The sequence below is a fragment of the Ylistrum balloti genome, unplaced genomic scaffold (assembly GCF_031769215.1).
Source record: "Ylistrum balloti isolate Yb309-2 unplaced genomic scaffold, AGI_CSIRO_Ybal_v1 Utg370508, whole genome shotgun sequence".
NCBI classification, from domain to species: Eukaryota; Metazoa; Mollusca; class Bivalvia; order Pectinida; family Pectinidae; genus Ylistrum; species Ylistrum balloti.
This window is the reverse complement of record NW_026782328.1, coordinates 1,650,896-1,722,984: the sequence shown is the minus strand read 5'-3', so window position 1 is coordinate 1,722,984 and position 72,089 is coordinate 1,650,896. Positions and strand designations below refer to the sequence as shown.

General features: G+C 34.7%; 6 protein-coding genes across 7 annotated transcripts in view; 4 read left to right on the top strand and 2 right to left on the bottom strand.

Annotated features, from left to right (window-relative positions):
* LOC132555581 (proton-coupled amino acid transporter 2-like) overlaps window positions 1–8,314 on the top strand; it is an 11,198-nt gene extending 2,884 nt beyond the window's left edge. Inside the window, exons 4-8 of the mRNA XM_060219926.1 lie at window positions 4,243–4,327; window positions 6,359–6,634; window positions 6,914–7,092; window positions 7,578–7,756; window positions 8,049–8,314. Of these exons, the coding sequence (XP_060075909.1) occupies window positions 4,243–4,327; window positions 6,359–6,634; window positions 6,914–7,092; window positions 7,578–7,756; window positions 8,049–8,314 (985 nt within the window). The remainder of the gene's footprint in view (window positions 1–4,242; window positions 4,328–6,358; window positions 6,635–6,913; window positions 7,093–7,577; window positions 7,757–8,048) is intronic.
* A 6,566-nt stretch (window positions 8,315–14,880) lies between these two features.
* LOC132555579 (proton-coupled amino acid transporter 1-like) lies at window positions 14,881–25,957 on the top strand. The gene is made up of 9 exons (XM_060219924.1): window positions 14,881–14,960; window positions 15,753–15,843; window positions 17,261–17,349; window positions 17,871–17,963; window positions 20,408–20,492; window positions 21,145–21,420; window positions 22,037–22,209; window positions 25,017–25,189; window positions 25,692–25,957. Exons 1-9 carry the CDS (start codon window positions 14,887–14,889, stop codon window positions 25,955–25,957), a joined length of 1,320 nt encoding a protein of 439 aa, XP_060075907.1. The 5' UTR covers window positions 14,881–14,886.
* Window positions 25,958–33,368: 7,411 nt separating this feature from the next.
* Window positions 33,369–38,407, bottom strand: LOC132555643 (metallophosphoesterase MPPED2-like). Its single transcript, XM_060219994.1, has 5 exons — window positions 38,092–38,407; window positions 37,442–37,673; window positions 36,578–36,699; window positions 35,520–35,630; window positions 33,369–33,629 (listed from the first exon to the last, which is right to left on the bottom strand). Exons 1-5 carry the CDS (start codon window positions 38,396–38,398, stop codon window positions 33,409–33,411), a joined length of 993 nt encoding a protein of 330 aa, XP_060075977.1. The 5' UTR covers window positions 38,399–38,407; the 3' UTR covers window positions 33,369–33,408.
* A 7,781-nt stretch (window positions 38,408–46,188) lies between these two features.
* Window positions 46,189–55,841, top strand: LOC132555626 (peptide methionine sulfoxide reductase MsrA 1-like). Its single transcript, XM_060219972.1, has 5 exons — window positions 46,189–46,261; window positions 46,721–46,816; window positions 50,887–50,951; window positions 52,048–52,176; window positions 55,518–55,841. Exons 1-5 carry the CDS (start codon window positions 46,189–46,191, stop codon window positions 55,839–55,841), a joined length of 687 nt encoding a protein of 228 aa, XP_060075955.1.
* A 3,598-nt stretch (window positions 55,842–59,439) lies between these two features.
* LOC132555629 (peptide methionine sulfoxide reductase MsrA 1-like) lies at window positions 59,440–64,522 on the top strand. 2 transcript variants are annotated; one of them, XM_060219977.1, is made up of 6 exons: window positions 59,440–59,450; window positions 61,140–61,273; window positions 61,634–61,729; window positions 62,027–62,091; window positions 62,723–62,851; window positions 63,421–64,522. In XM_060219977.1, coding segments are annotated over exons 1-6 (750 nt in total). In that variant the 5' UTR covers window positions 59,440–59,448; the 3' UTR covers window positions 63,745–64,522. The 2 variants fall into 2 exon arrangements, with proteins under 2 accessions (XP_060075960.1, XP_060075959.1); XM_060219976.1 differs by having other exon boundaries at window positions 59,442–59,521.
* Window positions 64,523–66,910: 2,388 nt separating this feature from the next.
* On the bottom strand, window positions 66,911–71,582 carry LOC132555625 (zinc transporter ZIP10-like). The gene is made up of 8 exons (XM_060219971.1): window positions 70,980–71,582; window positions 70,633–70,822; window positions 70,254–70,423; window positions 69,094–69,237; window positions 68,511–68,571; window positions 67,938–68,192; window positions 67,309–67,496; window positions 66,911–67,048 (listed from the first exon to the last, which is right to left on the bottom strand). The coding sequence occupies exons 1-8, from the start codon at window positions 71,580–71,582 to the stop codon at window positions 66,911–66,913; spliced, it is 1,749 nt and encodes a 582-aa protein (XP_060075954.1).
* Between the last annotated feature and the right edge of the window lie 507 nt (window positions 71,583–72,089).

The following is a 72,089-nucleotide window of genomic DNA, read 5'->3' as shown; positions in this document are numbered from 1 at the left end:
TATAAATTGAAAGAAAAGGGGAAATGAGTAACAACCTTGTCTGAAACCCTATTATATACAAACTTTTATATTGAATATCAGAGCGGATATTTTCATGACATTTTTATGATGTGTAACGACTAAATAAATAGTATCGATATAAAGATTTACACTGAGGACACTCTGATACATGAATACTGTTCTATCTCAAGCTGTCCTCTTCTGAATTTTCTGATCGTGTGGCCTTGTACATTTATCCGTATCTTCTTGTCTTTGTCTATACGTTTACGAAATCATTCACTCGACGCTAGCTATTCTTGTCTCAATTTCCTTGTTTTATTGTCCCATCTCCAAAGCGTTGTGGCTCTATCAGGGTTGGGACCCTGACTTGTCTCACTTTCTTTGTGCCTGCCGACCACGCCACATCGAATAGATAGATTATCCATATGAAATACTTTATTTTGTAATCAATCAATTCTGCGCTTCTTGGAATGTGATTTATTATATTGTCTTGTTATTTTGTGTAATACGTTGTTCGTTATTTATCACACATTTTCGCATAATTGTACCAAACTACTAAGTATTAGCTGTTTACAGCAATCATCGGTGGCTTGCTATTTTGTTACTTTATCGACGCTTCATAAACCAATCTTTATTGTTTCAAGATGGAGGGTAAATGTGTTGGAGAAGAGTGTCAAGTATACATCAAGAAACGTAGTGGCAATAAGAACAGAAGTGCACGCAATGTAAATAGTCCACAATATAAATGGCTCCTAGATACGCTGGTGCAACAAGGATTGATGTCAACAAAGGAACAAGCATTTATTTGTCAGAAGTGCTACATGAAGTATCTTCGGAACAAAAATCAGCCTGAACCTGAACCCGAGCAGAACCAGGAAATAGAGGAAGAAGACGACTCCCCGTCCCATATCCTGCCGTTGCTGACCCTTCATGATCTTTTGAATGGATCATCTTCACACAAAAAATGCTGTCTCTGTCTTGTTACCTTCCAAAAAATGGAACAAAATCATCAGTCTTACCAAAACGTGCAAGACATCACCTGATCTATTCACACAAACTGTGGTGTCCCACCTCATCCCGCGTCTGCTCCATTCACCTTATTGGTAACGACTTAGATCCGTCTACAGAGGTTGTCCTTGATGGTAGAGGTTCCTTGGAATCTCAGTTACCATCAAAATCGTCCGAAATCATTAATGACCTCCTAGAGGTGTCGCACGTCCTTTCACAGAACCAGTCTGCGTTTACAATAAGCTTTTCTTCTCTTGATGACTCGGCATGCATGGCCTGGACAGGTTGGTCCAAAGATCAGTTCCTCGAAATCCACTCGCACTGTTCCCCATATCTTTCATCTGGTATATATACCAAGACTACACACGATGTTCTATTACTTTTCTGGGTAAAACTGAAAACCGACATTTCCTGGAGTCAGTGTTCTTCTCTTTTTGGAATTTCCAAGTCAAGTGTGTCCAAAACTTTCCACTCCATAGTACAGGCATTAGACACATCGATAGTCCCACAATTTCTAGGTCCGGATCACTTGACAAGAGAACAATTGCTCGGGAACAATACTGTCTTTTCAGAAGCATTTTTTGGAGATAAAGCCACTGCCATATTAGATGGCACCTGTATTTATATCTAGAAAAGCTCCGACCACAAGCTCCAGAGAATGTCCTACTGTGGCCAGAAGAAGAGAAACTATGTCAAATTCATGAGCATCGCCTTACCAGATGGCTACATTCTGGACACCGTAGGACCATTCACTGGCAGCGAAAATGATGCTACAATTACAAAAAAAGTCATGGACAAGCTAGTTACTTGGCTACAACCAGACGACAACGTTGTCGTTGACCGAGGTTTTAGAGATGTCCTACCAGTTCTCGAAGCCTCTGGCCTCAATGCTAGCATGCCGTCATACCTGAAACCCGGTCAAAGTCAACATTCTGACGTCCAAGCAAATCTTGACAGAACTATCACCAAATCGAGGTGGATTGTAGAATCCTATCATGGTCGTCTGAAACACTGGACGTTCTTCCGAACGCAATTGGTGTCTAACAGCTTTATCAATGTCATTGAGGCTTTGCTTCGAACCGTCACAGCCTGTCTGAATGGTATTAGAGGACCGATCTACCAGAGATCTCCAGAGAGAGATGCCAAAGATAGGCTAATGGCTGAACGTATGAAGGACCGTTTGACAACACCAAATGGTTTAGCTCAGAGAGTCAAGATAGATCCGGATCTATCTAGACGGGCAAGGTCCGAGTTTGTCAAGATGGATGCATCTTCCGTACTGTTTCCCCATCCCAATAAAGGACTACTAATGCCAGTGCCCAGTTGGAGAGAGAACGATGGGAATGTGTGCGCACATCTCCAGTATCTTGTACTACCTTGGGTATTACAGGACGCTGGAAAACCCTCGACCATTACAACCACAGGTAAAGAAATTCCGATAAAACTTGAAATAGTTTTTCATGCGGCAACGGAGTGCATATGTCGAAAGTATATTTGGTATTACATATAGGTATTACACAATCGCCCGTAGCTATGAACACTCCCGTAAATGCGAAAACCAACCAAAATCATAAGGAACACGTTTTGTTTGTTGTTCTGTCTATTTGTCAGCCAATGTCTTCAACCACGGGGACTTGTGAAGTAGCCATCTTGGATTTTTTTTATGAAAAAGTGTTTCTCTCACTTTTTTCATATCTGTGTACATATTCTCAACATACCGAGCAAATACTCTCGTTTTTTTGTTAATTATCTAAAGAAAGTCGAAAATCGGCAATTCAACCATAGGCTAATTCAACCCAACATTTGAAAATGTTCCACCACTTACATTTTGATGATTTTTCCTCTCATCAATAGCATATTACGTACTACTTAATAGGATAAAAAGTGGTTTTCATCCAACGCCCATAAAAGGGTGTATTCTCTAAAAAACACAGTTTTTGTGTCTAAAATGTTATCATCGAAAATGGCATTTTTGAGGTTGTTTCTTCCATAAAACAGCCGATTGGCGCGGTGGAAACATGATTTATGTCACAATCATGTCATGAATGTATTCTTTACGGTAACTATCATTTGATTAGATTTTCATTAATATTTTACATAATATGCACATTTTATCAACACTTAGACAGCTTCTGAAAGGTACAACTTTGAGGAGCCATAAAAAACAAAGCAAGTGACCTAAATCTTTATACTTTATAGATTTGTGACCACAATGGCATGGGCAATGCACCACCAACAGGAAATTTGAATCAGAGAAGGGGCCGTTTTGGAAACTGGCCCTTTCAATATTTAGTTCTGCTTTCCTTCAATTTTATGTTTTCATCTTTTTGCTTTATATATGAAGCATTACATATTCATGTCTTCATTTTTCAAATTCAAAGATATAAAAATGTTTGAAAAAAATAAGTAGACAGTTGATTCCAAATTACGGGGATGTAAAACTGCGACCCGCAGAGATATCTAAGCTTAGGTTTTACTAAAACTATGAATATATCGTACCAATTTTGTTTGCTTCTACCAATGACAGCAAGACGCTCGCTGAAATTTAAGACTCGATTTAAAGGTCTCAAGTGAAGAGAGGGGAAATATATATAAAATATAGTTCATGACGATACGCAAGTGATAATATAAAGAAAATTGTTTAAAAAAAACACAAGAAAAAGTTAAGTTAGCATGTTGCATAACGTTTTCACAGCTTAGCTGCTCCTCAGTGCAATGTAATCTATGACATCATGTGTATTGTCCACTTACTCGTGACGTCATAGATGATAAAGAGGCATGATATTATTAATTAGGTTGTATACACCTATTGAATGCAGTTCAAGTCCGGCTTTAACAGTTTGATAATTTCGTTCTCCTTTGCTGCTCTTTTGACCCGATTGGCCTCTGTGGCAAATGCATATAGCAGGAATATTTTGAAGAATCCGTTATTACATCCTGCAATATGGGGAGATGCTGGTACCGTTCATGGGAGATCTGTTCCCTGTGCAATGTTACCCGTTTACAAAGGTTCTCGGTCTGTCCCACCTAGAAGCTGTCACATTTTGGACAAATGATTATATAAATAACATTTTTAGATTTGCAATCCATGCGGGATTTTACCATCCATACTTTCCCGGTTTTCAGCGTGATATATGTCACTAAACAACTAGCTAAGGCATTTTTTTTTAATCCTAATACCATTGTTATTTGTAATGGGAGTGTTTATATTGTTTTTGCTTTCATTCCTCTCAGATTTTATATTAATTTCTGTACGGTGATGACTTGTGGTCTTGCTATGCCAGATTTGATTTCACTGATGAACCTTTTTGGACAAGATGTAAGTAGTATTTACAAAGATATATATATAAGATACTGTGTAACACTTCATTTTAAAGATAAGCGATGAAATTTGTTATTCATTTGTGTGTTCTACGTCAAACCTATCAAAACCACACGCACGTGCACATCTTTACAAATTCCAATCATCGGTATTTTATGCAGTCGACAAATATCAATAAATTAATAAGATTTTCACAAAATCAATACGTAAATTCAAAATTAATAAATATTTGAAACCTCCTGAGAAAGAGGGAATTGTAAACAGTTCTCGTTACAATCTGGATAAAAGTGAACAAGAATGACATAGAATGATTTAAACACCATGATACAACCGTTTTGTCCATTTTCATGGGTATAATTACGTTATACAATATTAAATAAACATTTCAATATACATTTTGTACGGCATTACTATTGCTATAAGCAAAATGCTACATATTTGCGGTATTGACATATAAAAAAGATGGTATGGTCACATATCGTATTTGTAACTCCCATCATAAAAGTATCCGGATACTATTCCTGGCCATCATAAAAGTACCCCATATATCATTTGTATCCCCCTCAGTATTTTATTTCATTCACTTTGTACAAGGTAAATAGTTATAGGTACCTGTGTAGGTTTTGCTTTGCTTTTAAGAATTATCAATTTCTTTTGCGTTTTTTTTTTTTTTTTTTTTTGACGATATGATAACATACACTATAGTCTTTCCTGTACATCATAACATCATTACTCAATATTGTGTATTGTATCTTGAATTGAATTTAATTGAATTGAGCTAAAAAGGTAATTAGTTAATGACAGCTGACCACGGCCAAGCACTACATGGGGAGCAGTGGTCACATCTGACAGAGACCTGCTGGGTACGTGTAAATATACCTGTGTTTCAGTTTATCACACTGTACATAAAGACAATGATGAACTTCTTTATAAAGATCTGTTTTCTTTTCATTTTGTGATTACATTATCTTCATTATCTAAAATTTTATAATGTATGGATGTGTATTAAATTTGCATATGAAATTTATAAAACTAATTTTGGTAAAGGCATGTAATATATATGCGTGGCGTTTGCCTTATATCATCACAAACAATATTCTTACAGTAATCCTTCATGTTATAAATTACTCTATGTATATTGGTCCATGTTGGGTCCATATAACAACTAAGTAAATAGATTCATGTAAATACAGTAAAAACTACATCATATGCCTTTTGAATTACTGGGGATACATATATGATGAGCATAAGAAAAGTATTTAGGGGGAAATTGATATATATAGAGGAGGGATACATATAAAACTCTACAAAACGCTATTGGACATGAACAACTGAGGAGATTTTGATTAAATTTGGTCAGAAGCATCCTTAGGGAATGATTGGAAACATATTTTAATTATCTTTTCTCATTGTTTTGTATCTTGAGATATTTATAATTGATATCAGTATACTGCCTGTAAGTACTCTGTATAAGACTGCTTCTAGGATGACGGCTCCTGACAAATTTCATTGCTGGCCTTTTACATAAAGTATAAAGGAAGGGAGGTACATGTGTGACACAAAGTATGGATGTTACTAAGTTTGACTTCCAAGAGAAATGAAGAACATTTTAAAGCAAAAGAACATACAGTATATCATTATCCTATGTCCCCCTAATATTTCAGAAAATGACCCCCTAGATATTATTTTTAAGACAATCATGCGAATGATACTTTTCTGATGGGGGTGGGGGGAATATCCACGTACTTTCATGATAGGGGATACAAATATGATAGGACACCTGATTACTCTTTTGTAGTGTGTAGCGCAAATGTACTTCAAAGGACGAATACAAGAATATCTACATTTCATTAATAAACATGTTAATTACACCGTATTACATAAAAATGGCTCTATGTAAATACATGCTCAAATCCTCGATGAACTGGCTAGAGATAATCGGCTTTTGAACAAAATGCATTCGCTCAGAGATTGATAAAAGTATCTAAAGAAAACCAGTCAATATCAAGCTAATCTTTGTCGTTGCAGGTTTTCCACCAGTATGTCACTGTCAGTAACACCGTGTCCATCATCGTAATTTCGGTGCTGTTGTTGCCTATATACTTAACACGGCGAATGAAGATACTCTCGTTTTTAGCGACGGCAGCAAACATTGTTCTCCTTGGAATATTCATAATATCGTTTGAGTACATTTATCAGGACCTACCAAATGCCAGCACACGACCAGCTACAAAATTTGTTGATTATATAACAGTCACGTCGTTTACAAATGATGTAACTTTTTCATACGGCGGGATTATAACGGTAAGTTACCCCCAAATACGAACAAATGAAACAAAACTATGCGGAAAGCCATGAAAAAGAAAATAAAAGACCATGTACCCCGGATGTGTAAGCGTCTTCTTATTCATCACAGCATTCGGGCATATAAATACTGGCCAAGTTAGTTCTCAGATGGAAACAACATTAGTAATTACTTAAGCACGAGGAATACAAGTGAGCAAAGGACATATCAAATGCATGCTGCACAAGATATTATTTCCGATAAAGAAAAAGCTAACAAAATAGCTTGTCTCGTCATAGGTATTACCAATACGGAATAGAATGAAGAATAAGAAGAACTTTGACGGCTGGAATGGTGTGTTGGGGCTTGTTCTAACTGTCGTGACCAGTGTCCATGTTTGTTGCGGTTTTTACGGATACCTGAGATTTGGAGAAATGACTCAAGTAAACTATTTGCTGAATCTTCCAGGAGATAAATGGTAAATATGATAAGTTGTGTGTTTACCGTATCCTTTCTTAAGTCTTCCATCCTTCGCAGAAAATGTTTGCGAGGACCTGCTGTTCAGGCAAAAAAGTCAAAGGTTCACTACTACTACAAATAGTATATCAATTTCGACACAACCTCTCAACACTTCACGTTAATAATACAAGTTTTGCCCGTAACGCGAATTATGGCTTCACAAACATTTTCCATCGAATCTTGCTGAACTATTAATATATTGTAAAGGATTATCTCTTGATAAGTTTTTATTTTACGTTTTCACATTGTTAATGGAAATATATTCACAGTTTTACAAAATAGAACCAAAAGAACAACGCATATGGTAAAGTTGAGTCTTCTCTGGTCTCCTGTGTTATCAATGTGTTTGGTATGGACATGAACATAATCTAAATATGAATAGATTACCTAATACCCTTCAAGTTCTAATCCTTACTCCATGCTACGATGTAAAATATCTTTCAGGATATACAAGTCTTTGAAAGTTTTATCTTTCATTACCTTGTACTGCGCAACTGGGATGGATGTCTTTGTGATGGTAGAGATAGTATGGACTCCCTTAAAGGAAATATTCAGCAGCCGTAACGAAATCATTGAGAACTATGGTGAATACATCTGTCGTGTTATTCTGCTGATTTTCTCTTGTAAGTTGATCAATAAAATCTAAGCGAACCTTTGTTACGTAGAAAAGGGGCTGCTGAAATAACTTTGACCTTCTTATCAGGTGACTAAACATATCGCCTTGATAATCGATGTTACTTGACATTTTAAATAGGTTATACATTTGATATTTTAACTTTAGTAACTAATTATATAACTGAAAGGATTATTAATCTAAATCTAGAGCTCAATCTATCTTTTTTATTGGGAAATATCATTATGAAATCTTATGTTTATTTATAGGTTATGTGTATCTTACATTACTTGCATTTTAAGGTACATTTACAATTTTGGTGCCAGAGTTTGAACTACTGATGTCACTGACGGGATGTATTGGAATGTTGCCTACGACGTTTATGATTCCTTATATCATAGCCATGTTGACGCTGTATGGAGAGAAAGAACCAACATTACTGATAGATAAAGTTAAAAGGAAATTAACAGTCGCATTATGTGTAGTAATGATTGTGTTTGGGACATACTCTTTGATAGCGGGGACCAGCGTTGCTGTGTATATGGCACTAAATAACATTATATTGTAATTTCTGTGTGAGGTCATTGATATACCTCTGTGCATTGCAGAACACCCCCACCCCCTCCAAAAAGGGGGAAAAAATAAGGAAATCAGTATATATGATATATTTAGTATGTTCCGTATTTGAAATACACTGAACAGCGCAGGAAAGGATTTAACATGAAGACTCACGAACGAATTGAATCGTTCAGCTCAGTTTTCGAATAAGGAGGGGCATATTGAAACAGTAAAAATAGTTATTATATCGCATCTTACGTCCGTTATGATGTCCATCTAGGACTCGTTCATGGTAATAAAGCCTCGAAATCGGTGTCAAAATGTAGACACTGTTCTAACAACACTTGGAAACCTTTCGCAGAATTTACTGAAAAAACAGCAGTTGAAAGAAGAACTTACAAAGCATGCACAATATGTTGTAGCTGATGTCCAACCAGAAACTTTACAACATCGGTCTCAAATGCAGTCGAAATGAAATCAAATGTCTGGTATGGTAATATGAGCCAGGAACGTTGACAATAAAATGGTTATTGAAGGACTTGTCCTTTGTAAGATATCATGTGACAGGAATGATAAGTATAATAGGTTGTTTGTCCTAGATTATAGACGCTGCCAAATGTATGCTATTCCGAGCCAAGACACACATCTACAGAAACAAAGAGTTTACAATATTTATATCCTTACGACGCAGATTTGTTTGGGAGGTGTGTGGATCGGGAAGTGTAACGAAAATGAAATATAGGTCACGATAGATGATATGATCAGAAAGCCTACATATCACTTTCATATCATTGTTAACAAACAAACTTGCCAATATCTAAAATAAATGTTCTATTTCATAACTAACTAGTTTTGGATTTATTTTGTTTGTTTATTTGTAACTGAAATCAAATTTACCGAACATTTATATAATTGATAATCATCAAAACTGGTTTAGTGATGTAATGAATGAAGGTAATAAATAATGCTTAACACAGTGGAAACAGTGGCGGATCAAGAGGAGTGTCCATGGTTCAGAATCCTCTGCCTCACACCCGTTGAAAAATAAAAGATGACATTAAAAAGAGTTTTGTGTTGTCAGTCATAGAAGCAAGGACTAAACGTTAAGTTGACCATCGGGTTTGATACTTTCATATGCCTCAATTATTGTGATTTTAATACTGTTATTCAGTTAATATATGGAATACAAGTTATTTGGTGACGTTTTAAAATTGACAGAAGGAATAGAACAATAGCCTTAGCACTACCACTTTGTTTGGGTATTCAGGATAGACACATTCCAAATATCTTTGTGTAAAGACACGAGACACTACATACAAAAGAAATATGAAACAAACTATAGACAATTATTCGTTTATATCTGTAGTGTAGGAGAGCGATGACGCTACTTATACAAACAAGGGAGACAATCACGTACAATATGTATAATTTATTTACACCTACACATTACACATTTATATACATAATGTATCATTCTTCACATCCACTAACACACACACATCTAAATGATGACTTCCACACAGATGAATATTTACAATGCAAATATCAATGTCACTATGAAAACCACGGCCGTCCGAAGAATCAATGTGGTGCGGTCAAGTCCTTAAGTCCTCCTAGTCGTGGAGTATGTCTTCCCGTTACTGAGCTCATATAGTATACATGTATCATGAAAAGCACCTCACTATGACGTATCTCCGCACAATGACGTCACGGAAACCTGGTTGTACCCGCGGTCCATATTACCAGCGATGGCAAAGACAACACAAGTCGTTCTGCTCCATGACAAGTTATGATGACCACTGAAGCCGCAGCTCTTGGGTCCCTAAGTCTCCGACTCCTACTTGCTTCCGTGCACTTAGGGTAGGAAGTCTGGCGAGATAAAACCGTGGAGCCAGTATGGTCTCACAAAACCACTGCTGACTGTCTTATCCACATCATATGGCCGTTCGTGGACGAGTCAAAGGCCCATCGTTGAAACCAGACATCTGTAAAATACAGATGTCATAAAGACATAGAAATACCTAATGTTTTAAACACCTTCCAAACAACAATCACAAAATGACACACCAAACACAACTATCATTCTCTATGATAACAGACATGTATGTAATACATGTACTATTAACCGCATATGTGTAAGTATACGACATTATAACATGGTTATATAAGCGTAACAAAAGTCAAGTATGTATGCCAAAAGAAAATTAGTGTAGTTTACATGAAAGAGAACGTAATACTTTGGTTGTAATGACTTAACACTGATCAACTTCATTCTATACATATACAAGTTAAACTGACCAGTATTTCTTATACATGATAGCAAAATTAACCTTGTTATCGACTTAGGAGAAAGCTATTTACCATTCAAAAGTACAAACAAACTATGGCAATCGCATATATGAGAAGGTAGAAATAGTATTGTTCTTACGAAATAAAAAACGTAAACATGTCATGCATGATTAGCGCGCATCTGTACCCTACTTGCCTAAACAATGCACGCACACTCTATACGATGTAATAATACTAAAACCCAGAAAAATAAGGAAAAATACAGGTATAGATTCAAAGATAAGAAAACTCAAGAAAGAGTCAATACTTACCCCGTTTCTTGGGTAGTTTCTGCGTAAACAATGTCTGGATTTCGGCCAGTAAAGATTGACACGTCTTATCGTAGTGACTGTCCGATTTCTCACCTGCGCGTGCCTAACGTCCCGGGTATTGGATACGGCCAAAAAAAATATCCGGAAAACATATTAAATACTTACGGACGAAATATGAATCGTGACAATATCATAAATGTGATTTTTTTGTGTTCTTTAACGGCATTTAAGAAAGAACGTTTAACCAGAATTATATTTGAGTGTTGTTATTGTTAGAAGAAATGATTGTGAAAATAAGTATTAGCTTTTGAGTTTATGAAACAAAATAAAAGGTTAATTTATCAACAGAATTACCGATCGCCAAATCAATTATTATCCATTTTGAAGTAGACAACTAACTGAAGTGATGTCATATCACCCGAGATACAGATGAAAGTATATACATCACACGAAATAAAAATGAACATGTTTTCAATTATTATTCACCTTTATATCACCTTGAATGTATTTGTCAGTCATAAATAGCTTACTTTCGATGTAATCATATGCTTATATGATAATTGACATATGACATAAAAAATCTTAAATACTAGTATTGAAATATCTTGCTTGATTATCGTTATCAGCAGAAGAATTTTGCAGACAAATATAATAACATGCGATTATATGCCATGCTTTGTTTACGCAATCGTAATGGATCATTTCAGTATCTCAATATCTTTATTTTTTTGAGAGTGTACTCAAACTGAGCAATATAATAATAATGATACTAATAATAATAACATACAACATTGATATAGCGCCCTACATAATTTCACAAATTACTCTATGGCTCTTTACAGTGCATGTAAAATTTCAGTCATGGTATCAATAATACATTATACATCTACATATATGTATGATATGCTGATCATTGTGTCCGCATGATCACCAAAAAACACATGTATGAACATGTAGCAAAAATTACTAGTCTACGAAAAAGCACACCTGAACAGATGGGTCTCAACACCCTTTTTTTATAGTGGCGAGTGTTGTTGCTTTCCTGGTTTGTGATGGTAGGTTATTCCACAGTGTGGCGGCAACCTTACCAAAACATCGGTCACCATAAGTCACAGTACGCGACTTAGGCACACATAGCATGGACTCAGCCTCTGACCGTAATGAACGTGAAGGCTGGTAGGGAGCTGTTCCATCGAGATCTTTGTAGATGTGCAGTGCATCAGAATCTTGCACTGTGACCTTTAATGCACAGGTAACCAATGTAAAGAATGTAGCACGGATGTAATGTGCTCACGTTTTCTAGTACTGGAAACCAGACGCGCAGCAGTGTCCTGGAATTTCTGCAGGTGCCTAGCTGCCGAGTCAGAGATTCCATATAAAAGGGCGTTCCCATAGTCAAGGCGAGAAGTCACAAGAGAATATAAAAGTATCTTGCATGCATCCGTATTGATGAACTGCCTAATACGTCCAATATTCCGAAGTTGGTAGGAACAGCTTTTTGCAATAGCATTCACCTGCTTTTCCATGGTCATTGAACTGTCGAAGTGTACGCCCAGGTTTTTAACAACTGGAGCTGCCTTAATGGTTTTTGTACCAACTTTAAGCTGGATATCGTGTGTCTGTTGATGCTTTGCTTCGAAAACAATGAGCTCCGTCTTATCCTGGTTAAGCTTAAACATATTGGCGTTCATCCAGGCACTGATGTCTACCAGGCAGGCCTCCGTGTTATGCGCGATGATATCCCAGTTATGTTGGGGTCTGATAACCATATAGATCTGTTTGTCGTCTGAATACAAATGGTAAAGCAGGTTATGGCGACGGCAGATCTCACCAATTTCGAATACAGACAGTACTTTTATCATCGGATGTGGCTGATCCTATGGCCACACACTGTCGTCTGTCACTCAAATAGGACTGAATCCAGCGTAAAGCATCCCCAGTGACTCCATAAGAGTAATCCAGACGTTTAAAAGGTATGCCATGATCAATGACGTCAAATGCTGCGGATAGGTCCAGCATTACAAGCACAGCTCTGCACTTGTTGTCTAAGGCTGCAATAATATCGTTGTGTACGCGAAGGAGTGCTGTTTCAGTGGAGTGTCCTGTGCGGTAGGCTGACTGCAGGTTGTCGTGCAGACTGTTTGCCTGCAGATGCACCTCTAAACGCTTGAAAACAATGTCCTCTAGTATCCTGGATAAGAATAGAAGACTTGATACGGGACGGTTGTTTTTTTATTCCTCCTTGTTTGACATTAGTCTTCTTGAACCACAATGGTACCTTTGACTCGGCCAATGATTTGTTCACGATCGAGGTAGTCAAAGGAAGCAATGCTTCAAGACATTGCTTTAGTAGACTTGTGGGAAGCGGATTCAGCTCACAAGACTTAGATGGCGAGTTGGTAATAATCTTGCGTACCTCGTCCTTAGTTGTTGGTGTGAGCTGTGTCAATGCTTCGCCATCTGATGGTGTGTCAGCTGTCATTACAAGGTTATCACTGTTGTTCACAGTACCGATGTTCATTCTGATAGTCGTGATTTTGTTCAAGAAATGATTGCTGAACTTGTTAGATAAGATTTTTTCAGATGAACAGCTTGGTAGGACTGATTTCTAGGACTGGTCGCCATGCTTACCATAGTTATACCTATCAAATATTGATTAACATAAAGTACTTTGTGCTTTTACAATAATACAACAATGAGCTGATTAAAACTAGAGTATTCTCAAAATCTAAATCATATTTAACGTGTGGAATCGCTACGATAGAAAAGGATAAACCTATATATGCAACCTTGAAGTATGCTGTTATGCATTTAAAACATGTAAAACATCAAATGAGTATAATTCATTTTAAGTTATGAGCAGCCTTATTACTAGCATGGACCTTTACATGACAGCGAATATTTTCTTATTTGAATTTCTAACTTTATATATTAAAGTAAAACATTATAAAAAAAATGTAAAACCTGTAAAAAATTGTCAATATCATGCACTTATAAGACCACGCAATGTTGCACAAAAGACACATGTGAATAACATTTTCCCATACAAACTCTGAATTATGTACACTATAACTAAATACTGAAGTAAATCGTATAGAAATTTGGATTTTTTAAAATGTGAAATCGAAAAATTGATGTCAGTTTACACAATTGGTATATCATAAAATGCAGTTGATATAATTCTAAATTTTGATAAATCAGGGGTTTTAGAGTACATATAGTGACATGTAACTGCCATCTACTTGTGTTGTCGTGATAATTAACACCATTTGTTATAATAGCATCGTGCTAAAACGTCTTTATAAGTCGACTAGTCGTGGTAATATCGCGATGAATTGATGATAAAGTCGTCATAAGTATCATAACAATACTATTTTCAGTAGTGCTCGGAAATAATCATTTAATGATACTTAAGGCAACACAAAGATAAATTCATCGCGATAATTATCACGATTAGTCGAATTATTAAGACGTTTTAGCACGATATCATCATGACAAGTTGTGTTAACATGACAATTTGTTGAGCTAAATTATCATGGCCGTACAAGTAGATGGCTGTTACATGCTACCTAAAAATTCAATATAATTCATTTATGTATTTATATATACATAAACACTCAAGATGAAAGGGTGCTATTATAGATTATTAGAATCACATAACAATCGTTCTGCGAGTTGTTGCTTAGGATTTCGTCATGCCCAATGATCAGAAGCGAAAGATAACGTTAGTAGATCGAAACAAGATATAGTCGCTTTAAGTTTGAGTGTCGCAAAATGTTATTTAAGTATATAACGACAGAGTTATCAACATGTTGCATGTATCAATTTAAAATTCACATTGGTGAATGCAGATATTTTATGTTTCACAGATATATCATTTTGTAAAGAGAAGTATAGTGTAGCACATTCGATGGAGCTCTCCTGCCACACCAAAGCAGACTTACGTGGAGCCAGCTATGATAGTGGTTTTCATTACTCGTCCATGGATGAAAACATCAAACAAGACGATAAATGTATCAGAAAGAAAAATCAGACAAAGGATGATGACACATTAACGTAAGTTAAAATATTAATTGAGAATCATTGTTGATTAAGAATCATTTTTTCCATTTCAGTACAGTGTTTTAGGGTGACAATTTCTGTTTGTCAGATTATCTCATTGGTATAACTTTTATAAAATTTTGAAAATCAAAATCTCTTGAGAACTGGTACAGTTATGTTGAGGCGAATAATGTCGGGTTTCAGCTTTTTCAGCATTATTATTTAACCAGGTTAAAATTAGCATTGGGACAAGCTTAAATTTACACCAAATACTACGTTCAGATAAATCGAGGTTTCCTTACTGTCAATGCATGTTCATGTTCTTAAGCTGTTCCGGCCTGGGTTTTCTTCTGAGACGAGAGTACAACAACTTCGTGTCGTTCATTCTGAGACAGGATATTTAGATTTCTGATAATGATTTGCACAAGTCTGATATCAGCACAATGTTCATTTCTCTTGAACAACTACCTTTGTTATGTAGATTACAAATATACACAAATATAGAGTTGTATTATATAACCAGTCTGCTTTACCTGCAGGAAAGTGCAAATTGACTGTTTACTATCAACTCATTTAACTAGTGTGGAACTAGTGTAAACTACTTTTTATCACAAATGTATATGTCATAATAGAGGACACTATATATTACAATATTTACAACTAGAAGAATACAGTTTTGATCGATGAATTACGGCGATAAAACTATGTAAAACAATAAAAATGATATAACCATAAAAGAAGACAAGAGCATATCACTGTATAAGATGTGAATTCGTTCTTGATACACTTTTATCCGTTTACTTACAGAGATTTTCAGGGATTTATGCTTCTCCTTCCTTCGTATGTTGGCGTGGGTTTCCTTGGCCTTCCTTATATCGTAAAACTTCTAGGACTCTGGGTAAGTTTAGAACATAATATGCAATATTGAATATTTTCTCGTGTCTCGTTTGTCAAAAACAAAAGCAAAAATGTCGTAATTTTTTTCATAATAGAATCTAGAAGAATTTATCTTCTACGCCATTGTGAGTCGATATCCCAAAAATACCGACATGTCAACACAATCTTAATTCAAAATTTAACGCGATGTACCTAAGATAAAATATGCACAAAGAAATTTTATATGGAAACTTCTAAAAAAAAAAACTATTAGGAAAATAAGACCAGTTGTTCTGGAATAGTAAGCGTATTCTTTTTCAACGACGACACCTGTCATCATCATCATCATCATCATCATCATCATCAGCAGCAGCAGCAGCAGCAGCAGCAGCAGCATCATCATCATCATCATCATCATTACCATCATCATCATCATCATCATCATCATCATCATCATCATCATGCTTTGGTTACATACATAATACTTGTGGTTAATAGGTTCATGCAATTCAATCTGATAATCTGAACTCAAATAGAAACAGGTGGTTTGATTGATTATAAGGTTGTTTTGTTTAGAATTCGGATGCGCTGATTCCGTCATGAGAAATAAACCAGAAAATTTTACACAAAATGAAAGTTATGCACATGTGCGGTGTTGAATATGTATGTAAATTACCTTGTTTATTTCAGCAATAAAACGGACCGTAGTACGGATCAATAAAGACAAGCGATTTATCCCATTCAACAAAACACGATAATGTATAATTTCCATAACAAACATACTATAATGCAAAGTTCTATTAATTTTTCCACCATTAAAATTAAGCATTTTTGAATAAAATACAGAAAATGTTTACAAAATTCTGTTTCATATGAAAATTCATGGTCAAGCCAAAATAAAAATAACTTTCTGGTGTTTACTTCGTACTTTGACAGATAAACACTTGTATTCTTTATTTGCTATTTAGAAGCTGATTTTAAACCGGGACGTTAAAGTGAAGACAATATATTGGTAACGATAGATTGAAGACACTGAAAGTTTCATTACCGTATGAGGTTTAATACAGAGCTAGCGAAGTCTAACAAATCTATTACTTAGCCAGATCAATAATGTAATAGATTTGATACGTCAAATGGTAAATTCATTGTCGCAAAACACCTTTCCGTCTATATTTTACGGTAAAAGATAGAAATGAGACATATATTTATCTTCGACGTGCGAATGCATTACATGGATATTTCAACATGGGTCCGTTTAGATTAAGAATATGTTTAAGTCCTATGTGGACATTGATAATACGTATAGGGCTCAATAACAACGAAAAACATTACGATGACTTCTGTAATAAGGAAAAATTTACTTGGCGTAGTTACATCTATTTTCGAGTCAGCTGTATAGCTGATTGCTTCAATAAACAATGTTATTTAATACAATTTAGGGTGGGACTTCTGGACTATTCTTTTATGGATTTTTGAGCGAAATAGGAGCTCTGATTTTAACAGGAAGTACCCAGCGTCTCACAGAAAGGTATTACTTTCTTATTATGCAAAACCACTGTTCCCTCTATTATATAATTCAAATAAAATAATATAAACTTTAAATGGCTTAATAGTAATATTTTCCCTCGACTATGTTTTAGTAATAATTTAGTAAATGTTTTATTTTATCTCAAACCTTTACGGGCTAAACAATAATATGTACCCAATGTTGCGGTCGTTACAGTTTTGTTTACATGCTATGACGGGAAAATTACTGAGATTGTATGGAAATTATATGTGTTACAAGCTTAGATTTACGTTTTATTCACGTCAGTTATGAAGCTTCCTCAAGATATACTCTTCAGCATTTTTCGATGATGTTTCGTGTAAAGATTTCTCTTTTTCAAAGATTGCATTACTTTTCATTGATTTGAAATTATGATACGTGATTATTTAATGCTCAATATTTCTTCTACATCGAAAACACATTGATATATTCCATTGTCTCGATTTTCTTACCTAATGAATATATTTTTAAAATAAATTTATTTTAAAACCCGTTATCCTCAGAACTGGCGAAAGGTTTGGAGACATGGGGACGCTTGCGGAAATGAGTATGAAGCTGGGACCTCCGTGCTTACAACCTCATGCCGGGAAACTAAAGTGAGAGTAAAAAACAGTCTATATAAAATTTAACTAATAGATATTGGAATGGAAGTGGGGCGAGATTTAGTTCTCAGATTCAGATTAATTTATTTCACTCTGTCAAGCTTATGGCATTCTATAATCAAGAGGTCATTTTACAAAGTAAAAAATGAAACATGGCTAGCAAATTAAGTTTTTGGCTAATTACATAACTATACATAGTCATACATGTATGCTTGAATTACAAAAATGACATTTCTCTAGAAATCTGATATATGTAAGTTATACATACAGTGAAAACTGGAAACAGTGCATGGAGTAAATAAAGTTGTTGTAGCTAGAAATACAGATAAACAATACTGATAGATCACTTGTATGGGGTGACTTTAAGAACACCAGGTAAAGATGAATGAAAGCTCGTAGTTTACAAAATGTCTTTCTTTCATAATAGTATGACACTAAAAACATTACATTCAAAGCTTACAATTCATTTCTCAGATACCTTCATAAAAAACAAAAACATGTAAACGTATAAATGTGATAATCTGTCACGGATATTTTGATAACAAATCACTTTATATAACAGTGTGCGTGACATGACGTGACGTCAGTTAATTCGCGCCATTTTCAATCATTTGAAAATCATAAATTAAGAGGACGCGTCACATTCCAAACAGATGAGGTGTCGCTGATGTTTGCTAGATTTCCATCTAAAATTCACTGTTCAGAGAATCTCGATCGACATTTTCGACTTTAAAGCAAAAGACGTTACCAGGATTGAATCCTATCCTGTATTCCACCACTGAATAACGGTGAAACACACCACACAAAATATACCATTTATACGAAGGCTGATTGAGTCCTTTTATTGAAGAAATTACACTATTCCCGGGTTATTGAAGGTCGTGTACCAGAAGACTGGTGTCACTTGATAATGGATAAAATCGCTGAAAGAGTGGTGATTTACTATTTGTTATCTAACATTTAATATTTTAAGAAAGATCTAGCGTCTATGGATATCCATAATGATATGGTAACAACACTAGGAAATGATGTCCCTTCATTTGCGGAATTTAAGCGTGGCAGGCAGAGCCTTGAGGATAATGACCGTTTTGGAAAGCCTATCACTGTAGCAACCTAGAAATGGTCAATACAGTCCATGATATTATTATAGCTGACAGTTAATGCCAGTAATGATGGGATTTCACAGGAAAGAGATACACTTCATTCTTACTAAGATCTTGTTATAGAAAATATCTTCTGACAGCTGACCAAAGGCATACCAAGCGGACTTTGCCGCATGCTAATCTGAACCTTTTCGAGGAAGAGCCTGTTAACTTTCTGCTGAGGGTTATGACTAATGATGAAACATGGGTCCGTAGTTTTATCCCAGATGTCTAACAACAGTCTAAACAATGGAGGCAGCCTGATTCACCCCCGCCAAAGAAGAAAAAGACTATTCCATAAGTTGGAGAGGTTATGGCCTCAGTTTTTTTCTGGGATGCTGAAGGTATTTTGATGGTAGATTATTTGCAAAAGGGACAAACGATAAATGACACATATCATGCATCATGTCTTAGGCAGTTAAGAGAAAATATGAAACTCAATCGCAAGTCACAAGTCAGTCATTGCCATTGCTACCATTAACGATTGTGACTTTGAAATGATTGCGCATCCGCCTTACTCCTGATCTTGTTTCACCAGACTTTCATCTTTTCCCAAAACTGAAAAGTCCATTTCTGGTTCCATTGTTTGATCAAATGATGAAGCCATACATGGAGGACTTTCTAAACGGTCAAGAAAAGCCTGGCAAAAGTGTACTAAAGGTGGTTATGTTGAAAAATAATGCAGTATGTCCGCCAAAAGTCAAACTCTTTAATTTGAGGTCGCCGCGTATCAATCAGCCCTCGTACCAAAAAGGAGTTTTAACAGACCCGTGGCAAGGTGGCGTGTTGCTATTGACTCGTACAATTATTATTAAGTAGAAGGAGCTAGGTATTTTCTATTCATTGAAAAGAAAACAAAAACAATAAATCAGACAGATATATTTTGCGCACAAATCACGAAACAAATATGACAATTTATGTTTTAAACCTAGAATTATTCTCTATCCATAATGTACAGGTCAGTTCCTGTATATTTCATCAATATGTTTAAAAGTGTCATATTTATATAGACTTTTATTCTTACTCCCTGTCTCAATGTTATCACACCTCCATGTAAAATGTCGTACTTTGTAGACATTGTCATATCTTACATGCACACAAATGTAAACGTTTAGGTCATTTTTTTCTGTCTTTGAAAACACTTGAAGATCAGAAGCTCACTAATATAATAAATTGCTTCAAAAAAGTCATATGAAATGAAACTTTACTTGGACAAGCAATCCTCTAGTTTTTTCCAATTGTGGATGTTTCAATGAAGGCTTTTGACTTTGCTTTTCGTGCTTCTTTTTGTTACAGGTTTTGTGTTGACATGTGTATACTAATGACCTACAGTCTCATCTTGCCTGTTCTAATTTCACTCATGAATCTTTTTGGACAGGATGTAAGTAAAAACGTGTTTTAGCTGATTTTCTTAACAAGTACAGAATTGTGTACAAAACAACAACAACAAAACTAACCTCATGCTCCCGGAATCATATTTCAATCTCAAAATCATAGAAACTGACAAAATAGAGCTTAAACGATTACGTGTTTTGAAAAGTTAAGGGTCTTCTGCTTCATTGACAATAACAAAATTCTACATTTGTCCTTAAAAAAAGACAAAAATCTTACAGAATAAACCCTACAGAATTCTCTAACCTTTTGAAGATTTATATAATTTGTTTATGGCTTCAAATTCTGTTTACATATCTTTTTTTATTTTGACTTAATAAAAAATACAAAACGTTGCTGTGATATCAAGCTTGTCACATCTATAATTGTTATAACTATACATGTGTATATGATTGCCATCCGATCAAAAGTCTATCGGAAATATACAAACATTAATTTGGATATGGATACACAATTCACTTGTGTGTCTTTTGTAGGATTTATGTGAAGACATTTAAAATGGAAAGAACGTATCTTAAATGTTCTCGAAACCTATGTAAGGATAACTAACATCTGTTTAAACATTGTAGAAAGAATAGTGTATAGCAAACATTCTTTCATATATACTTATCCATAAATTGCATGTTGCAATTGTGTTGCAGTTTTTTCGCCATTACATCAACGTCAGCGACAACGTCTCTATCATTGTAATTTCATTGCTGCTTTTGCCTGTCTACTTGACACGCCGAATGAAGTTACTCTCCTTTTTAGCGACGGCAGGAAACATCGTTCTCCTTGTGTTATTCGTACTTTCGTTCCAATTCATTTGTCAGGACCTACCAAATGTCAACACACGACCAGCTACAAAATTATTGGATTATATAACAGTCACGTCTTTTACAAACGATGCATTGTTTTCATACGGCGGAATTATCATGGTATGTAATTTGATTTTCTTTATATATACATCGGAAACTGTAATTACCTATCCCTAAAATAGATTTTAGCTGTATGTCAATGTCGTGATATAGATAATATTCACTGCTATAGTTTAACATTTTTCCTCATTTTGAATGGCGATAGTATTTAGCATTTAGAGGCGAGGTCTCCTTGAATAAGCTGGTGACTACTCACTGAAGAACACACGAGAGGCCGTCGTATGTCATCTACAGCTATAGGGGTAAAGTGTTTTCTCCGAGGCACAGCCATAACAGCACAGACTGGTATGTTTCTCAACGTCCGAGAAACAAAATTGGACATGTGTAGGAAATTTGCATAGGTCAATCCTTTGAGCCATCCCTCGAAATTGAAATACTGGAAGCGATAGTTGAAAGATAATACTTTACAATTCTACCGCCATTGTTAGCAATCAATCTTTTAAATGGTGAATATTATCTAGTCATTAAAGTGTCATGATGCTTCTTATAAATTATAGGAAGTCAATTACCAGGTTGATAATATTGAAGTTCACAACAGCTGTAATGAATTCAAAGCTAAAATAAATCAACAAATCAAAACAATTAAATAACCTTCTCTTTTTTAACCGCCATGTAGGTTTTACCAGTGCGGGATAGAATGGAGATTAAGACCTTTGACGGCTGGAATGGTCTCATTGGGCTGGTCCTAATTATTGTGATCGCTATCCACGTTTCATGCGGGTTTTTCGGGTACCTGCAATTTGGGGAAATGACTCAAGTTAATTACTTGTTGAATCTTCCAGATCAGTGGTAAATATAGTTTATGTAATTACTGTAAACGTTTTTCAAATTCAAATTTGAGTAGTTAAAAAAAAAAAAAAAAAAAAAAAAAAAAGAAAAAGAGGGAAAAAAGAAATGTTGTTTTCTAAGAAGACTTTCTTTCTCCTTTTATGCGACTCTCAATATAACTAGTTTTTACGATTTTATTTTCAGCTGATAAATAGAACTCATTAAGAGATCAATATACCATTTCTATTGAGCCTTTCAGTCAACAAGTGATGAATATTGCACGTTAGAACATTTTAAATAAAGTATAGGAAAACATTAATATATAATGATAAAAGAGAATCCAATCAAAAAATTATATATATATATACTAAACAAAAAAAAAAAGAAAGGTAACACTACTTTATTCTGTGATTAATTAACCCCTTCATAAATCCTAACCAATCATGTACGAATAAAGTAATTGATCAATTCTGATAAAACTGCAGTCATGGTTCATTATAAAACTTTGCGTTCAGTTGATTTTATTCGACTGTAAAGGACGTTGGGTCATTTTCAAAGGTAACACCATTAGTAACGGGTATGGCCACCGTTTGCGAAGTAAACAGCATTGCAGCGTCGTCGCATAGAACTCGTAAACCGGCGGATAATTCGAGGAGAGATGTTGTTCCATTCAGAGATCAAGGCTTGGGCCAGCTCCTGCAAATTTGACGGCTGATTTTGACGTTCTCTCGCGCGTTGCCCAAGAACGTCCCAGACATGCTCAATCGGTGACAAATCAGGTGATTTAGATGGCCAATCTAACACCTGTACGTTATTCTGCTGCCATTACACTTCCGCCGCCAAAGCGGTCCCGTTCTGCGACGCAGCAGTTCGAAAAACGCTCCCCTCGTCGCCTCCACACTCTGCGCCTTCCGTCACCGTGTTGCAGACAAAACCTGGGCTCATCAGAAAACAGAACATTGTTCCATTGTCGTAAGGCCCAACGACGGTGAACACGGGTCCAGTTACGCCGATTATTACGGTCACGTCGCAACAAATTGGGTCCAGTGTAGGGACGTCGCGCTTTCAATTGGTAGGCCCTCAACCTGTTGCGGACTGTTTGGGGAGATACACGACGCCCAAACAATGTCATTGTAGTCTCTACTGCGGTTACGAATCGATTGCGCAAGTGTATCAATCGTATACGACGGTCATCCCTGGCGGTCGTTTTACGGGGTCGGCCGCTTCGGAGACGATCGGATGTTGACCCAGTTTGGTTTAAACGACTTACCAACTGGCAAATTGTCTTAACACTGCAACCAAAATGCCATGCAACTCGACGGCGAGACTCCCCAGCCTGGATCATGCCTACAGCCCTTTCTCTCTGTACTTGTGACAGCCGGGGCATAATGATAAAGTTGATAGATAGCAAGATTCGGTGATTTCTAAGTCCTAAGGATCTAAGGAACAGTTGTCAGTTTGAATGTTTATGAAATGCAAGCGAAGATACAAGTTAGTCGCAGAAAACCTCGTGCAGCTCTTTCGCTAATACAGACTTCCACGCTTGAATGATTTTGGTAACCCCCCTTGGATTTTGTAATGTAAAACATTACCATTTTCTAATATTGCACAAACGTCATTTTGTTTTCACTCATTTACAGGTATTCGCCAAGGAAACATGTTTACCTTCTCTCTCTCTCTCTCTCTCTCTCTCTCTCTCTCTCTCTCTCTCTCTCTCTCTCTCTCTCTCTCTCTCTCTCTCTCTCTCTCTCATCTATATATATACTCTCTCTCTCTCTCTCTCTCTCTCTCTCTCTCTCTATATATATATATATATGAGAGAGAGAGAGAGAGAGAGAGAGAGAGAGAGAGAGAGAGAGAGAGAGAGATATATATGTAGAGAGAGAGAGAGAGAGAGAGAGAGAGAGAGAGAGAGAGAGAGAGAGAGAGAGAGAGAGAGAGAAAGAGAGTTCATGAATCATATGAAACGTAGGCTTAAAAACAGATCAGTTGTACTTTAAATAAACATTTGACACATTACATTACTGCAATGATCTGCAATAAATCAACGTTCATATCAATATTCCAAAGATATTTTCAGAAATGTCTGAACACAAAATTGATTTGTGATCGTCAGTTATAGATAAATAAATAAATACAAATGGGTTGATTTCTATTCAAATTCAATAATTTTGAATTTTGAACATGTCTGCGTCACTTCATCTGATTAATAGCTGCATCAAGTTACTTAATGTACAATAACTTGAGGTTAACTTACAGTTACGATGGACTTGGCGTATACCAAAATAAAGCTGTAAAAAATAGATAGAAGATATCAGTTTCATGACCCTAAAGTCTACCAAACTAGTGCATAAAATCAATATATATATGTAACTGACGAGCTTTAAAACGTTGAATTCAGTTTTTAATATTTTCGGACAATTATCTAAATATGTACTTACCCTAAAATATATAAAATGACCTGCTAATAAAAAGCACCCGATCCAACGAAGAACATTAAAAAGAATTTAAAACAATGTATAGAATCTGGTGAAAAGACAAGTATTTTCAGTCTAACTTCGGTCCACAGATGTCTTCTTACAGTATAAATCTATTATCTTGGTGATTTTTAAAAAATTATCATTACATGAACACTTGATTTAGTTCATAAATATAGATAAGGAAATCTGCATATGCAAATTTAACAATTCGTGAATCCATGAAATAAGCAAAAATAAAACAAAATTAATAGTTATACTGTTCAGTCTCCTAGTCGTTGTATGTAATTTTTTATGAAAATAATAAGAAAACTGTAGGAGTTTTGCTTTATCTGATTATATATTTTACAGGATTTATAGGTTCTTGAAGATTCTGTCTTTCCTTACCTTGTACTGCACAAATGGGGTGTCAGTATTTGTAGTTGTAGAAATCATGTGGCCACCGTTTAAGAAAAGGTTCAATACAGAAGTCATTGAGAACTACGGTGAATACATCTGTCGCGTCTTTCTGCTGATTCTCTCCGGTAAGTATAAAATCTAACTGAACGCTTTAAAACATAGAACAGTGGGTAGATAAAACAACGTTTTTCTACCTTATGAATTTTGGTTTGAAATTTGCAGATTGCCTCTATTTTACAAGGATAGCAAACATGAATTGAAAGTTATAACATGCCAATATTGATAAGGCTAAAATCCCCGTAGTATGTAATCAATGTCTTACTAATCGAACAACATACGATAGTCCCGTCAAACGCTATCCAGTACAGTTTAGGTTAAGCATGGAATGGCTGGACTTCTCTAAATATCGAGTATGACCATCCTCTGACTTATTTTGTGAGCAAGTCTTTGTAGAGAAAAAAAACCCATAAATTTCATTCCAAGGTACATTAACAATTTCGGTCCTACAGATCAGACTAAAGTGTTAGGAATACTTTATCTAACGATACTATACAATAAATAGGATCATCGTTTGCCACTAGCACTTTTCTGTTCTGATTTTTAACAGAAATATGACTTTATTTGAAGGTACATTTACAATTTTGGTGCCAGAGTTTGAACTACTGATGTCATTGACCGGATGTATTGGAACAATGTCTACGACATTACTTTTTCCCTATGTCATAGCCATATTAACGATGTATGGAGAGAGCAAACCAACATTACTGGTAGACAAAGTTAAAAGAAAATTAAAGCTCACATTATGTGTAGTAATGATTGTGTTTGGGACATACTCTGTGATAGCGGGGCTTGGAGTCTCTATATACATGACACTCTATAGCATTATTTTGTAGTTTCGGTTTTGTCGTGTTGGCATTTCATATACGCACACTGTAGGTTTTCCTATTATGCGATATATTCAGCACATTTATGCAGTTTTTCTTTATTCATATGTGCTCTGTGTAACAATGAAGATGCCGTGAAATGGTATTGTAATGACTGTCAAGAAATCTGTATTACATCAATGTGATCGAACGTCATATCGAGGAAAGAAAACTAAAAATGATGAAGATCAAGTTCACAGACGGTAAGTCGACTGTCAGTGTCCCAAACCCTTACCCGGGGTATTTCCACTACATCCATGAAAATATATGTGACCGATGATATTCTGATTATGGCGTTCTGTTGCTTAATGGGTTTTTCTCAAGCACACAAACAGTGCACATAAAACCCTTTGAGTGAAGAATTTATCAGGAAAACGCTTGGAAGAAGATATAATCACAATATCTTTTAGAATGGTGCATTTCCAAAGCAAGATAAAAGTCCGACACCAAGCGTTCAGGGACAACATTAAAACAAAGGGAAACATATCCGTTTTCAGAAGATGAAGTTAAAGGTAGAGGTGGATAGTGTGATAGTTGCAATAGTTATTACTGAAGATTAGAAAGAAAAAAGGAAGAACTGTTTCATTGGTCTCTAAGGGAGATGTACTTGAGGCCAAAAAATGCACTATTCGAACGAAAATTGTTCAGTAAATAAGCCGCGCTTCATTCCTCCAAGAACCATCGTCAGCGTTGTGATGAATAGATTGTTGGGCTAGTTATGTTAGGAGAATCAGTACGGGAAGAAAGAAATCGATGGAAAGGATATAACATGTATATTTTAGATTAAGCTCATCGTAAGTAAAATAAAAGGCATCAGTACATCAATAGTAGCCAAATCTGGATATCAGCTGAATATGGTTAAGTGCTAATCTCCAAAAACGGTGGACACACCGGAGTGACTTATACTGAAATGCTACAGCCTTGCTCGGAACAGTGGATATTCTAATACCGCAGCTTGTCTCAGGACACAAGGGGCACTACAATCACTTGTCCTCAATCTCCGACTTCACAATCAAATGGTAACACCTTTTACTGACATCAGCCTATATACAGCAACTGACAACAGCATCAACAGGAGAGACGAGGTATATGTTAATACCGGCACATTTTCAGTAGTTGTCCTAAGTCATCGAGGGAAGAAAATCAGAGAGATCGGAAGTGCATTCAAAGTAATGGTCATCTACTATTTATCATCAGGGAATCTAACTATCACTCTCACTAATCCCGTCGTTTCTGATGAAATCGTAATGCCCTATATGTACATTTATGTGATGATGTAACGCATAAATTGGCCGTGGAAGAAAATTAAGGAATAATCCTTTGTAAGACATCACGTGATATATGCGAAGGATTGTTTGTATGTCGTGGACCGGAACCGGTAAAAAGAGATATCAAGATTTATAGTTGGTTTATAGATCACGTGATCACGACGTCTACACTATAACCAAAATGGATAAAGTCTTTATCTGAATTTACATCACGCATACATAACTAGCACAACAAAGAACAAGTAGATAGAAGACATTCAAACAATGATCTGCCTTGTACAGTAATTTTTAGAGGCAGATGATACCTTTCTGAGGATAAGAATGGCGTCAAATTGCATTTTGTCTACCTTTCAGGAGCATTATCAATTATTGTATTAGTGTTTTCGATGGCATAAGCGGCTTTTGTGTACCTTCAGAGACATCCTTAGTCATGTTCGAATGACTCTTTGATAATATAGTTCTAAAGTCGAAGAAGAAAACTAGATAACTTATCAGATAATAAATAGAATTACATAATTATCTTGAATCGGAACTCCGTGTTTTATCAGTTGTGCTAAACTTTTTTATCGTATGGTCAAACAAAATGAATCCAGGGGACAACCAGGGACGTATTATACGTCCCGGGGACAACTTATAATCAGCAAAAAAATCTTTAAAAGAAAGTAGGGAATAATCATAGAGCCTATCTTGAAAATATTTGATAGGTGAAATTATAATCGGATATCAGTAGATCTAATATGTAGGCACACGACATTTAATGAGGTTACAAATATCTTCCACAACGTGAAGTACTAATGAAGATATTGTACCAAACTATTAGTAACAACACACACTGAAAGTATTCTGTTAACTGTAATTTAAGTTTAGTGTCAGGCTTTTTGACTGATCAGTTTTATAAGGTCTGTGTTCTCTGATTTCATTGGTATAGGTCTTCAAACGTGTAACATACAGATTAGCAAATGACTCGAAATAATAACCCGAAGAAGAGGTCTCGATAAACATACATCAAAGAATGGTTTTGTATGAAATAGAAATCTACAAGTCAACCAGAGAAATCAGAAAAGGTCAAGTTTCCATAAAGATAAACAATAAATAAAGATCAACTCGTGGACTCTGTATAAGTTAACAGAGATATAAATATAGGTAACCTAGGGGACTCCGTATAAGTTAACATGAGATATAAATATAGGTCAACTAGGGGACTCGGTATAAGTTAACCTGAGATATAAATATAGGTCAACTAGGGGACTCGGTATAAGTTAACCTGAGATATTAATATAGGTCGACTAGGGGACTCCATATAAGTTAACCTGATATAAAAATATAGGTCAACTAGGGGACTCCGTATAAGTTAACCTGAGATATAAATATAGGTCAACTAGGGGACGCGGTATAAGTTAACCTGAGATATAAATATAGGTCAACTAGGGGAACTCCGTATAAGTTAACCTGAGATAAAAATATATGTCAACTAGGGGACTCCATATAAGTTAACCTGAGATATAAATATAGGTCAACTAGGGGACTCCGTATAAGTTAACCTGAGATATAAATATAGGTCAACTAGGGGACTTGGTATAAGTTAATCTGAGATATAAATATAGGTCAACTAGGGGAACTCCGTATAAGTTAACCTGAGATAAAAATATAGGTCAACTAGGGGACTCCATATAAGTTAAACTGAAATATAAATATAGGTCAACTAGGGAACTCCGTATAAGTTAACCTGAGATATAAATATAGGTCAACTAGGGAACTCTGTATAAGTTAACCTGAGATATAAATATAGGTCAACTAGGGAACTCCATATAAGTTAACCTGAGATAAAAATATAGGTCAACTCGGGGACTCCATATAAAGTAACCTGAGATATAAATATAGGTCAACTAGGGGACTCGGTATAAGTTAACCTGAGATATAAATATAGGTCAACTAGGGGACTCGGTATAACTTAATTTGATATATAGATCAACCAGACCCCTACGTAGAGGTCAACCAGGGGACTCATTATAAGTTAACATGAGATATAGAGGTCAACTATGGGAAACAGTATAAGTTAATGTGAGATATAAATATTGATCAACTAGAGACCTCTTTATACGTCAACCAGGGAAATCAATATAATGCCATCAGAAATTGTAATGCAGGACAGTCAGAAGACATAGGACATAGAATATTGGTCAATCAGTAGCCTCAATATGGATCAACTGGAGGAGTTAATATAGGCTGAGCAGTGAATTAAATAGGCCAACCAAAAGACTCCGTGCATCATGTACTAGATGTTTCAATACAGATGAATCAGAAATATAAATATAGGTAATTCATAGACCTCAACACAGGTCACTCACAGGACACAATATAGGTTAATCTTTAGACTTAATAAAGGTATCTGAATCAACCTAGGTACAAAATTTAGACCCTTAGCATCATTGACAAATTCTGACAGGAAGAAACTGTGGTAGACACTGGAGGTTAACGTTTAATACTTGAGCTTTGCTGTAACCTACTTTTTAATTCACTTGAGTATTGGCATAGTTCAGAATATACATACATGTATATACTTGATGTTCTTTTGAAAACATCATACATGTGAAAATTGTAAAATCTATGGGGCTAGGGCACCAACAATTCTAATGTAGATTTCGACATTTCTTTCAATAAACTTCCCTGAGCCATCTCATAGATTTAATTAAGAGGCCCAAAAGATCACTGACCAGTCCTTAAAGGACAACCCAGCTGTATGGTGCAGTTTAATTCAATGTTTCTGTATATAATTCTAAATGTGTGTCTTTCGTATAATCTCTCATTCATCTTGAACTGGTCAGACAAATTGTACTTCTTGATCTTGGTTATCAAAAGAAGACAACCAAAAATGATGATTTCTCAACATACGGTTTCCTCCAATTGGTATATTGTGATCTTTTACTTTTCCAAGGGATCTAAGCATACATTTATACTACATGCCAAGGGAATATTCATTCAGAATCTCCTAAGTATTAATACAAATTTTGTTTATGTAGGGCGAAACCAGTTATCTTCTTGCATATACAAATGAATAAAATACATAATAACACAATATACATATAACATCCATTAACATTGATAACACATACACAGATAGTTATGTTTATTAAGGCACACTTTTAATGTCCATTTTAAGTTATCTGAAAGTTTTCCATCATGAAAATGTCATATATAAACTGAGTATATATTATCATATTCAAATAAAACAAAATATTTAAATTCTAAATCTCTTTTGATATAAAGTGTATAAAGAAATAAGGAAAATATCACATGTTAAGCAGAAATGTCTTAATTCTACAACACTAAAACTATATGTATAGTGTAAGAAGTGTCATTGGTCAGAAAAACAATTTAACAATTAGAAATATTGACAGGAATATGAAATACGTAAGTACTGATGACTTAACAGAAACAGACACAGTATTATCAGGTTACAAATGTCCTATACAACAAAACCTTGTAAAATATAACAATGCTACTACAGATCATATACAGATCATAATGAGTTTTTATTTCATTCATAAACTTTGACATGTGTTTAAAGTTTTTTTGTGAGCCTAGACCACATCAAGACAAGTTACATTAAATTTTATATGAAATGATAAAATACAAAATATTTTTTATTACATAACTCATTTAAATTACATTCTCTTAGATTTTAAGGTAAAAATGTGGAGAATAAAATCAAACAGAAGCAACCATTTTGTTGTGCCATGTTTAATTGTTGATGCTATTATCCATACAATGATATCACAATCAATTTGTGTCTGGCGCATCCAATGAAGAAAGCAAAAATGCAAAAATAACACATGGACAAATTCAATGAACAATATGCAAATAATGTGATAAACAACTACAACTGTTGTCCTTGGCCTTATAACCCTCCATCCCCAACAGAGTTATCCGTACAATAATAAAATGGTATTTAATTTTGGTAACATTTGATATATATATAATCCATTCAATAGCTGAGCAGTAACTGGTAAATCGTTGAGTTCTCAAAGGAGCTTAAGTTCTGTAAAAGGGGAGATGACTCATCCTGATATTTGTACTATGTAAGAATTACTGCCAGTATGTTTGGTTGAAATCCACTCTGTAGTATAGGAGGAGTAGCTGGGACATCATTGCGCTCAGGAAGGGACATAACTTTCTGAAAATGGGAGGTAACACTTCCTGATATAGATTACGCACATTTACAATGAACATATGTTTAAGGACTATAGCCAGCAAGTATCGTTAAAATCAATTCAGTAGGTTAGGAGGAGTAGCCATTCCATCAATGCATCTACAAATGGACAGATAGATGGACAGATGGATGGATGGACAACCTGATTCCAGGATATGGCAAATAAAAATCATTGTGTACATGTTAACAAAATTATAACACTTTGGATGATTGAGTCATTATGGCAGCTAAGTGACTTATCCTTTTTAATTTGTGAAAATTTGGTAGTGCCAAATCACATCTGTATGAACATTTACATTATTTGATACTTTATAATTGTAGGTTTTGATAAGGTCATTAAATGTCTTTATTCATTTCATTTATGAAACAAGTTAAAAGTAAGATTTGAAAACAAAAAACAAGGTTAAATATGTAGTTGATATAGGTCCATAGATGAGAGATACCACAAAATCTCCTGTCAAAAGAAATTCATAGTTACACAATAAAATATTAATAGGAATATACCATGATTAAAAAAAGTCAAATGAATAATTGACATAAGGGTGAAGAAACATTGTCATCATAGTTAAATAATCCCAAAATAATCACAATTTATCACAGATATAATGAATATCAACAGAACTATACAATCACTTATTTTCAGAACGTTTGATTTTGTAAACAGCTGATATGTTACATATCTAATCACAGTATTAAAACTATTTCATAAAGTAGATATCTATTATGATGAACTATCACAGTGTAAGGGTGTAAAAAGCTATTATATATGTCTAAACATAAAACAATGTGTAACGAATGCCAACAATAAAGATGTAAATCATATTAATGTCCTTTGCTTGGTGGAAATGCCAGAAGCTCAAGAAGCTATCAAAAAATTGGAGTTAAAAAAAGAAAAGGCAAAATTTTAGTCCTGTATATGGAATATGTATGTATTGTAGATCACAGTGACTTTGATACTGGTGTAGCCTTAAATATATATCACATAATGAAAAACTTAATGAATGCTGTACTTTCTGACAATGAAATTTAGGTAATAAACACAATGTCTTCTGATATCAACAGAGACACTTTTTGCATTTACTCAACAGTAAGGTCATGCCATGTAATGATACGTCTACTGTCAATAAAATAATCCACAAATGCTCTTTTGTTTTCCTGCAAGAAGCTTCCCTTCTAAGGCAGAGCCATAAAATTCTGTGTTTGGTTCTCTGGGTTTATCGCTATATTTAATATTTAATTATGGTATGCTATTTTGACTAATCAAAGGATACTGTGTCACATTTACTAACATACCATATGGCTGGTTTGGTAATTTTTTGCCAGGGAAGATAATTTTGCAGTTTTCCAGTACATTAGCTTGATCATGAAAATTTAGTTAATGAAATAATAAAACACAGGTGTATTAGATGTCCTTTCACATCCAGATTGCAAAATTTTAAGTTTTAAAATATAACTTGATTGTTTTAAAAGAAAATTGTGAAAATTTTGATCTGTAAAATTACTAGCTTTACAATAAAATCTCATAAATTCTTGGGGAAAAGTTCCAGCCTTTGAAACAAGAAAAAAAACTAAAAGGGAAATAACAAAAGACAGATGATGGTGTTATCACACTTTCAGTCAAAATTTTGGTTGAAATTACAGAAGGATTTTTCGAAATTTGAATCTTGCTGGGAGATATGCAATGCATGTCATCACCATTTCAAAAGTACATACCTGAGGCTTTAAATAAAGATTCAAATTAACAAATTTATTTTTGTATGAAAAAAATTCTAAACATTGACTTAAATACATGATTTTTTTCACAGGTAACAATATTTCTTCTTATTTATAATGTCAATGATTCCTATGTTAAACAAAGTGCCAAGCAAATATCAACTGCCTTTGCAATCTATCTAATCTACACCAAATTAAAACTGGTTTTTAGGTAATCTTAGATTTCAATACTAGTCAATTTTAAGTCCCGATGTGACTGTGGCCAGATTTTGGCTTCTATCAAAGGCAAGATCCTGTGGCACTTCAGGGTGCATAATGGGGTGTTCATCCTTTGTATGGCCCTTGGGGAGGGGAAAGTCGAAGACAATTGCAGGGTTGGAGGGGCGATATCCTGTTGTACACGTTGCAGCATTGACAAATGTTGTACATCCATCTGTTGACATTCCATATCCTGTAAATATGCACCAAATGGAAGATTAAACAAAGTCATCAAGATCCCCTGCTCATTTTCATTTGTAAAATATATACATTTAAAGTGAGCAACAACAAAAACTGGAGAAAATATCAGCCAATCACATCAGCCTCATCAAGTATGTGCAGAATTTGCTAATAATCAAACTTGAATAAGGGATTAAGGTAACAAGTCAACCAAGTAAGTATCATCATAATTAATTTGTTCCTTCAAAAGATAACATGCCAAGAGTATTCAGTTCGAGTGCCAAAAGATATCAGCCAATCAGGTTACAGAAGTCTCATTAAATATGTGCAGAATTCACTGTTAATCGAACTTGGGTAAGGGCTTAAGGTAATAAGTGTACCAACCAAGTTTCATCAAAATCATACCAGTCCTTCAAAAGATATAATGTGGAAAGCAGCATCTGGATGGATGGATGAAAGGACGGACAGATGGACAGAACCCATTTTAATATCCCCTCATCAACTTTGTTAGGTGGGGGATAATAAAATATGAGACATTGTCCTGTTGTCAATGAGACATTGTTCCACTGTTAAATAAACATGAAATATGAGACATTGTCTCCTTGTCAAAGACACATTGTTCTATAGTCAGTAAGACATTGCTCCAATGTCAAAGAGATGTTGTTCTGTTGTCATATAGACTTTGCTCCAATGTCAAAGAGACATTGTTACCCTGTCAAAGAGATGTCATTCTATTGCCATAGAGACCTACTTCAGAGAGAGACATACATCTAATCAACTGATCAGTGGATGATATCTCAGTGGAAAATAACTTTTCTACATATCTGAACTCGTATTACAAACAGAAGGATTCTTCGTCATGGTAAGTGTTTTTCATCATCATTATGTATATCAAGTTGTTTTTTAATCATATACAGCTAAAGAGAATATGGAGAATACACCAGCGCAATTGTTCCATACCACGATCTGTTTGTGCCAGTGGCTTCATACCACAGTTAGGTAGTAATGTACCAAAAATGAAAGTTGGTAATATTATCATTTTGGTAGTACCATGAAATAAACCATTTTGTACCATATAATATATATTTTTAAATTTCATATTTCAATATATAACTGAATATTATGGGTGTACTTTGCAGAATTTATGTATGTTTTGTTTTTGTTGATTTGATGTATGTACTCTAAACAGAACAGTTATTTTATGACATTTTCGTTATAGTTTTCTTAAATGTTATAAAAAACGCTTGTTAACACCTTCAAACCTGATTGAAGGGAGGCAACTGCAACAATGCTGCTTCAATCAACCAAAATGTATTTCACGATGAGCAAACAAAGTTTTATAGAAAATAAGTTTGGTACAAATTGACTTCACTGTTTGGTATAACAACCCTAGCATTTGTTTGGTAAGGATATATAGTAGTACATATCAAGTTGGCTTTGGTATGCATTGACCAAAAATGTTTGGTAGGAAACAGGCATGGTACAGAGCAACTAGTATTTGAGTACACTCTATGGGACAAAGTATCTGTATATGGAGCAATTTGTGATGTAATGGCTTCTCAGACAAATTTTTAGCTTCATTTATACTCAAATTGACTGATTTCTCATTTGGCTTCCACTACATAATACCAGGCATATTTATTTATACTGTCCTGTGTCATTTCACTTGTGTAAAAGTGATATATATAGTTAAAAAATGGTTACTTTATTGTTTATCAACCAATATCCAAAAGAAACCAGCCTTACAACATGTGCATGAAGTTTTACTGATGTATGGAAAACAGGTTTCAATATATGTTTCACAAAAACATAGAAACAATTAGAGATTTAATGTTTTGACTATCTGTTTCTAAAGTTACATGGTAATTATTCAACCTACCACCATGGTTATGATTGAACTTACCTTCATGTATATGTCCGAATACATGGTATTTGGGCTTTACTATCTTCTGTACAACACTGAGAAGCTCCACACATCCAGCATGGTTACCTCCCTTCTCAATATCTCCATACCCTGTTAGACAGTGGGTTTTAAACTGTTATAGTGATGATATTTGAAATTGAGTTACAGTAGTTTAAAGAATAATTATGTCACTCTCAATGTACACAAAGACGAGCAAACATCTTTGGAAATTTGGGAGCTGTGTGATAAACATTGCCACATTTAAAAAAAGACTTTCAGATTTCAAAAACAGCTTTTAAAACATTCAATAAATACTTATTTGTATACAAATTGCTTAAGGTCGTAAAGGTCACATAACTTTTTGTCAATTTTACTGTTGTAAAATCTTTGTCATAGCAATTATCCTGTTAACAAAGTAAACTAACATAACATAACATTCATTGCAAGCCTAGGTAAAAAATTCTAACCAATTTCTGCTTAAAAATTACAGTTTTTATCAGACTACAGTAAATTTCGTCCCCTTACATCAGGAAAAATGTGAGATCCTCAGGTTATGAAATTAACAATTTCAATAAAGCACCTTAAGATCCTTCCATCCATGCAGAATATTTAAATCTACAATATCTGTGTCTTGAGAAGAAAATTTTTGAAATTTAATTCAATATGCCATCCTTTGGTTTCGCTCTCAAGCCCCTTTGGAGTGGGAAACATATAAATCACAATTTGAGTTCACATTTTGCCATGAAAGGTTTCTGAATTTGTTTTTTAAATTGGTTCATTTGTTATTAAGTAGGAGCTGAAAATGTAGATGGTTTGTGGATGCACTATGTACAACGACAGACAAAAGATGATCTCAAAAGGTCACTATGATCTAATAAATCTTATTGATAAAAGTCATGATTGAGACAATAAAATTCGTAAGTATAGGCAATAATGGCCCAGTAATGTGGAAAATGATTGCAAAATAATAATGGTATTTACAGTGAAATTTCAAAGTCCAGTCATGATGGAATCGTGAAGGCAACTAGAAAGCCCAGTCAAAAATAATAAAGACCTACCTACTGGGGGAGTATGTGTTATCAGTATATCCGTCTCTTTTGGTATGTTTTTCCATTTCTGTAGCAGAGGCTCACCTCTACACAGGTTAAAGCCCCATCGACCAAATGCAGTTGCTGGCTGCCTGTGGGAAGAAACAAAGGTCACGCATGAACAAGTACAACAAAAATGTATTACAATAATAACTAAAGGGAGTTTCCTGATAGAAAAGATGAGGACAAGTCACTATATGTTATCATCAAGGATATTAAGAGGGGGAAGGAACATCAAATGCTATCATTAGTTGGTGGAGTTGGTGGAGTAGTTCCTAGTGGTAGTGAGATAAACAAAATCTTTCAATGTTATTACACATCTCTGAGATACATTTTTACAAAAGCAGCAATGACCTTAACTACATGTATTTAACACTGACCTTAACATATAGAAATTATAGACCTTTCACAAACTAAAAGATATTAACATATAGAAATTATAGACCTTTCACAAACTAAAAGATATTAACATATAGAAATTATAGACCTTTCACAAACTAAAAGATATTAACATATAGAAATTATAGAACTTTCACAAACTAAAAATCATTTCACATTAAAAAAATGTACATTATATTATTAGTCACTTTTTGCAACGTTTATTGACAGGTAAGGCAACACCACTTAAATGGCTGGTTTTAAATTATAAATCAATTTCCTTACCATCCATGACAAAATCTTTAAGAATGAAATCAGAATAGATCCTAATCTTATGTAGAAAATGACATAAAATAGGCAAATATTTGAACAAAACACAGTCTTGATTTATAGCACATGGAAATGAGACAAAATTTGAGGTATTCAAGTGTAAGTGTATACATATGCAAAACTTACCATGGTGAACCATAGATATTGATTCCATACAGGTTGACCATAGCATCTTCCAGGTATATACAATTTGTCATTAGTTCTTTCACACATTTAACACCTAGATTTGCCATTTGATCCTTATATTTTTTCATGGACCCTAACAATGGGTCCAAGGAAGGTTTGCTCATGATTACGTTATCGAATGAAATTTCATGGTTGCCAGCAATCACAACCTTGTGCTTATGAGGTAACTGACCTGTTAAAAAGCAATGTGAAAAATAGTGAACAATACAAGTGATGTTCATAATTTGATAATAACACATCAGCAGTTTTCTAATCTATATTGTATAAATACAAAATGGATGTATATGCTGTAAACATTTTATGATTTGCAGATTTGCAGAGTGAAATCAGTTTTGTGAATATGTTAATTTGTATTAATTCATATTGTACAATCAAGTGACATATCATTTCTTTGACTGTTTAGTGGATTACAAAATAAAATCACAAAAATAAAGGGAGTTAACTCTTGAAAGAGACTTCCAAAATGTAAATGTATAGTTATTCTTAATTCTTCAATATTCTTATCACAAATCAGTATCAAAGTTCATGATTAATGTATTTCTACAAATAAAGTAAAGTATCATTATTTATTCATCAATATATGTACCAACCTAAATATCTGTTAAATACATTAACAGCATTTGGTTCCCCCTTCATGGTGAAATCTCCAGCATGCAGTAAAATGTCTCCATTTGGTATCATCGTTGGGTCCCTGCTTTCTACTTTACTATGGGTGTCAGATATACAAACAATTCGTACATTATCAGAGGTCACTGGTGTGCTTGGGTCCAGGCGGTTTTCAGGCTGTATGTATGTATATTTAGACTTCACTTGTAAACGCTCCCAAGCTTTGTTTGGAAACTTAGTATATTTGTCAATTATAATCAAGTCTGTGTTCAAAACGTCATTCTTTGCCATTTTGACGAAAAAAAATGATAGACATTCACTGTGAATACTAACAATTTTGAAGCACTGATTTATTATGCTTAATTACATCCAGTCAAAGAAATTCATTTGATAAAAATTTAAACGCTCTAATTTTTTCAAATATTCAATTGGTTATTTAATTATGTTCCCATTTTGACACTTAAACATCTGGAAGTCAAAACTATTTCCGTGTCCGGGATCCTCTGTCCTTGTTCCTTTTATGCTGATCTGATATTAGATAATCTAGAAAAGGAGATACAACTGAAAAGTGCATGTATTAATAACAGAAATTATACAGCACATTGAAAATAAATCTAATTATATTAATTTTGTTGTCTCGTTTGTTGTCATAATTTTAATTTACCATATAAACAAAACATGTAAGGATCAGAGACGTATATATCACATGTGATAAATACGTCTCTGGAAAGGATGAATCAATATATGTTTAGAACGTACTTACCTGCACTTTTTCGTCCATTTTTAAATCGATGGCAAGTTATAAACGATACAACATCAAAATGCTTACAAATTGTATGTTATATAAAGCAAAACAGTCAAAGCATGACAATACAAAATGTTAAATGTGTCATTTTCTATTTTTAATTATGATTTACCCTGTTGCCTGGTTACATGTACACCGATGCTCACGGATTTTGCAGTTCAGAGGATTTTGTTCAGCTGAGATCAAAGGATGCACGAATAACAAACATTTATACAATATCGCAATGCTCGTCTGTCAATAACCACATCATTCCTCCGTTTGACAGTGATAAATTCAGTTGTCAGTCGTTCTCAGTTTGTAAAGCGATCCCGACATGGCTAGTTTTGTATGAGAAAATTAGTCTAGAATTATCTAATTAAGGGAAAGACATTTGATCAACCTTTAGACTGAAACATCTTATTTCTGGCAAATTATATACAAAAGATATCCAACAAAAACACTTTCGGTCTACATCTCCACGCTTGCGAATCTTATCCCGATCGGTCTTTCTTTGGCTTTTGAATCATATTTGTAAAATACCTTCGCTTACAAACACTCAGCCGACTTAGACTAGTGCTGGCGCGCTTACATTTAACAGAAAGTGTCTGTTTTAACAATACATTCTACGATCATCATGGCTCGGTCAATTTCCCCTTTGACTGAACTTTTCCTAATTTCCTTTTTGCTTCTTGCCCTATTTCCAAATTTCAAATATAGAATACCAAGAATATCACTTTTATAAAGATGCTTTCATAAATATTGTTTTCATATAATTTATTCATACACTGTACATACATGTACATCTTTAATAGCAATCATTATGTTTCATATTACATGTCAGTTACTGTTTTTCTGAGTTATATGAACAAAATCAAATAAACAATTGGTAGAAAATATCAATGTCTGATTTCAGAATTATCTGTTGTCTGGTAAAATCCCACAACAAAGGAACAGTTATGCTAACATCATTTAATGTCACCGAGGCGTAGGAATTGATATACACTAACACAATGTGAATTAAAACTACTCTTGAAAGCAATTCAAATAAGCAAGTACAATAACGCAGCAAGGAAAAAGATAAATCAAAGTACACATAAATAAGCACTGATTAAAGCGAAATATGTATTTAAAAGATATACATTACAAAGCACTGAAAACAAGCAAAAAGATGTTTACCACGGGATGAGAGGTAAGTACAGTGTACATGTATTTTAGCATACGCAACAGGCACATGAATGATACATTGCAATAGACGATGGGTCTGTCGGTGTGAATTAGTCTAAAACAAATTAAAAACAAGTATATCTTACAAGAGAATTAGAATTTTGATAAGTTAGAGGATCTTCTTATTGGCCCAGACGGAAACACTCGATGGATCTATATTGCTGAACCCAATTCTCAGAACATCAAGACATTTCATTTGTAACCAATCGACCAACAGGGGCTCAAGATAAACATTTATTTCATGTTATATTTAAACCTTTCAGTAAATAATGTTTAGAATTAAGATTATGGGCCAGAAAATACCCAACGAGCATAGTTTTTTTTCGACATTGTTTCCACAAAATGGTGATGAGCTAATTATACAAAGCCAAGTTGATTTTTTATCTGATTAAAACAAAGCCCGATCAACATGGCAGGCTTCATCCCATACTTTTATCCGCCATTGGAAAACATGGCTTCCCGACATTTCTACATCATTTTTGATATTCCCCCGATGGTCTACACGCTGTGATACTGTAACATGAGTGGAAGGTATATTTACACCTGTTTAAAGCACCAGCCCCTATCATACATAGATACCAGAATAAGCAGAACTATTTGACGTTCATGAGCATAGCACTGCCTGATGGTAACATTTTGGACACATTAGGACCTTTTCTTGGGAGCGATAATGATGCGAAGATTACAAACGCCATAATGGACAGTCTCTCCTGGCTGGAGAAAGATGACATCATCGTTGTTGATCGAGGGTTAAGGGATGTTTTGCCAGATTTGGAATCACGTGGTTCGAAAACAAATATGTTGTTTAGTCTAAAAACCTGAACAGTCTCAACATGGCGACATACAATGTAACCTTGATAGATCCATAAGTCCATGTGGGTAGTGGAATCATATCACAGACGATACAAGCAAAAGCTGTTTTTCAAAACACAACTTGCCTCCAGCTATTTCATTGGTGTCTTAGAATAGTAACAGTCTGTCTCAATTGAATTTGAGGACCCCATATATGTTAGAACACAAGAGCGATACGCAAAGGATACTATTTGTCAAAACTAGACGTTACTCTACCTTAGGGCAATATCCTGTAACACTTACCAAATATCATTGGCAGCTGGCTACTTAAGTGATCACCTCGGTTATGATGGCGAAGTCCTTCGAGATATGGACCTATCGGCGCTTAGGTGGTATTGTATGGTGTCAGATCCACTCGAGGTATAAGAACAGCGTACAATGTTTGGATCATGAATGGCAGTTCCGACGCCGTTTATCCCGTAAAGTGTTATTAACGCTAGTGTACTACTGGACAGAGAACCATGGGTGTGTGTGCCCACGTAATCAGTATCCTGTACTATTTAGGATATTGTATGTACAGAGGCTTCCAATAGCACACACAAACTGTTGTAGTTTAGACTATTTTGTGGTTGGTTTTTTCACAGTGTATCAAATCTATATTCAATTGTATTGCTCGACAGTGCTTGGATTTGATAAGACAGAAGATTGTAACATACGCCGATAGTTCTCCGTGTAAATGAATATTTTCTAACATTAAATATTGAAAGTTCTCCATAAATCTTGAAGTCTTTCCCCGCATGTTGGTGTACCTTCTCTGGTTTTAAAGATTAACGAGGTAGATAGTGTTCCAAAGTATGGTAAGATGAATCATTGCTCATTCTCGTATGCATATTGAAATTCAGTTAAATCGGAGGCAGTCTTCATAAGATTTTTTTTCGTTTACAGAACGTGCCGGAGTTTCTAGATTGGGGTTCCAAAAGGTTCAGTTGTAGGCCCGGAATTATTATGACATCAGCATATAATTGATAATAATAATAATAACGTCAAATTTAGTATTCTTGAGGAAGACATTTAAAGACTGAGAGATCTTTCACAATGTCAGCAGTTGTAGTTTGGTGTTGATAGTGTGTATTATTTAAGTGTACAAAATGGTGGAAGAAAGTGTAAATACAGTGTGCAGCTATGTTCATTTTGTCGGTTACAATGTATACCAGCAGTAAAAAGAAACGCAAGTTCGGCATTTGCAATGTAACTTTTAGACACTTGGACGAAATTTAACTAAATTTGAAACCTCCGCCCATTGTGGAAATGATCTGCGGTTAAAATTTTGTCGCCCGTGACCCCCTCGACGCCGTATGCTTTCGGGAGATTTTTCAAGAAAGCGTGCATCCAGGATACTCCTTCACCATAGGTGTTGATAAATCATTACAAATCGAACATTGGAACAATACAGGTTAGCTGCTCAACATTTCTTTTCGAAGCGATTGTAGAGCGAAATGCCGCGATTGAGTGAAATCGATAGGGGTAGGGCCATTGCTCTGATAATGATAATGTAAGACAGCAATATGGTATAAACGAGACAACAATATCCCGTTTTGTTGGGCGTCTCAGAGCCACAGGGAACTTGGATGGCCGTCCAAGGCGCGGTCGCGACGTCCAGATAGAGGCGTACGTCTCTCGCATCACCGTTTCCGATATCAGACGGCGACGAAGACGGTACGCCAAGTTGTCGACACTCATTGTCGGCCAGTGTATCCAAGAACGGTTAGGAATAGGTTGCGAGAGTTTCATTTAAGGTCACGACGCTCCTATATTGGATCGCCACTTATGCATAGGCGTCGCCAAAGTCGAATGCAGTGGCTGCTTGCACATGCACCTAACCTGTTTCGTTTTGCCCATTGGAGACATGTGTTGTTTACTGACTGGTATAGAGGCCTCATAGGCCTGCTCCAGACAAATATCCTTAAGTATTCTTAAGTAAGTATTCACACTTAACAGGTCAGATGGACGACAACGTGTCTATCGATGTCGTGGTGAGCGTTATTCTGACGCTTACGTAACGGAAAGCGACAGTTTGGGGGAAGATGTTATGGTATGGACAGGAGTATCTCAAAGCGTGAAAACACCTCTCGTGGTTATCCCTGGCAATCTTACAGCAGTAAGGATCTTGTCTTGAGATCACGCATCCTTCCTCCTATCCATCAACATTACCTTACGTGCAGCAGGACAACGCTAGGCCGAATGTTGCTATTGTTTATCGTGACTTTCAGGCTCAAAGCAACGTCCCGGTTCTTGATTGGCCACCATACACTCCAGAGTTGTACCCAATCGAGCATTTGTGGGACGAGCTGGACATTAGGGTTAGGAAGCCCGTCAACGTCTCATATAACGTCGCTTATCTCACGCAGACCTTTATTTAGTAGTGGAATAATATCTATCAAAGGGCAATAAACTCCTTAATGGGGTCAATGTTAAGGAGAGTTAGAGCACCGACTGAAGCCAGGGATGCGACCACACGCTACTAGTGTGGACCAAGAAAAGGCATAGGCTACCCGTTCTTTTAACGCTGTTCACGCAGACGCCATCTGTTGTAGGACAACAAAAATCATCAAAATGTATTCAGTAGTGATGAAATAATTGAGGAACCCAAACAATGAAGTAATCATCAATGAATCATGTAAAATAATAACTATCGAAAATTAACTTGCGTATCTTCTTTCTGCTAGTATACATTAAAAACACAGTGCACATACTTGGATATGCGACTATTATATATTTAAATTTTAATTGTAATATTCATATTAAAACAATGTTGTCTACAGCAATAAAAATGCTAGGGTTTTAGAAACGTGCATGCAAACAATTTCTTTCAATAGATAAAGAGTTTTGTGTTTAGAAACCAAAATAAACTTTAATGATTTGTTACACAGAAAGTGTCTTCAGACGGAGTTTAAATGACACTGTCTCCCTTTTTTAAATATGTCACAGCTTTTCTTATTGCTTTGATCTTTTTAATTCCTTTCCACGTGATTATGTTCATATTGTAGAATAAAACATCCATAAAGACCGTCCGTCATCTTTTTGTCAAAAGTCATATATTTTAGTAGACCATGAATCAACTCAACTAAGATATTCTGTATTTAAAATTGGTAAGCTTTAGAATGTGAAAGGATACTATTATTCTAATCCATCGGACAAAATTATCCACACTTCCGATGTGGGTAAGATTTATCTTACCCGGGGTAAAACAGTCCGCAGGCACAGGACATAAACACGTACTGAACTCGTAAGCATTCATCCCCTCGGGAGTGAGATTAATAGAACCGTTCATTCACTTTAGGGTCAGAAAGAGGGATCATAACACACTAGGGAGATTGTTAATCTCTCTAACACTCGGCGAGCTTCGTGTTTGATAACTTTATAATCTCCCCCTCGAGTTGAAATCCCCCTCTCTCACCCCAAAGGGACTGTTGGATCAGCGGAAGTTGTACTTAAAAGTTGTCGTTTGGAATTATCGGAAAACCTTTTCCCCTTCCCAAGTTCTTTCAAGTTTTTATATTACTGCTAAGTTACCCGTGTTACAATGAAAATATTCCACATTTCTGTCTCAAAGCGTTTATCGACTCGAGTCATGGATGATTATGTTGCTTTCTTTCATAGGTCTGTTATCTGTTGTAAGAGTTGTTATGATTGGTTCCGTTGATGCCGACAGGTAGAGCAGTTAAAACAAAGTGTTTTCCATTACAAAGGAGTGGACATTAAACATATATACTCTCCCATGTTTACAAGGATTGTATATATACAATACACATTTAACACAACACACATTTCACAGAACTAACGATATACAAATTAACTTTCTTTATTTATGCTGAAACACGTTCTGAATTGTATATGTATTATTATTTTATTGTCCTATCTTATCGTCTGTAGATAACAGTCGAGTGTTGAATCGTCTAACCTAGTGTACAGTAAGTGACACCAATACAGATGATCACTTGTAATGTTGTTGTAGATAATGCTGTAAGTCATTCTTTATTTTCAGAACGATGACCTTTAAAGAAAGGTGAGTTGTATTACATGTCGGTTTCAGACGGTGTGATGCTGTTGCAAAATCCAAACTGAGATTGTCGAGATTTGCACTGAAGCACATTCATGGACACCGATATGCAAAATGAATTGTTTAGGGTTATTCTATTGACAAAATTGACCTGTATAGTGAACCATATAATTTATAAACTGTACGATAAGATGACATGCATGTTTAGTTAATCATCACTGAAAATAAATTGTCTCGAGTTTGGCGTCAAGGGAGAATTGAATGAACTTAAGGATTTCGTAAAAAAATGTTTCCGAAACACAGTCTGATACTCATTATATATATATATATCAAGGAAAGTCTTCTAACATTTCTTTAACGATGTCTCATTGTTATGGCTGTATACATAGTGACTATATATATTTACAAACACTTATTTGTTCACGTTGACCTCCTTGTGTACATTTAAAACTCGTCAAGTATTTAAGCACTCTCGTATCATCTTATTATGGTTCTAAATCTAAATCTTACTGTCTCGTGGTAGATTGATGACCGCAGTTTATGATAGCTCTACATACACGTGGAATTTTATATGATAAGTTTCGTGTGTGAAATTGAAGACAATGCTGGTATATATACTGCCGGGGTGTATTTGTTGTACTATTTTGTACTTAATTATGAACTTGACCAAAGCGGGTCATTGCATTATCTTATAAAATAAACTGGTAAATATCTTCTGTAGAGACATACAATGTATCTTCCATACCGCTCAAGATTTTTAATTGCATTTATTAAATGAAAGGTTCCTTATAAAATCAAATTATTTTTTATGTTTATTAAAGTACTGATGATTTTTTTAATCTTCTATTTGGTCCAAGGGGAAATTCAACTAAAAATGCTTAAGACAATTATCTTTATTCCTTCATCTGACGAAGACGAAATTTCCAATAAAAGTTTTCCTTCCGTAGTCCGTCCGACCGTCCGTTATTTACACGTGTAATATTATAAGGTCCTATTTGTATATCCCTTATTTCGAGCATACTTAGTGATGGCTGCCAGTAACCATTTTGTATTTGAGTATATGATTACTTTTTAAAAGTCTTACAGATAACAGGAAACACAAAACTAGTGATTGAGATCTTCACATTGTAGACATCATGATCCTTGTGCGATCTCATTTTTTAAAGGTTATTGTCACACACCGTTTGTTTGAGTTGTCTGTTGTTAACACTGCTCAGACCAATGGACGGTAGACTACCAGATGATCATACTGCCAGTAAAATGGTGATGCCGGAGCCAGAGGAAACAATAACAGGTAAATACATTACAAAAGAAGATAATAACACTGTCAGGTGATACATTATGTATTTGTCAATTGATAGGACGCGGACATAGTTATGTCACTTTTCGTATTTACAATCCTGGTTTTATTAAGAGCAATTTTAGCGCGGGATGTTAAAAAATACATTCATTTTTTATAAATCTGAATCAGCAAATTTAATATTATATTTTTTGGTGTTGAACATTTTAAGATTTGAATGCAACGTTACTGAAAATAATTCTTGTCGTGTTTGAAATAGGTGTCACTTCCACATTCACGGTAAAATATCCAATACAATTCTTTCTAAAACTTTTTTTTAAAATCAATATCCTCTAGGAATCTAATTTGGCCCCTTGGGCTTTCAAATTCCAATACACATCTCCAAAAACAACATCATGATGATACGAAAATGATCTTTAACATTATTATTGAATTTGTATTCCTCTGTTTAAGGACGAAGTACAGGAATGGTCGTCTCCCCTACCCATGCCGTCAATAAAAACCCCACAGAACCTCCGTTTCCAATGGACATGAGATTAGCCATGTTTGGTAAGGAAAACAAATTCAACTAAACTGGTATTACCCTCGCACAATGCCAACATGTAGACACAGAATCTATGCATTCGTGAAAACTTAACATTACGCCACACAATAAAAAGTAGGTATACATGTAAGCCATACCATCAACACAAAGTTACACACAATATGATATACCGTAGCGGCAGCAAAGAATACCAAACTCTATATTAAATACAATAAACCAGGAACAGATCATGCTAAAATTAACAGCTATATCACACACCAGAACAACTAGATGGTCCTTGAGAGGGAGGGCAACCGGATACTGTGAAATCTGTAAAGTTCTACCATTGCGCCAACACCAAATTCCTCCTAAAGTCATTATATATAACATGTACAATCTCAACTCCTACATTATATAACATGTAAAATATCAACTCCTGCATTATATAACATGTAAAATCTGAACTCCTACAGTCATGATATATAACATGTAAAATCTCAACTCCTACATTATATATAACATGTAAAATCTCAACTCCTGCATTATATAACATGTAAAATCTCAACTCCTACATTATATAACATGTACAATCTCAACTCCTACAGTCATTATACATAACGTAAAATCTCAACTCCTACATTATATATAACATGTAAAATCTCAACTCCTACATTATATAACATGTACACATTATATATAACATGTACAATATATAAGTCATGATATATAACATGTAAAATCTCAACTCCTACATTATATATAACATGTAAAATCTCAACTCCTACAATCTCAACTCCTACAGTCATGATATATAACATGTAAAATATACATTATATATAACATGTAAAATCTTATATATAACATGTAAAATCTCAACTCACTCCTACAGTCATGATATATAAACATGTAAAATCTCAACTCCTACATTATATAACATGTAAAATCTCACCTCCTACATTATATAACATGTACAATCTCAACTCCTACAGTCATTATATATAACATGTAAAATCTCAACTCCTACATTACATAACATGCACAATCTCAACTCCTACACTCATTATATATAACATGTACAATCTCAACTCCTACATTATATATAACATGTAAAATCTCAACTCCTACATTATATAACATGTACAATCTCAACTCCTACAGTCATTATATATAACATGTAAAATCTCAACTCCTACATTATATAACATGTACAATCTCAACTCCTACATTATATAACATGTACAATCTCAACTCCTACATTATATAACATGTAAAATCTCATCCTACATTATATAACATGTACAATCTCAACTCCTACATTATATATATAACATGTATATAACATGTAAAATCTCAACTCCTACAGTCATTATATTTAACATGTAAAATCTCAACTCCTACATTATATAACATGCACAATCTCAACTCCTACATTATAAAACATGTACAATCTCAACTCCTACATCATGTAACTCCTACATTATATAACATGTACAATCTCAACTCCTACATAATTATACTCAATCTCACTCCTACATTATATAACATGTAAAATCTCAACTCCTACATTATATAACATGTACAATCTCAACTCCTACATTATATAACATGTACAATCTCAACTCCTACATTATATAACATGTAAAATCTCAACTCCTACATTATATAACATGTAAAATCTCAACTCCTACATTATATAACATGTAAAATCTCAACTCCTACATTATATAACATGTACAATCTCAACTCCTACATTATATAACATGTAAAATCTCAACTCCTACATTATATAACATGTACAATCTCAACTCCTACATTATATAACATGTACAATCTCAACTCCTACATTATATAACATGTACAATCTCAACTCATTATATAACATGTACATTATATATATAACATGTAAATCTCAATATAACTCCTACATTATATAACATGTACAATCTCAACTCCTACATTATATAACATGTACAATCTCAACTCCTACATTATATAACATGTACAATCTCAACTCCTACATTATATAACATGTACAATCTCAACTCCTACATTATATAACATGTAAAATATCAACTCCTGCATTATATAACATGTAAAATCTCAACTCCTACATTATATAACATGTACAATCTCAACTCCTACATTATATAACATGTACAATCTCAACTCCTACATTATATAACATGTAAAATCTCAACTCCTACATTATATAACATGTACAATCTCAACTCCTACATTATATAACATGTACAATCTCAACTCCTACAGTCATGATATATAACATGTAAAATCTCAACTCCTACATTATATAACATGTACAATCTCAACTCCTACATTATATAACATGTAAAATCTCAACTCCTACATTATATAACATGTACAATCTCAACTCCTAACTCCTACATTATATAACATGTAAAATCTCAACTCCTACATTATAAACATTATAACATGTACAATCTCAACTCCTACATTATATAACATGTAAAATCTCAACTCCTACATTATATAACATGTAAAATCTCAACTCCTACATGTACAATCTCAACTCCTACATTATATAACATGTATAACATGTATCTCAACTCCTACATTATATAAACATGTACAATCTCAACTCCTACATTATATAAACATGTAAAATCTCAACTCCTACATTATATAACATGTAAAATCTCAACTCCTACATTATATAACATGTAAAATCTCAACTCCTACATTATATAACATGTAAAATCTCAACTCCTACATTATATGTAACATGTATATAACAATCTCAACTCCTACATTATATAACATGTACAATCTCAACTCCTACATTATATAACATGTAAAATCTCAACTCCTACATTATATAACATGTACAATCTCAACTCCTACATTATATAACATAACATGTATATAATATATAACATGTACAATCTCAACTCCTACATTATATAACATGTACAATCTCAACTCCTACAGTCATTATACATAACATGCACAATCTCAACTCCTACATTATATAACATGTAAAATCTCAACTCCTACATTATATAACATGTACAATATAACATGTCAACTCCTACATTATATAACATGTACAATCTCAACTCCTACATTATATAACAACTCCTACATTATATAACATGTACAATCTCAACTCCTACATTATATAACATGTACAATCTCAACTCCTACAGTCATTATACATAACATGCACAATCTCAACTCCTACATTATATAACATGTAAAATCTCAACTCCTACATTATATATAACATGTAAAATCTCAACTCCTACATTATATAACATGTACAATCTCAACTCCTACATTATATAACATGTACAATCTCAACTCCTACATTATATAACATGTACAATCTCAACTCCTACATTATATAACATACAATCTCAACTCCTACATTATATAACATGTACAATCTCAACTCCTACATTATATAACATATATCTCAACTACATTATATAACATGTAAAATCTCAACTCCTACATTATATAACATGTACAATCTCAACTCCTACATTATATAACATGTACAATCTCAACTCCTACATTATATAACATGTACAATCTCAACTCCTACATTATATAACATGTAAAATCTCAACTCCTACAGTCATTATACATAACATGCACAATCTCACCTCCTACATTATAAAACATGTAAAATCTCAACTCCTACATTATATAACATGCACAATCTCAACTCCTACATTATAAAACATGTACAATCTCAACTCCTACAGTCATTATACATAACATGTACAATCTCAACTCCTACATTATAAAACATGTAAAATCTCATGCACAATCTCAACTCCTACACTCCTACATTATATATAACATGTACAATCTCAACTCCTACAGTCATTATATATAACATGTAAAATCTCAACTCCTACATTACATAACATGCACAATCTCAACTCCTACATTATAAAACATGTAAAATCTCAACTCCTACAGTCATTATACATAACATGTAAAATCTCAACTCCTACATTATATAACATGTAAAATCTCAACTCCTACATTATATAACATATAAAACATTTTTTTTAATTATTTGTTTGCATTTCATTTTCCAAAAAAGGTATGGGATGTTTTTGGGGTGCCGAGAGAAAATTTTGGACACATGCTGGCGTGTACTCAACACAGGTTAGTCAAATACGTATGTATAAACTGTATAGTGTTGTGCTATGTACACGGCCTTTGTGGGAAAAAATAGCAATGGTTCAGCTTCTTTCTATATCCTATCATTTCTTTGGGTTAACTTCGATTTCACGAATTCACTTGCTGGATTGGTTTTTAGCATCACCACAAAGTCAGAGAACAACGAAACATCTTTCATCGGCATATACCGGCTGTTACAGCCATAAGCATGTCAGCATTGAAACATACATTTCACTTATGTTTCTAATGTTCATTATTTCGAAGTTGTGACAAAATGATAAAATTATTACAGCTTGAAAAACAATGAATACAATGATACAACATATCGTAACATTGAAAAGCACAATAACAAAATGGTACAAATTGACAAATTACGCAGTGTTAAAAATAACTCAGATGTTTTCTACAACGAACAAGAAAATACCAACATTATCATAATCTAGACTCAAATTCAATAAAACTAGGGGGAAACATGAACATGAACAAAAGAAAGATTTACACGGAGTAAAAGTACAAGGAGAACAGGAGCAAGTGTTCCAGAATAGTAAGCGTCGGCTTTATCGATGGCAACATCCATGTAAACAATGGTCAATTCAAGGAAGTGGTGAGAACAAGACATACAACAACAGGACAAACAGGCAAATTAATGAGCATCAAATACGTTAGCATCATATCGCACATTGAATATTTCTCAATGAGATCACTATGACGACCTGAAATCTTCCCAACAATTCATATCAACTTACATCATTTGAAAGCTTGTGTTACAATTTTGTCCGACAGTTGACAAGTTCTTGCACGAATATCAACAACAACAGTGAAATTGAAAACATCACACTTATCATAGAGCTTGGTGGAAAGATGACCATGTTGGTTTTGTTGTAGGAAAAGATTGAGATAAGGGGCTGATGTAGAAGAGTCTATCGTGTCTTTGATTTCCAATTCTACTGTGTGTATATACGATTGAAGACAAGACGTCATTAATACAATTGAAAGTTGTATGAATAAGAACACACACAGACAGAATAAAATGCAAGTGAAAATATACTTAAGTATCGTTTCTGTGTTCTTGATGTTGTAGGTAGGGTACGCTAATGGTTACACTCCAAATCCGACGTATGAGGAAGTATGTACCGGTGGAACAGGACACAGCGAGGTGGTCCGGGTGGTATATAACCCAAACCAGACGAGTTACACCGACCTACTACAGGTATGTACTCAGTGTAAATCTAACGTTACATCGACCTACTACAGGTATGTACTCAGTGTAAATCTAGCGTTACACCGACCTACAACAGGTATGTATTCAATGTAAATCTAACGTTACACCGACCTACTACAGGTATGTACTCAGTGTAAATCTAGCGTTACACCGACCTACAACAGGTATGTATTCAATGTAAATCTAACGTTACACCGACCTACTACAGGTATGTACTCAGTGTAAATCTAGCGTTACACCGACCTACAACAGGTATGTATTCAATGTAAATCTAACGTTACACCGACCTACTACAGGTATGTACTCAGTGTAAATCTAGCGTTACACCGACCTACAACAGGTATGTATTCAATGTAAATCTAACGTTACACCGACCTACTACAGGTATGTACTCAGTGTAAATCTAGCGTTACACCGACCTACAACAGGTATGTACTCAGTGTAAATCTAGCGTTACACCGACCTACAACAGGTATGTATTCAATGTAAATCTAGCGTTACACCGACCTACAACAGGTATGTATTCAACGTAAATCTAACGTTACACCGACCTACTACAGGTATGTACTCAGTGTAAATCTAACGTTACACCGACCTACAACAGGTATGTATTCAATGTAAATCTAACGTTACACCGACCTACTACAGGTATGTACTCAGTGTAAATCTAACGTTACACCACCGATCAACTACAGGCTTATAATCCGTGTAAATCTAACGATACACCGATCTACTGCAGGTAAATACTGAGTTAAATTCTAATGTTATACCGATCTGCTGCAGGCATATATTCAGTGTAAATCTAACATTACACAGCGAAATACAGGTGTATATTCAGTGTAAATCTAACATTACACAGCGAAATACAGGTGTATATTCAGTGTAAATCTAACATTACACAGCGAAATACAGGTGTATATTCAGTGTAAATCTAACATTACACCGACCTACTACAGATATATAATCAGCTGAATTCCATTGTATCCTTTGTAGAACACAACGTAATGGTAAGGATATCGTTTCTGTTACCTGCCAACCCACGAAGTCCTTCAAATTGTTGACCGACTTCAGTATGTTCAATGGGGTGTCCTGCTATCGTGTCTAGGAATGTGGTCCTTAAGTGGTCTCATTAATCTTGAGAACCATCTTCATATGACCTTGGATATAACATAAAGACCCGAACTTAACTATCCTTCACATGTGTGAGCTCCGTAAAAACAGTTTATTTGGCCAACTACAGGTTAAAAGGCTATTGTAACTAATTACTATCAATTCCGTCTCTAAAGGTTACACAGAGGAAAAGTGGTCTTTATAGGCAGGTGACTTTTAATAGAGGTACAGTGTATAAATATTATTAACTGTGTTATACTGGGACTCAAAACCAATGTCCTTTAAAGATATGTATCTGTAATATTCAGGTAACGTTTAAGACAGGTTTGACTGCACTTGACAATTTTTACTTGTATACGAAGGTACAGCTCGCGTTCATCATAAACAGTATTGTTAAAACAAATAATATATGTCTTTACTGTATTTATAACTTTAAATGTGTGAGTTATAATTCATCTTATGCAAGACAACTAAAGACTTTTACAGAAGATAGCTATCAACGGCCAAATTTAAGATTTTGATTTCATTTTCCATCAAATCAGTAAAAGTTTTGCAAAATGTTCTATTTAAAGTCCTAAATCAAGAGATTGCCACTGGCATTGATATTAGATATTGAACCCAGAATCATACTTTACAACAGATTATAAAAAAAGTTTATTTTGCTACCATAAAAACCCGTGCGTGAAGTGCAGATTGTTTTTCTTGAAAAGTCCAAAGTGGGGAGTGTGCACATAACATACAATGTTTCTGAGGAATATCCGGATGGGGTACACTGCGTTACCATAAACACATTAGACCTTGACCTTTCCCAGCAACAGGCTGTGTGTAAGGCCCTGAAGTCTTTATACTGAGACTATTGCCCTAAGGCCTTGTGCCTGTCCTACCACAACCCCAAAAGGATTATTTTGCATCCAAATCCAGACGTGAAGGCAATAAATCGAGTTAAAAATACTTTCTGAATGAAATCACCTTGTAAAGCTCTGTCAGGAACCTTTGATATGGTCGATAAAAGATTCTGAAAGTTCAATAATATATCTTGTCCCGATAATCTCTTATAAAAAGCAGGAATAAAATCAACCAGTTGGAGTGGGGCATGCAAGGATCAGATGTACGATTATTGATAATTAATTAGTGACAATTAATACTTGAATTGTGTTGACAAATTAATTCAGCTCCAGATTTCTGAAATACTAGACGTATTAATGTTAAGAAAGCCAGACAATCCTTCACATTTTCTCATTAATTGGAGTCAGAAATTAATACTTTATATTTAAATTTACTGTGATGTATTTCAAAAATTACGACACAGCAAATTGATTGCCAAACACTTAATTTACAACAAAATACTTTTACTACCATGATAACTAGGTCAATGTCGTCTACTAGATGCCAGTCCGACAGCCACATATGGAATCAGATACAATTTACTGACACGAGTGACTTACATTTAGAATTTATTGTGATTCTGTCCTGCAAAAAGTAAAAACCCACGACATATAAATGTATGTTCCCGATGAATATGATTGAGAGCCACAACATCCTAATTGTACTCAGATCGACTGCATACTGTCCGGTAACAGTTTCAATATTAATAGTCATCGGAAATGTCCGCGACTCTGCTCTGGCTGTTTTTGAAATATTTTAACCTTTTCTATTACATTTTTTGTGTTCCTTTACAGTTTAGGAATGGGTTTGTTTATTTCCAAAGTTTACAAGTCGCAACACAAGATATGATTTGAACGGATTTCCACACGTTTGATCCTTAGCAATACCAATAGTCGTAAAATGAAACATCACTGCTATTCATTAGATATTATCACTTCATGTTTACAGCCGATTTTGCTATGTAATGCTTATTTATTTATTTAAAACAGGTCAAAACATTGCTCAATCACACATAGGCATTAATGATATCTTTATATTGTTGTAAATATTTAATTATCTTTTACTCATTGTACATATACCATGCATACATTTACATAATAATGTCTATATAGTAACGTAACAGGTGTCATTACTTCTGACAATGCTTCCGCTAAGATTCGAACCCAGAACCTCTGGCTTACCAGTCAGACGTCCAACTGATAGAGCTAAAGATAAGTTCTCTCTTACCGAGCGGTATATTGTGGCTAGTATTTACTAGGTTATACTAATAAAATAAAACACGAAATCCTGTGGTCACTTTGTGTAACGTACATCATCTTTCCTTTGTTTCGAAGGTTTTTTGGGAGGGACATGACCCCACCCAGGGGATGCGCCAGGGTAGGAGCCTTGGGACACAATACCGTTCCGGGGTTTACTATTACGACAACGAACAGAAGCAAGAGGCCATAGCAACCAAAGAGGCTTATGGGAATAAACTGGAGAAAAATGGCTATGGTAAAATAACTACAGAAATTCGTCCCGTTTCCAACTTTTACTATGCTGAGGACTACCACCAACAGTATTTACATAAAAACCCCAACGGATTCTGTGGGGTAGGCGGGACAGGTGTGTCGTGTCCAAGAGGCATTGGGGGCTACCAAATGAAGACAGAATTATAATTATTTGTCACAAAGTATTCATGAATTTTGCATTTGATTATTTAAATAAAAATACATTCGTTGTATATTTTCTATTAAAGATTCGTTTGTGTCATTTAGTAGAGTGATAACTTGTGCCACAGAATAAAAGGGTCAATGTTGGTCACTCAGATACATACTCAATAAACAATGGGCTCGTACAGTCAGTTTAATCGGAGATAACTGCATGACCTACTAGTGATTACTAAAATAGTCAATTATAGATTAAAATCGACTGCACAAAAAAATCTTTTTTAGTGTTCGGGAACTGAAAACAATGGATATTGGTTTATATCTATACATGTATATGACAAATGTTTTGCCTATCGTTCAGGACAGAGATACCTTCGTCACTTAAAAATGGTCCTCCATCTACTAACTTCAACTTCTTTACCTCAAAAACAACAAAATAAAATACCAACATGTAAACAGGATCATATTCCAAATTTAAATTCAATAACACCAGGACAACTGTCGATTTCTAAATTTAGATTATATTAAAAATACTGGTATCTAGTCATTCGTAAGATATTTCATAATGTCAGGGCCTAGCACATATGGCATTATTCTATACAACTAAATGTCGGTTAAAGTACTTCGCGTGACTTTATATTTTGGTCTATTACAATGTACCAACAGCTTTAACCGAATACGGGTGTTTTATTATTGGTCGAAAACTTCAAAAAAATGTTTAAAAACATGACAGGTTTTCCTTTTCAAAATTTACAACCTATATAAAGCCCTCTCTAAACACACATTATATATACAAAGTGGCAGTATGATATAATAACAATGAAACAATTATAAACAAGTTTAGAGAGAGAGGGGGATGGGTGAGAAGAGGTTTATAACACGTACCCTTTATGTTTAGAATACTTTGTAAATATAGGTCATTGATCTGCTCTTTCTCCGTGCAAGCGAAACAGGTGATACACTGTCCACATGGCTAAACTCTCAACTTGTCAATGTTCATCACTTCCCGTGCTTTGTATACTTCCTCTTTGTCACTCGTTGCTTTCTGGAATATCCGTTTCCACTTGTTCGCTTACACAGAAAAGGAACATGTGCGTGGTACATACATACAACTGTGGTACACATATACAAATGCAAGCTTGTTGTTCATCGCTGTGTCTGATATTAAGAAAATGTTTATAACTTCATGCAACAAATCCTTAATTCTACTTAATCAATAATGCCATCAACTGCAAAATTGTTTGGTTCTTTGTTTACAAGTTACAACATGCATGTCATGCGTCACAAAGCGTAATACCTGTAATGTTATGCATGTCATCTTCTCTAATGCCAAAAAGATATTCGTGACATAATGGGGTTGCACATTCCAATCAATCCAATGGTAGTGAACAGTGAATAGTAATGATGACAGGATTTAGTTCAAACATGGACTGAAACATCCTTGGGCAAGGGGACATATTGTACATTATAAACGGTGTGTGCACAATGGGACAAGTATAGGGAAAGCTTGAAATTTTTGCCCAATCACGATAACCCAGTTCGGCTTCTGGTCTCAGCTTATCGTAAATCGAACCACATACCTAGGATCTTCATCTTCAACCTTTCCGTTTGCTCGAACTATTTGTTAAAACTTTTCTGATAAATTGAGAGCATAGCCACTTTCAGAAGAAAACAAGGCATCGATACTGTTGTAGTGAAGTAGTTTGACTTCCTGTGATATTGGTGATAAACAGATGTCTGTGTTGCAGAATTTACCATATGAACTACTAGTGGAATAGTAGTTGTTTCTATGATAGCGGTTATCATAGCACGTGCTATAATGTAACAAAACAGCTAAAGACACGTTCCTGTTGAGTGTCCCTAAAAGAATCAAATCCGGTTCTTCGGCATGATGATTCACGATTCTACGAACTGAGCCAAAGAGGCGTGCTCTGTCAGCTGAGTGACAGAGATATGCCTTCTCGACCCTCTCGTTTTACACCAGCCCTGCTTTTCTTGATCTCTTTCATCTGAGAATCTAAACATCATATCCCGTGACATTTCGTTTGGTACCAATACTATAACATTTCTAAGAGGTCAAACATATTTCTGTCGAACCCCAGATCTCCGACTCAAAGTACCACAATGCCATATTTTAACATTATGTACAAGCCTCATCGAACATGCTACTGCAGCGACGGCATCGGACCGATGAAGGTTGCATCAACAGAACCTGGGGGCCCTCGAGTCTGTGCGCTAGTCCGTTCCATAGAGATGTCCCGACTCTGGCAACGTACCAGATGGAGGATTACCGAATGAACAGGACCATATCGGACACTTCCTCACATCTGCTTACACTATACGGACGTAAAACACGTGAACCAAGCAGCTAACCAACCTCACTGACCCGCTTCCTCTACAGATATATGCAGTGGTTGGGTACAGATATTAATTGACAAGAAACTTTGGCAACGTGATTTTACCCGGATATTTTTATCATTGTAAATTCCCTTCGGTGTGCATTTAGGTAGTCTGTCCACACAATCCAAATACAAAGTACACCGACGTTTCCATTTTAGAATCAGTTTTTTTCTAAAGAAAATATTTCTGCATTGTTGATGCTTGTCAGACTCCGAGGGATTTTGGCACTCGTGGTGTAGTACAGTTTCCAATATCCTCGCGGATATTCCAGGGATTATGATCACTTTCGCACTCTGTACCACAGAAATATTTCCTTGAAACATTAAAGGTATATGCGAAGTAATATGATTGGTCTAGAGAAGGTTTTAGGAGGGGGAAAACTGACCAATTACAAAGTGATGCTCGTTTTGAGGATTACAAAAGAGCGACTTATATATATTATTGGTGAACGTAACCATTCATTGGCGTATTGAAGAGGAGTTTCTATGTACATTTCAAGTATGCCATAGGAGAACAACTAGTAGCATCCAAGCTGTATGTAATCCTCTTTTAAAAATGAAGAATTGATGATAATTTATGCTATCATGGCGTGGTGAAAAACCGGCATTAATTAAACAACTACATAATTCATACTGATGCAACTTCTGTTCTTCTCATATGGAAAATCAGTTCTGATAATAAAATTAACATCTCACAGTCAAAAAAATCTAATGATTATTTTCTTCAAAGTAAGAATAATACATGGAAATGCTTTCAAAATTTCTTAAAATTTGAAGTTTCATAGTAATAAAATTCAAATTATCAATGATAATAGCTATTTTTGATGACCTGCGAGAAGGAAGCCAGCTGTATAGTTACAGAATGTCACACCTTTAAACACGAGCTACTATACTTGTATAACTTATCGGTTATTATACCACTTTTTTCTTTTTTCCAAATTAATATTTTCTGGGGAAAAGTCAGCTCGTCGTGTGCGAATCACTTCTACAAGGAGACTCCTTGAATAAAAGACATTTTCATAGAGTTAACCCCAGTGTGGCTCTGAACTTTAATTTTAATGTTTATATTGTTCTTAAAAACTATCGAAAAGACGACAATGCACACAGAAGTCAAATGTAGGCCATTATCTCGTTCACACGGATAAGGATACGAGATCATATATCCGGACGTGTCTCGAAACTTACTATCACACTGCATCTTCCGGCATTGTTTCGTTATGTAAGTTATTAAGACGTTTATATAAATTACTAGCTTGACATTTTTTGCCCAAGATCGTCAATGACACAAGTGTAAGTAACAACTTGTATTTCAGTCAACAACATGCTTGTTGTCACCCGTCATATTGACTACCTATGGTTCTCACCACCTGGTCATGCATGACAAGTAACGTAAATACAGTGAGTTCATAAAGGTACACAAAATGGAAGATTGTGTACAGTGATCGCCTGGTATGCCTGGTAAAAACTCGTTCGGACTAGATCTGGTAAGAATCCGAAGTTTTATTGAGACAAAGAGAAAGAAAATATGATAATTTTCCTATGCTATCTCGTAAGCCATAGGGAAAAACCAAAGAACTCTACGTTAAATCACGGATTTAGCATTTTTAAGTCTATATCCAACTGACATTAGATATCTATCTGTAGACCTGTAATGTGGTAGAGATCTGCGTGTCACCATACCAGGGAACAGTATAAGATCTCGTTTTTTGTTAGGACTGTCACTGACTTGAACCAGCTTCCAAGCTGATCTGTAAGATGCGAAATTGCCAAACATTTAAAGCATCCCTCGAATCACAGCGTGACTAAACACCATTAGGGGCACTCTCCCTGCTTCCACTATACCACTTTTGGGATCTGGCAGCATAATGATACAGATAAATACATGTAGTATCTAACATTACATTAAGACAGGATCAGCTACTGACACAATCTTAATGTCCAATGATCTCCTTGCATGGACACAAGTGGATAATTATAGATATTTAATGTTTAAGTGATTGACTTAATACTGATCTTTGCTTTATTCACCTGCATCTCACTGAATGTAACCACAGGAGTACATGTTACGATGAGGATACTATAATGTAGGTCTGAGGAAAAACAGACAGAGTCTATGCACTTCTACATGTATATTAAGACAAAGTCAAAAGGGTTCTGACTCTTTATCCATGAATTCATTTGTCTTGGTCGTGGAATTTGGACTTTCGGTCCACAACCAAGACATTGAAAACAAAGGTAGATAGTCAACACCCTTGAGACTAAATGTTATTGATCAGTTCTTGAAAATGATTAAAGATATCAGTACATACAAGGTTTCCAAATCTATGTAATGCTTGCAATAGGTAATAGGGTTTGAACTATCGACCCTTCAGTCTCTTGCCGAACAATCTACTGGTACTACTGTCTACTAACAGGAAATTCTCCACTACCCAAGATTATTGAGGCAACCTGTACTTTCCACGTGATCATGAGTTCAAGTAAAGTGAAAGTTTAGTATAGTACACTGTACTATATATATTTAAAATGTAATTTTGAATTGCAGATGTTTTTCAATGACTTTAGCCTAAATTACATGATCAGGGAATGTTTCAGCTTGGGAATGAATGTTGCCTCTTTGAGTGAAAAATCTTTCTGTAGGCTTTAAAACAGAGGCTTTATAATTAAATCTTGTAGTTCAATTTTCTTAATTTTTTCCTTAGGCCATTTGGACGATACAATGTTCAGTTCTTTCAAGAATGTTGGGGATTGACACAGCTCATGTCTCAAGTAATTTTTCATGGCAGATTGTGACTGAAAAACAAACAAAAATCTTTTATAGTAGGGATTAAAATGAGTTATTCCAAGCTCTTACTAGCTTCAAAGATCTGTTATTTGTAAGTCATAACTTCAATGTTTTGGTGAATTTCAGGTTGTCGATTCCTTTTTCTGCCAGTCGGTTGCTGTTACTTGCTAATTTTCTGCGACAGCCTGTAGCTAGTATTTTTTTGATGGGGGAAATGTCAAGCAAAATGACCATGCCAGAGCCAGATGAGGCTATGAAAGGTAAGTGTCAACATTAACATCTATGATTACAATAACAAGGTTTTTCTACTAAACAGATCAATGTACAAAGCCACTAATGAGTTGTGACTTCATTACACAACTAAGTTAATGAAAGTTTAGAGTAAAAGGAATGGGTTTTTTTAATTTCCATCAAGACCTCCACATTGCATTTATTTTTGGTGAGATTTATAATAGCCATTTACATCCAAAGATAGATTCAGATATTGAGAATAAGATCTTGTAAAAATGAATACATATACATATTTTCCTTTGTTTCTCATATCCTGCAATGTGAAGACAAATACATTTTTGGAAAGAATGATCTAAATGAATTAAACTAGTACTTTGTATGTATTACAGGTCGAAGTACAAAAATGGCTGTCTCCCCTGCTCATGCTGTAAACAAAAATCCCACAGTACCTCCGTTTCCTGAAGAAATGCAGTTTGCCATGTTTGGTATGATTTATTTTCAAGATCAATTTTGTTTTACACCTAACATATCATTATGATATTATCTTTAAATGATAATTGTGATGACATCAACTAAGATGACATTTAAAGCATCTAAAATTTGATCTTTTTCTATAAGAAGAAAATTTATATAATGTTCAAGTTTAAAAGTGAGTACTGTTGATCTGGTGAGATTGTGTTCCCAAGCTGTCTAATGATACTGATATAACATTGATGAATCATACAGTGTTAAAAAAATGAAAAAGTCTTCAGTATTTTAGGATTTCTGTTGCATCTTTTCAGGAATGGGCTGTTTTTGGGGTGCAGAGAGAAAATTCTGGAAGCATCCTGGTGTTTTTTCAACACAGGTTAGAATACACAGCCTTGTTATATCAATATATTTGAATATGCATATCTAAAAATGTAATAGACCCTTTTGCTATAAATTGACGTTGCTGATGACCTGTTTTTTGACCTATATAATTTATTTTTGCATCCATGCCTTGTTGTGTCTTACATCTCATTGATCTTTCTTAAAAATTGTCATTTTCGCAATCTCTTGGAACTGGAATTTTTTCTATCATGACCTGTCCTTGTAACTTTGCCTATGAAGTATTTTTTTTCTGTAACATGATCCTGATCAACATTTGACCTTGGCACTTATTTACAGTATTACATAAATCTTGACCTTTGTGAAGATTTCAATCTGACCCTTGCCCAAATTTACATTTTCAATTAAAATCCTTGACCTTTACATTTTTGTGTGACCTGCTCTCTGATTTACATGTCAGTTTAATCTTACCTTGATTTTTCTTTAACTGCTCTATATAACCTTGGTGCTGATAAACATTCTCACTATAGTCATGACCTTTGTTTACACTCTTCATGTGACCTTGAACATAGATTACATTTTCTATGTCTTTTTGGTGCTGCTATGGGTTAAGACTCTTCTTTTAGATTTTTTATTCAAAGCTTGCTAAACCTTCAACGTTTTTACAGGTTGGTTATGCAGCTGGTTACACCCCGAATCCAACCTACGAGGAAGTCTGCTCAGGAGCCACAGGACATAATGAGGTTGTCCGAGTTGTGTTTGATCCCAAGAAAACAGATTATTCAGAAATTTTGAAGGTGAGACATTCAAGTAAAGTTAATGTTCTGCATAAGCTTATAAAAAAATTTTATTAAGCACTGTGCATCAATCTGTCAAACAGATACATTTTGTCTTTGAAAGGAAAACCCCTATGATAGGTTTAAGTAAGATTGATATAAAATTTGCCCTTAGTTTCTTCTTTTTTAATATAAAAACTTTCGTCAATCTGCAATGCCAACAGAGGTCTAAAATATGTAAATTGCTTCACTTGAATACTGTGATGAAACTTGTTGAAGTAGAGTGATCATTATTTCATATATAATTTTTTCTTGGGTAATTTAAGTGTTGCAGTTTTGCACCACACACTTATTAGGTTGCAAAAGTCAGAAGATTGTAAAACTAGGACAACAAAGATTTTTTCTGCATATTTCATAATCTCTCTAAACAATACTGAATATATGGAAATGGAACCTAATCAGACACACGTTACACTTTATAGACTGATAGAATTAACTCAAAGGAAATTCCTTCATAGATTGACATGAAGTAGCATTGCTTTTTTTGTCTTTCATGAGACTAGTTGTCCTGTTATCAAATCTTTTTGTAGGTGTTTTGGGAGAGTCACAATCCTACTCAGGGAATGCAGCAGGGAAATGATCGAGGAACACAATATCGATCTGGGATATACTACTACGATAGCGAACAACGAGATCAGGCTTTGGCCACTAAAGAAGCATATGAAGAGAAAATCATGAAAAATGGTTATGGGAAAATAACAACAGAAATACTATCAGCACCAGAATTTTACTATGCTGAGGACTACCATCAACAATATTTACATAAAAACCCAGGAGGTTATTGTGGACTTGGAGGAACTGGAGTTTCATGTCCAAGAGGAATCGTTAACTCTAGAGCAAAATCAGAATTATGATGAGTCTGTGACTTAACAGTTCTTTTTATTAATCAGCATACAGTTTACTTGTTAGCTCACCTGATCGGAAGCGCCAAGTGAGCTTACGCCGTTTTGGGTGTCTATCATTCGACATCTAATGTCCTAGTTTTGTTTGCAGGATATTTAGTTTTTGTTCTCAAATTCGGTAATGAAGTAAGGAGCGCTGTTGATTTTTATTATGTTGTCATGTTATATTCTTTTCTTCTTGATGAAAGTGTGTCAATGATATAGCAATAGTATAGCATATGTAATTAATTCATCTTTCATGCACAAAGGAAAATATTCCTGGTTAAAAGTGAAACTATTTATTGTAAAAGGTACAAATACAATTATAAAATAGACTAAAATGTTATAGAAGTTCAAAAATATTAAAGAATCTTTCAAAGCTAATAATAATACAAAAAATAACGTTGATATCAAATAAAACAAAACTAGGTTTATGCAAAAAGTGTTATATATCAAAAAAGTATTGTAAATCAAATTATTTTGATCTGTTTACATAAAAAAATGTTTGTTCAAATTTACACTCCACCATGATATGTTTTTCTGTGATAGGACACCAGTACTTGATCATATATACAGTAAACCTTGACCTTGCAACTACTAGACTGGTCAATACTGTGACATTAAAAATGATTTTAAGGCCACAAAATACTTTCATATACCTCGAATTGTATTTATATAAATGAAATCGTATTGAATGATTATTTCAGAATTATATGTTTTTAAACTGTATAATAAATCATACCTATGTCAAGCCTTTGTTCGATTTTCCATATTCTTCGAACGGTAGTTTCGTTTTGGTTCTGTGATTGTGTTCTTTTGTTGAGTGATTGCTTTCAAATGAAAGACAGATTTTGATGTCTTTAAAATGTGCTAAAAGACATACAACCTCGATAGGGAACACACAAATACATTGTTAATGTTTAACATGATGTGTTTATGAAACAGTACCTCTGTTGCCAAAAAAATACTGAAGTGGGACATTAAATTTGTACTGTATGAGGCATGTGCTAATTGCATGCACATTTGGTGAAACATGTCTTCATTGTGGCAACGATTTTCTACTTTTAATTGTAGGTCAAAAGTCACGGTCAAGGTCACATACATGGTCAAACATTTTGATACCACCAAAAAGGTCTTGTCAAAGGGAACATTTCATGCCAGATATGAAAGCCATACATTTTACAGTGCAATTGTTATGAGCAAGGTTAAAGTTGACAACAAACTGCAAATTCCGAGGGCATTAAAAGTGGAAATGAAATGGAATTGCTTATCAACATTATTTGAACAAATGTACTCGTGATATATTTGCGCTGTATAACGTTTAAAAGGTTAAGCTGCTTATGATATTGTCAGGTACATGCTGTTGCCACTATTTCTATACAAGTGCTAGATGGATCATTTTCATATTTCATGCTGTAGGTTCAATTTGGCCATAGTTGAGAATTGTCGGTTATTGGGCCAAAATGATAAGAAAATCATTAAGGCTATCTTTGACTTAGTCAGATATAAATTATTAGTGCTAACGCAATTTCTTGAGAAGTTGTGTTGAACCAGTCTTGAAATTCATATATAGGTACATTGCTCTTGCATTTTCCGTTTTCAGACAGAATGAAAAAAAATGGCGGTCATCTTGAATTTTGATAGTAGTGGTTAGTTTTTGCTATACACAGGAAGAACAAGATGTATCTTTCGCACATGTATATATTTATCTTCCGACGCTTAGGATGAAGCATTCTCAAGTTTAGGATGGTACATTGAAACCCCTATTGAATTAATGCTTAAAATTGAAATATTATTTCAATAGTGAAAACCGTTATTGCAATAATAGTGAACATTATTTCAATAGGGTCATCAACAATGTTGGTTCGTATGGTGCAATATCGATTTTAGGACTACCAGAATAACAAAAAGGACGCCATTCGGTCATCTTTGGTTCAATCGTTGTAGTTTGTAGATTGAGAAGTACTGTTTTGATGATTGATATAACTATAGAACAAATTCACCCGTCGATTCAGTCAATGACTCGTAAATAAATAATACCACTAAGGAAGCAATTTTTCTTTCAAGAATGTACAAGATGGTGGAGAGTGTTGATCGCACCAGTGGATGTAGATAAAGTTTATCACATATTTGGTATTTGTAGAAAAAAGCTTTAAGTATATAAGAGCACCTGTTATATCCTATGACCCAGGGAAACTGCCACCAACGAGGAGATAGGTGCAGGGAATGGAGAGAAGTGATTAAATCAAATTTACTGACCCACTAAACAAGTTTGCAACTGGAATTGTAGAAAGAAAAGAAATGATATTCAAACATTTAATCTTTTCATCTAAAATCATTCACCGGATATAATGATGTGCACTACAGGGGTTAACTAAAGGTAAAATTACTTGAAATATAAAAACTGCGTTGTTAACAGTTAACAAACGGAAGAATGACTTACATAATGGCTAATATTGTATAAAAGAAATGAACTTAAATAAACCCCACTACTTTCTAACTTTCCGCATCTTTATTATTCGTAAAGAAACTTTATGGTATGTAGCATATTGATCAGTTCAGCTGTTGAAAACGAAACTTTCAAAATAATTTCCAGAAGCATGATTGCTCAAAATGATTTTTACATAAAATGAATTAACCTGTAATTGAAAGTAATTGAAAGAACGTCGATGATGCCTTTTCATACGCAGTATACTCGTTTGTTATCTACAATGGGAATCACTTTTCAGACATTTAAACGTTTATGTGGAAGGTGAAGATCTAGAAGCTGGATCTAGATAATGCCATGTTCATATGAAAAGAAAGTCTAAAAATGATATCGATGTTTTTTTGTTCTTGAAGAGTCTGATCATCTTTTTCCGCTCTCAGAAATTGTCCGAATACTCAATTCCGAATATCATAATGCAATATTTACATAATATGACGGGACCAGAGATATTCCGGGCCGTCTCAGGTTATGTCTCTACTATCATCCCAAAGTTCTTATGCTTACTCTAAACTCGGCAGTAATTTCGAGAGCCAAAATGACGTGACACAAACTGCGTGGTGAGATCATTCAACGGACTCATTAGTCACGAGGTTATATTCTGCAGCATGCATTACTAGTCACGTGGTACGCTCATTCGTGTAATGGTATTGATCACGTGGTGAGCTGCATCAGCTCCTCCTCTTTAAGTGCGATAATGAGCATGATTCCCGAGCCAACACCCATTCCCAACATAGTGAAGACCAGATGGCGTAGTTGGTTCTTATCAGAGCTGTTACTTATTTCTGGAAGCTAAGGCAATAAAACAAAACAAAAATTAGGTATTACTTCTTCACGATTAGGTTTTGATATCATGTGGCATTTTTTTCTTTATAAAACAGGTTCAATCAAAATAACTTTGCATTAAAAATGTTGTCCTTGATAATCAAAGTTGCACGTTACAGTATCATGAATTGATTTATTTCATACACAGGTTCATGTACGGCAGTTTACTTAATTACCGAGGATGTCTTTAATTTTGCTTGTTGTATGACATTGAATAAAATAGTTACCATATCAACCAGCGATATATATATAAACATCGCAGCAACACAGACCAGAATGTAGAATTTGACGCTTGTAATATTGCCCATTGCCACTCCCGCCAAAACGCCAATCATTGACAGAACAGACGACAGACAATTGAAACATAGCGCCTGTTTAATCGACATTCCTTTCTTCAGGAGAACGGCGAAGTCACCTATAAAAGAAACATCAAGCCTGAACAAAGGTATCCGTTTGTTTTGAATGATTGTAGGACTGTATTAGACAAGAATACGAAAATGTAGTCAATATGATGATAGATAAAGACAAATTAATTAAGCCTCTGTTCCCGATTTAAGATTACATTAAAAACAAACAAACAAACAACAACAAAAAAGGCGTGTGTCTGAAGCTGCTTTTTAAGCTTTTAAGCCAGCCCTTTCTTCAAACAATGAGTAATATGTATTTATGTTGTGGGCGTTTTTACAGATAGATGGAAGTATATGTCATAATTGATTTCTTCAGTATTTGTTTCCTCCTGTTTTATACTTCCATGACTCGTCAGTGACGCTAAGGAAGTTAATTGTTGAAACCTAGGAGACGATTACTATATGGTGATTGTCAAGAAGACGTGATATTTTCATAACATTCATGTTACCTATCTCGTGAGGCAGTTCATGACACAACACTGCTATGGAAGTACTCAGACCACTGGTTACACTGACAGCGAACGCCACACCGATAGCCAGACCATCACTTAAGTTGTGGATCCCGTCCCCTACAATCACTCGCCAAACCATTGCTCCAGTGGACGAAGACAGTCCGTCGCGACTACGACAATGACAATGGTTCTCGTCAGCTTCTTCTGGTTTGGCACTGGTAATTTTGTCCACCATCATATTGTCCTCCTCGCCTAGAGGATTGATTGTAAAAACACATAAAGCCCTATTGTGGACAAAAATTTACTGTACATGACTGTGTTAATAAACCTGACATTTTTGAAATTCCAACGTGCAAGATTTCTAAAATTCGGAATTGCAAGAAACTGTCATTCCAAAAACGTAACACATTTAAAAGTGTTTACCAAGGAGCAAACGAAGAGCAGCGGCATAGGCGAATAAAAGTGCGATAGAAGATTGTACATATATATATATTAATATAAAAGTTCCCATATATTGATGTTTGAAGATTATGAATTGCTCCACTATGCAGTGAGTGTTTCATTGCTCACCTTGTGATTTCATCGCCATGGTTGCTGTAACGGAGTCCAATTCTGATCTTTGTCTTTTATTCTGTTGGCAGGTTTAATAAGCTGAATTAATGCTTAAAGGTTATTCATACATATTTTTCGATAGTTATTTTTAGAATTATCCCTTTTTCTTATTATAACTAAATAAAGTATATGTTAACTTCATTTCCTGATACAGTAATTAATTTGGTTGTTTTTATAAAATTTCTCTCGAGGTTTAAAACAACCAAAATATGTAAATAATACAACCCCATAAACTACACTTGTTTGACAACTTTCCTTAAATAGTAACAAGGATCTACATTTTGAAATCCTGAAACACAAATCCATACAAGTTATTGTCATAGTTGCTTTAAAGCATGAAAGAATTTGCTTGAGAATTAAAGTGACTAGAAATATAACATTGCTAAGGGAGGGGATGAGAGGAGACGGACATATGTGTAAATGTATGCCATGACATGGCAGAGACGTAAAATTCGATGTTATCTGCAAATAAAATGCTATTGTTTAAACAAAAATATTAGAAAAAAATATATTCACGCAATGATATATTAAGTATGCTCACCTTCATTCTCTTTACATGTGCAAAGTTCTGAATCCTCCCAACCAGAAAGAAGAAATAGATAACTGCAAGTCCCGCTAAACCTTTGTACACATCTGTCATGTCGTGTCCATCACCATGGTCATGGCCCTTTGTCGACGAAAACGCCTAAATCGCCAAATGTAAGAAAGAATTAAAAAAGAAAAAAAAAGAACATGAATAATTGACAAAGAAGGCACGTACAAGGAGATCAGGAAATAGTAGTAGGGTGTTGCTTTCAGTTGATAGCCATGGTTTGTGTTGAGATATCATGGTGAAATACCGTATTATATCATGTTTTAGATCAGATGAAATATGTTACTATAATAAGCTCCTTTACGTACATATAGAACATGATGTTATAAACCAAAACACGAGAGTTTCGGCCAATAGAATGTACGTGTGCATACATCGGATTATGTTCTTTTTGATGGAAAATATCTCTTCCACCACCCACGTACGAAATTTGTAATTTTTGTGATGTATTTTGTATCAGCATGCTACATATTTTTTCTGTTCTTAAAACAAATTGGATGTAACTTATTCATTAATAATTTTCGTTTTGACCATTTTAAATTTTGATTAAAACTGCTAGTTTTGATCAGGACTGTTTACAAGTATACTTGTTTTTTCATGAGAGAGAGAGAGACCAAACTATCTCGAGTGTATTATGAAACAGCCACGGGTAACCTACAAAACGGTTACAGATGACCTGCTCGGTTATAATACAAAAAGAGCAAGGGATGTTATCACAACCATACATACTATATATATACGAGTGGTTGTGACCTAAATATACTTGTATGTAAATTCGGCTTTATGATAAGGTTTTAACATAAAAATATAGAAGTACACTGCTTTTACAAGTGATACTGCCCATTGTTCCTACAGATAACATGAAAGAGGTTTTTTTTTAAATATTTTAGCGTAACCTTAGATTTTAAGTTTATCAAGTCAGAGTGTGAAAAAATCAATCATTTTTAAAACTTTGAAAATCGGAATGATAATGAACAGATGACATTTCACAAAATAAAATCTTACTCATATGTCATTTTGGTTCTTTCAGATATATTGACTCATGAAAAGGATTGTATTGATGTGATTTTTTTTTTTTTTTTTAAATTGTCCTCTTATCGTTAACTTACATGGGGTAAGAGGTGGAGCATTGCGTCTCCAGTCAGTGCTCCGACAGCCAGCGCCACCAAAAAGTGGAGCAAGTTCTCGAAAAGAAAATGTTGTAAGACAGACAAGAGGCTCACGCAGATCAGACCTGACAAACTGATTACCACAATAGCTCCACAGGCAAAGAACCATGCTGTAATTAATGTCACACACTCAGTAAATAAACATGATTTGATACAATTTTCATTGATACTGCTTGTGACTTAATGCGATATATATGATGGACATTACTAGATACTGTTGATATATATTTTGTTTCAAATGCTTAACAGGTTGTAGTTGCTTAATGATAAATTAGTATTGTTATGAATTTCTGCTTTAACTGTTCAGAAATATACTTGCTTTTAGAATTTGCATTGCTTTTTGGTCCTTCATGTACGTGTGCATGCACATGGCTATGATGACGGAGGTGGTTACAATTGTGTCCCTCAAGTTGAACAATCAGTAGCGGAAACAACTCTATAAACTGGTCCTTCGTCAGGGATTGATTAGTAAAATTCATCAGTTGCAGAATCTCCAACGGGGTCAAACACTGTGTGATACATGTATGAACGGGTTAATGTACCTGCTATATGTATAATTTCCATAAGCAAGTCATTTTTCTTAAACGAGTATTATTGAAAAATCATACCAATCTTTAAAAAGAATTTGGAAAGTTTTTTTTTAAAACATCAATCATATAAGCATACCTTAGTGCGAAAGTCAAGTGACTCGGTGTTAGCTACAACTACGTTCATATTTCTGTTTGTGTGATAAGCATCTTTATGATCGCCATGGTCACCATGGTTAGGATGACCATCATGGTCGCTATGCTCCTTATGGTCGACATGAATGTCGTTATGGTTTTCTGTCTTTAAGGAATGACCAGTTTTGATTTCATGTTTGACATTTTGGTTCGAGTGATGTTTGATGTCCATCCCTTCCTCGTTGCTATGATGACCACCATTTATGCTGTAGACTGATCCAACTGCCGGCTGGTGATTGTGATTTTCGTGAAAATCATGAAATTGTTTCGATGGGTTTTTGATATGAGTCTCCACATGATGACCTGTATGAATCATACCAAGATTCAAACTTTCCAATAAATGTTCGTAACCTTCGAATGATAACACATTTGCATCAGTGGAGTATTTTAGAATGATGTAATCCACGAATGAATTAACAGTAATATTGTTGAGTTTTTCGGACGATTGTCCCTGTACTTTCGGATCTTGCACCTGTTCAGAGGTCGCAAAATATCTTCCAATAAGAATAAACACCATAGCAATATTTAAACTCTGGTGAAACTCCATTCTTGTCAATACTATCAAACTGAAAGAAAAGAAAAGTATACTAAGCCCAATTCTATTGAATCTGGATGTGGATATACTGAAATTGATCCATCATGCTTTCATTATATCTTATAATATGCATATAATACTGTATTTACATTCATTGATGTAATGATAATGCTTTTTCTTTAACTTTTGAAGTTATTTAAGAGTATTTCCCGTTCCGAACGAGATAGCTTTTTCTCATAGATTCTGCAATTTGTGTGATCAGACTAATAGTCACATGCAATATTCATGTAACGCATAATTGTTACCAATCAAAAAACAATAGAGGACCTTATTAAAACAAGACATAAAACCTTTGCCAAGTCTTTCAATGTCTTATCTTTAAATAGAGAGAAATTTATTTACCATGTCCATTGTTTTACTTACAAGAATTAAAGACAAAACGTTTGTTTTGTCTTTTGTACATGGTGGGTGTAGTCGATAGAGCAGAAGAGCAGAAGACGTTTGCCCTTCCGAAATACA

Coding starts and splice junctions, on each gene's coding strand:
- LOC132555579 (XM_060219924.1), top strand. CDS start 14,887: ATGGATGAAAACATCAAACAAGACGATAAATGTATCAGAAAGAAAAAT. Junction 17,964..20,407: donor CCTCATGCCGGGAAACTAAA/GTGAGAGTAAAA, acceptor TTTTTGTTACAG/GTTTTGTGTTGACATGTGTA. Junction 25,190..25,691: donor CTTTCTGCTGATTCTCTCCG/GTAAGTATAAAA, acceptor CTTTATTTGAAG/GTACATTTACAATTTTGGTG.
- LOC132555643 (XM_060219994.1), bottom strand. CDS start 38,398: ATGGCAAAGAATGACGTTTTGAACACAGACTTGATTATAATTGACAAA. Junction 37,674..38,091: donor TGTATTTAACAGATATTTAG/GTTGGTACATAT, acceptor GCTTTTTAACAG/GTCAGTTACCTCATAAGCAC. Junction 36,700..37,441: donor AATATCTATGGTTCACCATG/GTAAGTTTTGCA, acceptor TTCTTCCCACAG/GCAGCCAGCAACTGCATTTG.
- LOC132555626 (XM_060219972.1), top strand. CDS start 46,189: ATGGACGGTAGACTACCAGATGATCATACTGCCAGTAAAATGGTGATG. Junction 46,817..50,886: donor CATGAGATTAGCCATGTTTG/GTAAGGAAAACA, acceptor TTTCCAAAAAAG/GTATGGGATGTTTTTGGGGT. Junction 52,177..55,517: donor GTTACACCGACCTACTACAG/GTATGTACTCAG, acceptor TTTGTTTCGAAG/GTTTTTTGGGAGGGACATGA.
- LOC132555625 (XM_060219971.1), bottom strand. CDS start 71,582: ATGGAGTTTCACCAGAGTTTAAATATTGCTATGGTGTTTATTCTTATT. Junction 68,572..69,093: donor CACATGTAAAGAGAATGAAG/GTGAGCATACTT, acceptor ACCTGCCAACAG/AATAAAAGACAAAGATCAGA. Junction 68,193..68,510: donor CATGGCGATGAAATCACAAG/GTGAGCAATGAA, acceptor TCAATCCTCTAG/GCGAGGAGGACAATATGATG.
- LOC132555629 (XM_060219976.1), top strand. Junction 61,730..62,026: donor AATGCAGTTTGCCATGTTTG/GTATGATTTATT, acceptor GCATCTTTTCAG/GAATGGGCTGTTTTTGGGGT. Junction 62,852..63,420: donor ATTATTCAGAAATTTTGAAG/GTGAGACATTCA, acceptor ATCTTTTTGTAG/GTGTTTTGGGAGAGTCACAA.